We start from the raw sequence: 72,089 nt of genomic DNA, 5'->3' as shown, positions 1-72,089 counted from the left end.
GCCCTTGAAGCTGAAGCTGCTGCAGATATCAGTATTTGCTTTCTTTACCTATGTGTATATCCAGGCCAGTGAAAGAAAGACAAATATTTTGGATTCTAATAGTTAAATGGTTTGGTTTATTTCCATCTTACTTATTGTGATGTCCATCCCTCTATTATTTTTAAGTTTATTTCCCCTGATCTTTTATAATGGATCTTGCTGTGACCCAAGTCATTTTTATGTGGTCTGTAGGGCACAGAAATGTGGAAGCATTGGCTGTAAGGGGGCTGCAATAGCAGTGATTTCTAGCAGTACCATTTAAAGCGGAGTTCCACCCAAAAGTGGAACTTCCGCTCATCTTATTCCTCCAGTCCTCCGGTGCCACAATTGGCACCTTTCGGGGGGGGGGGGGGGGGGGGGGGGGGGGGGGGGGGGGGGGGGGGACTCCTTTCTGTGAGTCCCTGCCGCGGAGCTGTGACATCACCGCAGGGCTCCCTCCTTCTCCCCTGGCCGCCGGGCCAATAGGAGGAAGGAGCGGGGGCCTCGCGCATGCGCAGTAGGTTTCCCGGCGTGAAGCCGAAAGGCTACATTGCCAGGTTCCCCTACCCACAATGGCGGCAGAGCACCCGACAGCTGATGTAAACATCAGCTGCGGGTGTCGACAGCGCTGGACTCCAGGACAGGTAAGTGTCCATTTATTAAAAGCCAGCAGCTGCAGTATGTGCCTAGAATTTGCATGTTCTCCCTGTGCCTGTGTGGGCTTCCTCCTGGGACTCTGATTTCATCCCACACTCTAAAGACATGCTGATAGGTTAATTGGCTCCTATCTAAATTGGCCGCAGTACAGTGCCTTGAAAAAGTATTCATACCCCTTTAAATTTTCCACATTTTGTCATGTTACAAACAAAAATGTAAATGTATTTTATTGGGATTTTATGTGATAGACCAACTCAAAGTGGCACATAATTGTGAAGTGGAAGGAAAATGATAAATGGTTTTCAACATTTTTTACAAATAAATATGTGAAAAATGTGGCGTGCATTTGTATGCAGCCTCCTTTACTCTGATACCCCTAACTAAAATCTAGTGGAACCAACTGTCTTCAGAAGTCACCTAATTAGCAAAAAGAGTCCACCAGTGTGTAATTTAATCTCACTATAAATACAGCTATTCTATGAAGCCCTCAGAGGTTTTTTAAAGAACCTTGGTGAACAAACAGCATCATGAAGGCAAAGAAACGTACCAGACAGGTCAGGGATAAAGTTGTGGTGAAGTTTAAAGCAGGGCTAGGTTATAAAAAAATATCACAAGCTTTGAACTTCTCATTGAGCACTGTTCAATCCATCATCCGAAAATGTAGAGTATGGCACAACTGAAAACCTACCAAGACATGGCCGTCCACCTAAACTGACAGGCCGGGCAAGGAGAGCATTCATCAGAGAAGCAGCCAAAAGGCCCATGGTAACTCTGGAGGAGCTGAAGAGATCCACAGCTCAGGTAAAAGAATCTGTCCACAGGACAACTATTAGTCGTGCACTCCACAAATCTGCCCTTTATGGAAGAGTGGTAAGAAGAAAGCCCTTGTTGAAATAAAGCCATAAGAAGTCCCATTTGCAGTTTGCAAGAAGTCATGTGGGGGACACAGCAAACTTGTGGAAGAAGGTGCTCTGGTCAGATGAGACCAAAATTTTACTTTTTTGCCTAAAAGCAAAACAATATCTGCACATCACCCTGAACACACCATCCCCACCATGAAACATGGTGGTGGCAGCATCATGTTGTGGGGATGCTTTTCTTCAGCAGTGACAGGGAAGCTGGTCAGAGTTGATGGGAAGATGGATGGAACCAAATACAGGGCAAACCAAATACAGGGCCAAATACACGGCTGGGTACATGTACGTCCTGTACATGTACCCAGCCGTGTATTTGGCCCTGTATTTGGTTTGCCCTGTATTTGGTTCCATCCATCTTCCCATCGACTCTGACCAGCTTCCCTGTACCTGTACGTACATGTGCCCAGCCGTGCCATTCTGCTGACATATATGTGCAGGAGGCGGTCCTTAAGTGGTTAAAGAAATGTTCTTTGATTTATTGTAGACAAAGATACAATTTGATATCCCTGAGGAAGAACTATTTTTAACTGTTTGAAACGCGTTGGCTTAGCCACTGTTCGACTGTCTCCAAAACACTGGAGGTTTTAAATTCTGGCATTGTATCATTTGTTTCATATTTATCATTTATTTCATGTTTTTATGTCTCCACTATATATGCAATATTCTCTTTTTTGAAACAATAAATTTATATTTTTCTATATATAATTTGTTATTTGTTGCCTATACAATCCCAATGTTAAGAGGTTATTTCACACTATTTCAGCTGCCTTCAGTCTTTCATTCTGTAGTGATGTAGGAGGAACCACAGCATTTGGCGGTGGAGCAGGTATTTCACACACCCAGAGATGGGGGAGACTTGCAGCAGCTAGGGAACAGAAAAGCAGCGGCACTTAAAAACAGAGGCCACTTCAACGATAGGTATGCTTTTAGATACAAGTGATCCTGTGCAGACAGAAACCCAACAGGAATTCTAATTCTTCCCCAATTTATCCAGAACAAAAAAATAAGGTTTTGCTCACGCTTAGGCCCCATACACACCATAGAATCTATCCGCAGATAAATCCCATCAAATGGGTTTCAGCGGATAGATTCTATGGTGTGTACACTCCGGCGGATATTTATCCGCGGATAAATCTCCCCTGGGATGGATTTTCAGCAGATGAATATTTGCTGACATGCTCAACAAATCCATCTGCTGAAGTCCATCCCAAAGGATGGATCCGCTCGTCTGTACAGACTCACCGGATCCATCCGTCCAAAGGGATTCCCCGCACGCGTCGTAATGATTTGACGCATGTGTGGAATTCCTTATATGACAGCGTCGCGCCCGTCGCCGCGTCATAATCGCGGCGAAGGCGCGACACGTCATCGCCAGAGGATTTCGGCGCGGATTTCAATGCGATGGTGTGTACACGCCATCGCATAGAAATCTTCTGAAATCCTCGAGAGGATTTATCTGCGGATACGGTCCGCTGGATCGTATCCGCGGATAAATCCTCTTGTGTGTATGGGGCCTGATGCTCACCATACTCTTAGCAGATTCTCGTACAAACGTTCATGCGAAAAATCTCAACAGTACATTCGATTATGTCGTGAGAGACTTGAGGAATGTCGTTCAAAAGTACTTCAAAATTTGGTTTGCTTTTAAAATTTGATTTTGGATTTTCCCAAATGAAATCCCCATTTTTTTATCAATATGGTCGATATATTTGAGCCTATTTAAATTTTTCCAAACAAAATTCTATCTGTATATGGCCGGCTTTACACTTTAAGATCACTGCTCTTCGTGTCTAAAGGTAGGCTATGTAAATAGATGGCAGGGATGGAATATTTCATCTAAACAAATCTAGAGTTAACTTTAATCATAGCCTAGTCCTAGGCTCAGTAGTTTTGGCTAAGCCACCTGTGCTGAAAGGGGACTAAAAATATGGCTTAACTATTGTGAACAGCCAACTGCTGAGCCATTAGTAAACCACTGACAACTGCTGTGAATCATCTTGGCAAGATGTTACATTTTCATGAACCTGTGGTTGGTTGTGTTCTGTGAGTGTGCTGCTAGCAATATTCGTGGGGAAGATCTGAGCCACATTCCCAGGGTGACTTTCTCACACCCTTTAGGATTGGAATAGGCATTTTTAAATACCAACTTTAGAAAAAAGTATATAGACAGAGAACTCTAAATATGGAGGTATAGTCACTCCTTCGATGTTTGGCATTTTAGTACTTTTTTATTCTATTTAAGAATATAATATTGCTATCCACATTAATGATCACCAAAGGAGGTACTACAACTTGTTTCCCCTTTAAATTCTACATTTTAAAACTCTTATATGTAAATTCCACACACTTTCCATATAGAGCAACAGTGGCCCACTTAGCAGATACAGGGCCAGATTCTGAAAGGACTTACGACGGCGCAGCGCCATGTACGCCGTCGTAAGTCCTAATCCGACCCGTTGTATCTATGCGCCTAATTCTTAGAATCAGTTACGCATAGATATCCATTAGATCCATCAGGCGTAAGTCTCTTACGCCGTCGGATCTTAACTGCATTTTTTTGTTGACCGCTAGGTGGCGCTTCCGTCGAATTCCACGTCGAGTATGCAAATTAGCTAGATACGCAAATTCCCGAACGTACGCGCGGCCGACACAAAGTTATGACGTTTACTTTAGGCTTTTCCCGGCGTATAGTTGCCCTGCTATATGAGGCATAAGTGCGGCGCACCAATGTTAAGTATGGCCGTCGTTCCCGCATCGAAATTTAAAAAAGTTACGTCGTTTGCGTAAGTCGTCCGTGAATGGGGCTGGACATCATTTACGTTCACGTCGAAACCAATGACGTCCTTGCGGCGTACTTTGGAGCAATGCACACTGGGAAATTCCACGGACGGCGCATGTGCCGTTCCGCAAAAACGTCAATCACGTCGGGTCACAGTAAATTTACATAAAACACGCCCCCCTGATCCAAATTTGAATTAGGCGGGCTTACGCCAGCTGATTTACGCTACGCCGCCGCAACTTACGGAGCAAGTGCTTTGAGAATACAGCACTTGCCCGTCTAAGTTGCGGAGGCGTAAAGTAAATCGGATAGGTTACGCCCGGGCAAAGATACGCCGCTGACTGAGAATCTGGCCCACAGAGTTCAAATTTGGCTTTTAAAAGGTCAGTTCACCCAAAAGTGATGTTTTAGTCACCAGCAAAATCAGGTGATAAAACTCAGTCTCTGGTTTCTTACACGTCATGGACACTTTAAGTGAAATCTTCCTCTCCTAATTCTTGGCCCTGTTTTCTACAAATGGGAGATTTGAAAGTTCTTGTCCAAGTCTGCATCCTCTAGCGCTCTTGTTGCTTTCTCTATAATCCTTCCTATATTATATAAATTAAGTTTACCACTATGCAAATTAGCGTCTTCCTAGACTTCCCCAGTGACGTCACATAGTTAAATAGTAATTCCAATGATTGGTCTTTCCCAAGCAAGAACCTACCTCCAACAAAGACATATTGGTCTTTTGTAGACATGTGCACTGCTGAAAAATGTGTTAGTTTTCGTTTCATTCGTTTTTTTTCCAGTTTCCAGGTCATTCGTTATGATCGTAATTCGAAAATTCGTAAATCTGAAATCCGGACATTTGTAAATGCGACAATGCGAAAATTTGTATATATTCGAAATCCGTAAATTCGTAAATTCTAAAATTCGAAATCCGAAAATTCCACAAAATAACCAACTAATTAATAATAACTAACTATTAAATTATAGGAATTTCCTTTAAAATTTGGCTTTGGTTTTTCCGTTTTTCTGGTCATTCTTTATGATCGAAATTCGTAAAATGAGAAAATTCGTAAATGATAAAATCTGAAATTTGTAAATATATAATTTTGAAAATACGTAAATTTGTAAATGCGAAATCCAGTAATTCGAAAACTCGTAAATTCGAAATCCGGAAATTAGAAAATGAGAAAATTCAGAAATTCCAAAATCAGAAATCCAGAAATTCAAAATAATAATTAACTAACTAATAATAACAACTAAATATAAAATTATAGGTGTTGGAATTTCCTTTCAAATTAGGCTGTAATGCCCGTATACACGATCGGAGTTTCCGATGGAAAAAGTCCGATGGACTTTTTCCATCGGATTTTCCGATCGTGTGTAGCCCCATCTGAGTTTTTTCATCGGAAATTCCGATGAATTTCATCAGAGTTTAGATATAGAACATGTTCTATTTTTTTCGATGGAATTCCGTCGGAATTCCGATGTGATTTGGCCGGGCAAAAACCCTATCGTGTGTACACGGCATTAGTGAACAAGTGTAACGAATACAAATTTATCCGAAGGTACGAATTATCCGAAATAATGAATGTTGCATCTAAACAAATGGAACGGAACAAATTAATAATAATAATAAAAAGTTTTTCTCATTATTGTTATTTATTATTATTATTCATTACGTTCCATCTGTTTAGATACAGCATTCGTTATTTCGGAAAATTCGTAACTTCGAATAAATTCGTATTCGTTACATTCACTAACAGACAAATTTGAAAGGAAATTCCAATACTTATACCTATACCTATAATTTAATACTTATTAGTTAGTTATTATTTCAGATTTTTGTTCTTCTTTTGAATTTTTGCTAATTTTCTAATTTTTCGGTTTTCGAATTTTCGGATAGTTGCATTTGGTAAAAAAAAATTGCACTCCTGTGACCCCCTAAAAAGCTCAGGCTGGACATATTCTTTAAGACACACTTGATAAAAAGCAGGGGTATCCTAAACCTCTACTGGCTTAGGTCTGCAAAGGACCATATGTATATATGTGCGTTTGAGGTTTGAGACGCGCACCCTAATGCAATAGGCTGCTCACACCTATGGGCAGGAAGTTATTATTAGAAAGTTGTATAGATGTGAGAAGTCCACTTAATCATCAATAGATGAAAAATGCAGCCCCCTTTGAGAAGATTTGGTTGTGCAAAAAGAGGAAAAAGGAAGAACGGGAGGAGTCCTGCACAGTATTCCACACGTGGATCTGAGTTCCAGTGACACACAATCGAGCTGACTCCAGATAGTAACTGGACACCACAAAGACCACCACCAAAGATAAAAATGCCTGTGTTCCGTCAGATATGGTGACCCGTCAGAATAGGTAACGGCAGTGACGTTTCTTCGCTGCCATCTTGCTACACCTCACACTCTACCATAGTAAAGATACACTGAGAAGGAGGTAAGCAGACATTTTGTTACACCCACCAGAGACTTGCATTTTACACTTTTTTAAGCAGTAGACTGAGTTGATATAGTGAAATACAGTATTTAAAACTCAGTCTGACTGTTTACATGTTGAATTTTAAAATTTTAAAAGCAGCGGCAAGCCTGCTCATTTCACAGGCTTCCTAATCGGACAGAAGTTCGCTGCTTTTAAAATTCAACATGTATACACTACACTGAGTTGTAAGTACTGTATTTAACTATATCAAGTTGCAATATGCAAAACTAAGATGGGTGTAACAAGATGTCCGCTTGCCCCCTTTTCAGTGTATCTTTACTGTGGTGGAGTTCGGGGAATAGCAAGATGGCAGCAACGAAAGGTCACTTCCGTCACCAATTCTGATGGGTCGCCATATCTGACGGAACACCTGCTTACCAGCAGTACTAGGCCTTGCAAGGGGCCAGTAGTGCCTGCGGCTTATAATCCTGCCAGAGCCTTGGATGGTATTCCACCTTATGATCGACAAACCTGTAGGCAAATTTTCCCTTCATGTACCCAGTGGAGATATAAGTGAAAAGCTAAAACATACAAGAGTACAGAGGGCACTGGATATTTCAGAAAATCACCTTTTTATCAAACATTTAATGTAATACTTACAATAGAATATTATTGGTCAAAGGCATGTCATCAGGTTGGTTCATGAACAAAGATCCACAATCCCTATAGAAGGCTGATGGTTTCTCTTTATTGCCAGTCAAATAAAGGAGGAGCAGAGACAATGAAAAAATCCAAAAGAGGTCCAATTTTCCAGGGGGTTTTCATCTGAGTCCGTAAATGAACGGGAGACCAGCTTTCAACCTGGAAAGAAAGATTAAAAAGAAGATTTTTCTGTGTAATCTGCGCTTTTTACTTTTGGATATTTAGAGTTAATAAAACTGGGAACATTCAAAGTGAGCATATGATAAAAATACATAATCAGAGGTGAACTACTGTGGAAATTTCATGTTCAAATGATCAGCTATTTAAGATCAAAATTTTAAGGATTTTGGCAAAAGTTACATTTAGCCCACTTGTACTAGTGTCCTTTTTGGTCCTTTAATGTCAAAGAATCCTGCAGTGACCAAAAGAGAGACTAGAGAGCAGTGGCGGCTGGTGTTTAAATATTTTGGGGGGTGGGGCCCCCTCATTTGCACTACCCCCACCCCCTGGTACTCGATTGAACAAACGGGAAGGCTGTGATCCATGGCCTTACCCTTTTCTTGGCTGTCAATTAGGGCGGCCTCCTCTAGCTGTTGCTGCGGTAGAGGGGTGGGGAGGAGGACGATGATGAGGTAATGGTGTTGGTGCACTACTGGATCCGGGGGAGGGCTCCTGGAAGAGGCTATTGCTTCCCCTCCACCTGCTGCTCCTCGCTGCACATGGCCTACAACTTGTGGAGGAGAGAGCCAGGGCCATTGCTTTTCCTCCCGGCTGAACAGGAAGAGGGTTCTGAGACCCGATTGGCCGGAAGTCCTAAGACTCCCTGGCCAATCGGGTCTCAGGACTCGTGTCCTGATGGGCTGGGAGGAGAAGCAGGAAGATATTATCGAACATTAATACGCTAATGTAACAAAAGTGGCGCATCCTTTTTGAAGCCAATTAGAGCTTCGGGCTCTAATCACGTGCTTAAAAAAAATGGGGGAAACACATTGATGTCCATGCGTCCGGTGCCCTGCATGTAGATTAGGGGCCGGGTGCATGGATTAGGGGGGTGTCACCCCTGCGCCCTGCATGAGCCTCCACCACTGCTTGGGGGGAGGTAAAGAAAATTTGAGATTTTGCATACAAATTCAGCTGCCTAAACCTTTAGATCTATTGATCATTAAGGCTTCATGTACACATAGCTTATTATGACTGCTGGCCACGGGAAAATGCAAAACACAGCATGTTCCTATCCTGAACATGATTCTTCCATGTTCAGGAGAGGTAGGTTGAGGGATGTTGAACCTCCCCAAACCGCAGAAGCTCCTAAACGATCCTAAAAGCCTACGTGTACATGAACACATAGGGCCAGATTCACGTAGGAGAGCGTATCTTTATTTGGGCGTAGCGTATCCTATTTACGCTACCACGCCGCAACTTAGACAGGCAAGTGCAGTATTCACAAAGCACTTGCTCCGTAAGTTGCGGCGGCAAGCCCGCCTAATTCAAATGTGGAAGAGGTGGGCGTGTTTTATTAAATGAGCCGTGACCCCACGTAAATGACGCACCGATCGTACGGCGCATGCGCGCGCATGCTCAGTATCACGTCGAATTTACGCCCTAAGATCCGCCAGGCCCAATGCCTGTGACGTGAACGTAACCTACGCACAGCCCCATTCACGTACGACTTACGTAAACGACGTAAAAACATACGCTTGCCGACGCCCATACTTTGCATTGGCTGTGCCTCATATAGCAGGGGTAACTTTACGCCGGACATAAGCCTAACGTAAACGGCGTAGCGGGCGCAAGTACGTTCGTGAATCGGCGTATCTAGCTCATTTACATATTCGAGGCGTAAATCTATGGAAGTGCCCCTAGCGGCCAGCATAAATATGCACCCTAGATACGACGGTGTACTAAGACTTACGTCGGTCGGCTGAAGCCATATTTCAGGCGTATCTTGTTCCCAGAATACCGCGCAGAGATACGACAGCGCAACTTTTAAATTACGCGGCGTATCAATAGATACGCCAGCGTAACTCGATCGTGAATCTGGCCCATAGGCTTTTATGGGGTTAAATTTAGGAGTTTTGGCTCAAGTTTAGGAACTGTACTGTACATAATGCCTCAGAGATATGGTATTCACAGGAGGTAGCCTGTAAGTATGTGTTCTTTGTCATCATATGCACAGTTGAAATTGCCCTGGATTATTACAATTTTACCTAAACTGGATTGTACATGTAATTTGTTTTGGATAATTTTCCCCATAAAACCTGATACTGAATTGAGGATTACCGGTATATTTTCTGGTTGGATTCTTATTTAGGAAAGCACAACAACATCATACCAAGTTATACAAAACATGTCAACTTCCAGTTTGGCATAGCTCCCAGAATATTAATCATTACCAGGATAATGTTATAACATGACGCCAAAAATATTAATGCACAAACATTTTATTATATTTAATTACTCTCCAGATTTGTATACCAGTAAAAATGTGTGAACAAATGTATAGCCTGTAATCACTTTAAAATCGGAGCCATGTTTTAATGGGTGGTAAAAATGAGATTGCATTGATAGATGTTTAAATATTTGCAGATCTTTGTGTCTCTTTATTTTAATGGCTTTGGGTTCAAAGTCTATTTCTCTACCTACTCTTGCATATTTCTTTCTGAAAGTGCTGATAAAATAGTCTCTCCCCTTTTTTAGTTACATTTTGCACCTGAAATGGTTCAAGTGGGAGGTTATGACCTAGTGTGTTTGACCAACTTTTCGTAGATTAATATTTACTTAGTTAAGTTTGGCTGGACTGTCTGGACAGGGGATAATAGGACTGTGGGGGGAGGATGACGAATATTATTTCTTAGATAATTGGACAAACCTAACAAGCACTAAGAGGATATGGTCAATGAATAGATTACCAAACACAGACTTATGCCCCATACACATGATCGGAAATTCCAACAGCAAAAGTCCGATGTGAGCTTTTGAACGGAAATTCCGACCGTGTGTATGCTCCATCGGACTTTTGCTGTCGGAACATCCCTTGTAATAATAATAGTGTGTGACAGGTCCTCTTTATGGAGAGATGCGGGGTCAATAAGACCCCTCTCCTCCAGGCTGGTAAGCATGAGATTGTGAAAAAAAATTCATTGATCTCATGCTTTCAGCCGCAACCGCGGCATTGTTTACTTCCGGGTACCCATTATGACCTCACGCCCGGGCTTCTGACAGTCATAGAGATGACCGGTGACCAGATGGTCACCGGAAATATATCTATGCTCTTCAAATTGGCGGTGGCCAATTTATTCTCCAGGCCTTCGATGGCACGGGAGAGGTCGAAGAAGCACCAGATTGTGGCGGGAGGGGGGATGTCCCCTCCCGCCGCATAAGAACGATCAAGTGGCGGAACCGCCACTATGATCGATCTTATGGTGCGCAGAATCACTGCCTGTAGCTGCAGGCATCATTCAGATATCCACCACTAGAGTCCAGGACGTCATATGACCTCCTACGGTACAGAAGTGGTTAAATAGCATCTGGAATGCATACGTACAGTGTTTGCCATCTATTCAAATGGCTCTAGTTCACACCAAGTGCAGTTCAGTTCCAGTTCTTTCAACAAAAAGTACAACTTTTTTCATCCAGAATGCATCAAAATGTGTGTTAACCACTTCAGCCCCAGAGGATTTGGATAACCAATGACCAGGCCATTTTTGTTGCGATTCGACACTGCTTCAACTGACAATTGCACAGTCGTGCGACGTTGCTCCCAAACAAAATTTACGTCCTTTTTTTCCCCACAAATAGAGCTTTCTTTTGGCGGTATTTGATCACTCTGCGGTTTTAATTTTTTGTGCTCTAAACAAAAAAAAAGAGCAACAATTTTGAAAAAAAGCAATATTTTTTACTTTTTGCTTTAATAAATATCACCCAAAAATATATATAAAAAACTAATTTTTTTTCTCATTTTAGGCCGATATGTATTCTTCTACATATTTTTGGTAAAAAAAAATTGCAAAAAGGGTACAGTATATTGATTGGTTTGCACAAAAGTTATAATGTCTACAAAATAGAAGATAGATTCATGGCATTTTTATTAATATATATTTTTTTACTAGTAATAGGGGCAATCTGCGATTTTTATTGTGACTGCGACATTATGGCGGACACGTCGGACACTTTTGACACTATTTTGGGACCATTGTCATTTACACAGTAATCAGTGCTATAAAAATGCACTGATTACTGTGTAAATGACACTGGCAGGGAAGGGGTTAACCACTAGGGGGCGAGGAAGGGGTTAAGTGTGTCCTAGGGAGTGATTCTAACTGTGTGGGGTCTGGGCTACCAGTGACACGACATTGATCATTGCTCCCGATGACAGGGAGAAGTAGATCATCGTCCTGTCACAAGGCAGAACAGGGAAATGCCTTGTTCTGCAGCTCCGTTACATGATCGGGGGACACTGACGGACATCGAGTCCGCGGGTCCCGCAGGCACGGTCCCGGAGCTCGCAGCAGGGACGCGCGTGCCCGCACGGCGGCAAATTCAAAGCAACGTACCAGTACATTGCTCTGCCCTGCCGTGACATTCTGCCAACGTATATCTGCAGGAGGCGGTCGTCAAGCAGTTAATTTACTGGATCTGGATGCACACTATCCTAATGGAAATAAAGATTTTTCAAGTGTCAAAATTAAAAAGAGAAAAAAAAAAATACACTAGAATGTATTAATTAAAAACATGTAAGAAAAATGCACAAAAAATGCGTGTACATGCATATGCAAGAATGCATCTGGAATGTGAAATTGTGGTGGGAAAAAGTCTAGAAGTCTACATTTAGACAAAGAAACATAAAAAAAAATCAGCACAAGGGATTTTATTTACAGTCAATTTAATGTGTTCTTTGTGCTGCTGGCTGTGATTTTAGCTGAAATATTTAATCCTCTGATTCTCCCTCTACCCTGCTTCTGTAATCTACAGGGGTTAATAGAGCCAAGGGATCTGTCATATGCAGGGCAGGACTTAGGGTGGTGGGGGCCCCTGGGCTTGAGTGTTGAAGGGGCCCCCTGGAGCCGAGAATTGGGGGGGTCGAAGATGTTGAGCGAGGGGGTGGATCATAGTTGTTGCGCGGGGGGCGCATTAAAGCATTAAAGTTGTTGAGCGGGGGGGCGCGAATTGAAGTTGTTGAGCGGGGGGGCGCATTAAATTTGTTGAGCGGGGAGGGTGCCTCTCACCTGTGCACAGAAAGTGTCGGCTCTCTTCCCTTAAGCAGACATCCACACACCGCTCCGTTTCGCGGGACTGCGGGAAAAAGCTGTCTGTGCGGGAAAGTCCCGCAGAATCCGTGCATGTTGGGAGGTATGCGCAGGGCCGCCATCAGGAATTTTGGGGCCCCTTACTAGGGTTGCCACCTGTCCAGAAATCACCCAGACAGTTCAGGTTTGGGATCTTGTGTCTGGGTTTCAGTCTGCCTGAAACCCGGACACATTATTTAGACTGGGCTGTGGCTCCCCAAGTAACTGAGGTAGTCACACAAAAATCTGTTGCCATTCGGGAGATGCCGGCCGCTGTCTGGGGGCAGGTTTGGCATCACTGAGGGGGAGCCATGATGTCAGCAAGAGCAGTTTGGCCACACCCACTGTTTGCCGCAGCGCGCTGCATTACCACTCTCCTTGAGGCACCCAAAGGTGCCCCAGGTCTTTTATAATTCTATTGTGTATACTACGAAAAAATGTGCCCTGTGCCGCTAAAGTGTTCGGGTTTGGCTTGAAGAAAAGGTGGCAACTCTACCCCTTACACAGCTTAGGCCATGGGCCCCCTGGAGCAGAGAACCGGGGGGGGGGGGGGGTGCTGCCGCCTGAAATTGAGAAGCGGGGGGGCTGCCGCAAATTGAGAAGCAGGGGGGGCCATTACAAAAAAAAGAAGAAATACAGAAAAATATATATACAGTACAGACCAAAAGTTTGGACACACCTTCTCATTCAAAGAGTTTTCTTTATTTGCATGACTATGAAAATTGTAGATTCACACTGAAGGCATCAAAACTATGAAGTAACACATGTGGAATTATACATAACAAAAAAGTGTGAAACAACTGAAAATATATTTCATATTCTAGGTTCTTCCACCTTTTTGCAGCAGACACATCTCTAGAACTGGTAAGAGGAGACTGTGTGAATCAGGCCTTCATGGTAGAATATCTGCTAGCAAATCACTGCTAAAGAAAGACAACAAGCAGAAGAGACTTGTTTGGGCTAAAGAACACAAGGGATGGACATTAGACCAGTGGAAATCTGTGCTTTGGTCTGATGAGTCCAAACTTGAGATCTTTGGTTCCAACCCCCGTGTCTATTTGTGCGACGCAGAAAAGGTGAACGGATGGACTCTACATGCCTGGTTCCCACTGTGAAGCATGGAGGAGGAGGTGTGATGGTGTGGGGGTACTTTGCTGGTGACACTGTTGGGGATGTAATCAAAATTGAAGGCATACTGAACCAGCATGGCTACCACAGCATCTTGCAGCGGCATGCTATTCCATCCGGTTTGCGTTTAGTTGGACCATCATTTATTTTTCAACAGGACAATGACCCCAAACACACCTCCAGGCGGGGGAAGGGCTATTTGACCAAGAAGGAGTGTGATGGGGTGCTGCGCCAGGTGACTACCTCTTGAAGCTCATCAAGAGAATGCCAAGAGTGTGCCAAGCAGTAATCAAAGCAAAAGGTGGCTACTTTGAAGAACCTAGAATATGAAATATATTTTCAGTTGTTTCACACTTTTTTGTTATGTATAATTCCACATGTGTTACTTCATAGTTTTGATGCCTTCAGTGTGAATCTACAATTTTCATAGTCATGAAAATAAAGAAAACTCTTTGAATGAGAAGGTGTGTCCAAACTTTTGGTCTGTACTGTATATATAAAAAAAGGGGGTAGCCATCTGGGGCCCTGTGTACCTCTGGGCCCTTTAATAAAAAGAAAAAAGAAACCTCTGGGCCCTTTAATAAAAAAAAAAACATTTTTAAAAAATACATAAAAAAAGAGAAGTTGCCATCTGGGGCCTCTGGGCCCATCTGGGCCTTTTAATAATAATAAAAAAAAATATAAACAAAACTAAAAAAATAAACATTTATAAAAAATAAATAAAAAAGGGGGGGGGTTGCCACATGGGGCCCTGGGGACTGCTGTAAACAAAAATATATATATATAAAAAAGGGGGTTGCCATCTGGGGGCCCTGGAGACCTCTGGGCCCTTTAATAATAATAAAATATAATAAAATATATATATATATATATATATATATATATATATATATATATATATATATATATATATATATATATATATATATATATATATATATATATATATATATAAAAAAAATATATAAAAGAAAACATTTTTTTAATAAAGAATAAATAAAAAAAGGGGGGTTGTCGTCCGGGGCCCGGGGGACCTTCGGACCCCTAAAAAAAAAAAGGGGGGGGGGTTGCCATCCAGGGGCCCTGGAGACATCTGGGCCCTTTAATAATAATATATATATATATATATATATATTTTTATATATATATAAAAAATATATAAAAAAAACATTTTTTTAAATAAAAAATAAATAAAAAAAGGGGGGTTGTCGTCCAGGGCCCGGGGGCCCCCTATTGGGCGGGGCCCATGGGCTTGAGCCCAGTCAAGCCCAATGGTAAGTCCGGCCCTGGTCATATGCACTTATTAAGAGGGCCGACCAAGCCTGCCCTTTCCGCCCACCTTCTCCATTAATGGAAGCTGTACTATAGCTTCTTAAAAGGAAAAAGCTATGAATAGAGGAGGAGGTGGACCTTTTATTCATCTATCCATTTTTTGACTAACTCTAACATCTATCTGTGTGTTGTGATGCAGGTGCCTCTTTATTTACTGTAAATAGCATTGGAATACCATTCAGAATGCTTGTCAATGCAATACACATTCACCTGCCAAAATATGTGTGTTGGGGTAATGTGTATTAGCAAAATGCACAAGTGTGATCGGGCCCTAAAGGCACATTTCAGTCAAGCTGAGAATAATGCCGCGTACACACGATCGGAATTTCCGATTGGAAAAAGTCAGACTGACTTTTTCCATAGGAAATTTTGACCGTGTGTATGCCACATCAGAGAAATTCCATCGGAAATTCTGATGAATTCCATCGGAGTTTAAAGCGGGAGTTCACCCAAAAATCAACTTTCTGCAGTTAGATCCAGCATACTGCTGACATCTGCAGTATGCTGGTCTCTTTTTTTTTTTTTTGGTACTTATCGTTATAGCAGTATTTCTTCTATGGCTCCGAGCGGGGAATCCTGCGGGGAATGGGCGTCCCCGAAGGCAAGCAAGTTGATTGACGGCCTTCGATAGCGCGTCACGGCTTCTGAAAATAGCCGAGGTGACACTTGGCTGTTTATGGCGCCGTAAATTGCAGAAAGTCACTCGTGTGTATTTTCGGAAGCCGTGACGCGCTATCGAAGGCTGTCAATCAACTTGCTTGTCTTCGGGAACGCCTATACCAGGAAGTAATCCCCGCTCGGAGCCATAGAATAAATACTGCTAAAACGATAAGTACCAAAAAAAAAGACCAGCATACTGCAGATGTCAGCAGTATGCTGGATCTAACTGCAGAAAGTTGATTTTTGGGTGAACTCCCGCTTTAAATATAGAACATGTAATTCCGATGAGCTTTTGGTCAGGCAAAAGCCTGATCGTGTGTACACGGAATTAGGCATTGAAACAGCCCATAGTAAAAGCTTGGAAAAAATCTACTTGCTTGCCTTGTAGAAGACAGTCGTAGTATTGACACTTTTTTCATTAATAAAAATTTACCGGTATTCTACTAGAAATTGCTCGCAGTATGGTCTCGTTGGATTTAATATGCCCATCCCTCGATGCCGATAGCAAGCTATTCTTCCCTTTTGGGGGCCCATGGTTTTTACTCTCATATATAGTTCCTCACTCCTTCCTATTCCCTCTGTTTCTAACACCAACTCTTTTATACTTTTTTATACTCACCCTACTAAGGGGGCATCTTTTCTTCTTCTTTGAATCAAACTAAGCCCCCCAACTAGATCAAATATTACTCTCTGATTAGTTTCTTGCTAGCCTTTGAAACCCTTTTGCCATCTACATCAATAACTCAATGTTCTGTATACCCGCAGGCTCATGATGTATTTGAATAAGGCTTTATGTTGCCAGTTGCCTTTGTTCTGGCAGATAACTGTACAGTACTCATAGATGCATGCTCTCTTATATTATTGTCTGTAACATTTTTCAATAAGAATTTATTTAAAGTGAAAATTAGGGGTTGAGATGCATATAGAGATCATAGCCACTCTGCTCAGTACTTCCATTTTCCATGCAGACATTGCGGTTTGCATTCCCAGAGCTATAATGCTGTTTATATGGAGTGAAAAATTGGAAGAGTCAAGCCAGATATAACCTTTTGTCACAATACATTGATCTCCGCTCTCTATTCAGAGTTGAGAGTCAATGGGCTAGATTCAGGTTGGGGGACGTAAGTTTGTGTGGGCATAGCGTATGTTATTTACGCTACGCCGCCACAAAATAGAGAGGCAAGTGCAGTATTCACAAAGCACTTGCTCCGTAAGTTGCGGCGGCGTAGCGTAAATCTGCCGGCGTAAGCCCGCCGAATTCAAATTGTCAAGAGGTGGGCATGTTTTATGTAAATAACACATGACCCCACGTAAATGACGTTTCTCACGAACGGCGCATGCGCCCCTGGTGAATGTATCCCAGTGCGCATGCTCCTAATCACGTCGCAAATAGTCAATGCTTTCGACGTGAACATAATTTACGCAAAGCCCTATTCGCAAACGACTTACGCAAACAACGTAAAATTTTCAAAATTCGACGCAGGAACGACATCCATACTTAACATTGGCTATGCCTCATATAGCAGGAGTAACGTTACGCCAGAAAAAGCCTTACGCAAACTACGTAAAAAAATCCGCCGGGCGCACGTACGTTTCTGAATCGGCGTATCCAGCTCATTTGCATATTCTACGCTGAAATCGACGGCAGCGCCACCTAGCGGGCAGCGTAAATATGCAACTAAGATACGACGGCGTAAGAGACTTACGCCAGTCGGATCTGAGCCTAATTTCGGCGTATCTTGCTTTCTTAATACAGAAAGAAGATACGCCGGCGCAGCTTTGAATTTACACGGCGTATCAATAGATACGACGGCGTAAATTCTTGCTGAATCTAGCCCTATGAGTTTTGGGGATTAGGCTCAGATTCTCCTTCATTAGGGCTTAAAGTAAAAATATAATGTTATATCTGAACATATCCCTACTACTCTCAGTAATCCTATCTTTTCACTCCACATAAGCTGACTCTTTTGTGGGGACCCTGTCAGGGCCTCACCAGGCAAGAGCACCATATTACAACAATCATTTCACTGATTTGGAACCAAACACATAGCCAGATTCAGAGAGGTTTACGCCGTCGTAACTCTGAATCTGCGCCGTCGTACATTTAAGTGTATTCTCAAATTGAGATACACTTAAATGTAGCTAAGATACGACTGTCTGCGCCGTCGTATCTAAGCTGTCTAGTTCCGCCGGCCGCTAGGGGCGTGAACGCTGATTTACGCCTAGAATGCGTAAATCAGCAAGATATGCCTATTCACGAACGTACGCTTGCCCGTCGCAGTAAAGATACGCCGTTTACGTAAGGCCTTTTTAGGCGTAAAGTTATTCTACCAAAAAGCTGGCCTAGCCAATGTTAAGTATGGACGTCGTTCCCGCGTCGAATTTTGAAAATTTTACGTCATTTGCGTAAGTCGTCCGTGAATGGGGCTGGACGTAATTTACGTTCACGTCGAAACCAATAAGTCCTTGCGGCGTACTTTGGAGCAATGAACACTGGGATATGTCCACGGATGGCGCATCACGTCGGGTCACGATTCATTAACATAAAACACGCCCCCCTGTTCCTCATTTGAATTAGGCCCGCTTAGGCCGGCACATTTACGCTACGCCGCCGTAACTTGGGGCTGCGCCGATGGGTGATGATGAGGCTGCACAGATGAGCACTGATATGCTGCAATGATGGGCACTGATATGCTGCACAGAGGATCACTGATTGGGGCTGTACTGATAATTAGGGCACTGGTCAATGCCCTGATTATCGGTGTAAATGTCCCCTGTCACAGGAAAGTCAGTTATCGGTTAGGCAGTGACAGTGCTGAGGAAAGAAAATGCCGATAACCGGCATTTGTTTACATGTGATCAGCTGTGATTGGACACAGCTGATCACATGGTAAAGAGCAATGTCCTTATCTCTTTACCCTGATCGATGATGCGTTTTGTCCGAGGGATACAGCTCACCACTGATCGCTGCACTGAGTTCCAAGAATGGGAGGAAGTCATATGACATTCTCCCAGAACAAGAGCGGTCCCGCCCAGCAGTCATTGTTCAATAGGCTGGGCGGGAACCGGTTAATAAAGCAAGTGTTAGTTACATTGCGCCAACAAGCCCTTTTGCTTACAGTGTGGCACAAAATGTAAGGCCTCGTACACACGACAGAGTTTCTCGGCAGAATTCACCGAGAAACTCGGTCAAAACCCGGATTCTGCCGAGAAACTCTGTCGTCTGTACAGTTTTGGCTCGATGGAGCTGCCGAGGAACTCGACGAGAAAATAGAGAACATGTTCTCTATTTTCTCGTTGTTCTATGGGAGAAGGCGGCCCGCCGAGCTCCTCGGCGGCTTCATCCCAAAACTCGACGAGGAACTCGACGTGCCAAGCACGTCGAGTTCCTCTGTCGTGTGTACGGGGCCTCAGTGTTCTTTAATTTTGTAAAGCTTTGTGCTAGAGTTCTTTGTTTCTATGCAAACACATGTTCTTCAAATTGTGTGCGTGGGTATCTTGCTTTAGTTGGCAGGCTGCCCAGGGTGGTAAAGGGTTAACTGAGACAATTTTTCCCCCCCCCAGGCTTTCTGTGTCCTGCCCCCTGCATTAGGCCACCTAAATACATGGAGAAGACTTGGGGCTCTGGCTCACCTTTCCACATGGGATTTTAGAGAAAAAACTGCTACATCATATATGCCTGTTGGGGCATGTGGCCCCCTTCTGGGTCACCCTGCTGGGATTCTTCCTGGACTAGAAACCTACCATTATTGGACTTTTGTTGAATGGACATTGCTTCTCTGGAAGATATAAGCTGGGCAGCCTGCATTTGTTAGACTAGGACTGTGTATGTCCTTCTGGGTGCTTTATGGACTGTACTGCTGCAAGTCTGCAGTAAAGTTACTGTTAACTGTTTAATGCCTGATCTGAAGTTATTCAAAGGGGTGCATGTAGGACATATCATGAACAGGGCTCGTATAACAAGGGTAGGAAGAGGCGATACAAGAAAGCCACCATTGAAGGGTTAATTTTCCGGAGGAGCTGGTGGAAGATGCAGCTATATTGCAATTGGTACAGGTACCCAGTGAAGTGTTGTGAATGCGATAGCAGCCAACCAGCAGGAGGTCGGTACTTGGCATGGGAGACGGTGGCCTCCCATAATGAGGGGGTTGGTGAGCTTGATCCCCTCCTTAGCGATCAGTACCCCATACTCGGGACCTGGCACAGGGCACCCAGGGACATCACTTGGAGGTATGAAAACAAGAGACAGTAAGGAAGGGATCCAAGTAAAGTGTTAAAGCTTGTGAGGAACAGAGGTCTGGGCTGAGAGAATGACGGGAACTTCCATTGTCACTGGGAGGGAGATGACAAATATGGCTGTGCTGGTGAGAGAAACACAGGCCCTGCAAGGTCTCCTCAGAATTGCTGCATTTGTGAGGAAAAGGTGTACAGATAGGAAAAGTTCTTAACTGCAAAGTGTTTAAGTCTACCAAGTGGAACTGTGCAAGGCGAATGCCAACCTTCTAAGTTGGGGGTGCCTCCTTAATGCTGATTTCCGCATGACCGCAGCACTGTGCCCATGTTCCCAGGGCATTAGCAAGTGCATTCGTGAGGGTCCCTGTATTGGGCGCTAAGCCTCGCCCACACACTGGCTCTTTAGTTATTCTTAGACACATATGAAGAATGCATTCTGGAGAGAAGCAAGAAAGATCATCCCCAACAATGACACAGACGGTAATTACAACTTTACAGATACTCTAACAGCTACCTGCGCTGTTTTTTGTTTACCCGCGCTAAACCAAAAATATTTCCGAAGATGGTAATTCAGAGATTTGGAACATTTTCAACTCAAGCCCCTGAGGCAGCCTGAAAGGCCTACATCTGAAGCCTCGTACACACGACCGAGGAACTCGACGGGCGAAACATATTGTTTTCCTCGTCGAGTCACTTTCCAAGTCACTTCCAAGTCACTTCCAAGTCACTTCCAAATCACATCCAAGTCACTTTCCCAGTCACTTTCCAGGTCACTTTCCAAGTCACATCCAAGTCACTTCCCAAGTCACTTTCCCAGTCACTTTCCAAGTCACTTTCCCAGTCACTTTCCAAGTCACTTCCAAGTCACTTTCCCAGTCACTTTCCAAGTCACTTCCAAGTCACTTTCCCAGTCACTTTCCAAGTCACTTCCAAGTCACTTTCCCAGTCACTTTCCCAGTCACTTTCCAAGTCACCTTCCACGTCACATCCAAGTCACTTCCAAGTCACTTTCCAAGTCACATCCAAGTCACATCCAAGTCACTTTCCCAGTCACTTTCCCAGTCACTTTCCAAGTCACTTTCCAAGTCACTTTCCAAGTCACTTTCCAAGTCACTTTCCAAGTCACATCCAAGTCACTTTCCCAGTCACTTTCCAAGTCACTTCCAAGTCACTTTCCAAGTCACTTTCCCAGTCACTTCCAAGTCACTTTCCCAGTCACTTTCCAAGTCACTGGGAAAGTGACTGGGAAAGTGACTGGGAAAGTGACTGGGAAAGTGACTGGGAAAGTGACTTGGAAAGTGACTTGGAAGTGACTTGGAAAGTGACTGGGAAAGTGACTTGGAAAGTGACTGGGAAAGTGACTTGGAAAGTGACTGGGAAAGTGACTTGAGAAGTGACTTGGGAAGTGACTTGGATGTGACTTGGAAAGTGACCTGGAAAGTGACTGGGAAAGTGACTTGGATGTGACTTGGAAAGTGACTCGACGAGGAAAACAATGTGTTTCGCCTGTCGAGTTCCTCGGTCGTGTGTACGAGGCTTCAGATGTAGGCCTTTCAGGCTGCCTCAGGGGCTTGAGTTGAAAATGTTCCAAATCTCTGAATTACCATCTTCGGAAATGTTTTTGGTTTAGCACGGGTAGCTGTTAGAGTATCTGTAAAGTTGTAATTACCGTCTGTGTCATTGTTGGGGATGATCTTTCTTGCTTCTCTCCAGAATGCATTCTTCATATGTGTCTAAGAATAACTAAAGAGCCAGTGTGTGGGCGAGGCTTAGCGCCCAATACAGGGACCCTCACGAATGCACTTGCTAATGCCCTGGGAACATGGGCACAGTGCTGCGGTCATGCGGAAATCAGCATTAAGGAGGCACCCCCAACTTAGAAGGTTGGCATTCGCCTTGCACAGTTCCACTTGGTAGACTTAAACACTTTGCAGTTAAGAACTTTTCCTATCTGTACCCCTATTCCTCCTTGCAGGGCCTGTGTTTCGCTCACCAGCACAGCCATATTTGTCATCTCCCTCGGATGTGACTTGGAAGTGACTTGGAAGTGACTGGGAAAGTGACTTGGAAAGTGACTTGGAAGTGACTTGGAAAATGACTTGGAAAGTGACTTGGATGTGACTTGGAAGGTGACTTGGAAAGTGACTGGGAAAGTGACTTGGAAAGTGACTTGGAAGTGACTTGGAAAGTGACTTGGAAGTGACTTGGAAAGTGACTGGGGAAGTGACTGGGAAAGTGACTGGGAAAGTGACTTGGAAGTGACTTGGAAAGTGACTTGGAAGTGACTTGGAACTCGACAAGGCTTCTCCATTCCCGTCGAGGAAATAGAGAACATGCCCTTTTTTTTTGTTCATCGAGTTTCTCGACAGTTTCCTCGACGAAAATGTACACACGATCGGGTTTCCTCTGCAAAAAAATATCTCCCAGCAAGTTTCTTGCTGGTTTTTGCCAAGAAACTCGGTCGTGTGTACGAGGCTTTAGGGTGGAATCCTTATAGTTCTCAGGTTTTTTATTTGAATAATCCAGCCACAGTAATTGTGGCAAGCATAGTTAGGATGCCGCTATGCCACTAAGTACCTGCTGCACGATTTTGTTTACACTGTACAGCCTGTGAGAAGCTGACTGCCCTCTTTGTTCCAGTCCAAAGATGGCTGCCGATCCTGTCCCAAAAGAGTCGGCATCCAATCCATATGCTGCCCTATCAAAATAGGCGACTAACAAAAATAATTATAGCAGATGCTCTGGTTCCCATTTCAAATCAGCCGACATCAGAGCAAGCATGTTTCACACAATGTACACAAACAACTACGTTTCACTATCCAGCCATGGCTGCCCACTAACCCGCTGTATAAGAAAGTTTCTAGCTATGTCTATTAAATATAAATGAGTTTGCAGCAAAATATCCCACATCATAGACAATTATTTCATCAGCTGTATATTTGTGCTTCTTCCGTTGGTTAGCCTTTATATTTGTAGATGTTGTACGCTCATGTCAATGATCCTATTTGTATTCAACACATGCAAATTTCCATCCATATAAGAGTAAAAAGAGGGATACAGTTTAGTTCCACAAAATTGAAGCCTATTAAAAACAACCCTAATGCCTTGTACACACTGTCGGACTTCCGAAAAAAAAGTCTGATGGAGGCTACACACGGCCGGACAGAAAAAAAGCCCATCTGACTTTTTTTCTCTGAAAATCTGGCCGTGTGTACAAGGCATTATACAGTGGGTATAGAAGAGAATCATCCGCCCCTTTTAAAATAATCAAAGTTTGTTGCTTTGCAGCCTGAAATGAAGGCAGACACCGTTTTTGCCTTATCCAGCTGTATTTACTATTATTTACAACTTATAACATCCAAATGAAAGATTTAACACCAAACATGTCAGGAAAAAAAAAACAATCAATGAGTTGGAAAAATGATCCACCCCACTCCTAAAAATGACTTGAAAACTCAATTAGGTGTAGCTAATCACCTTCTCAATGGCACACACAGACATTTGACTTTCAATTGTAATCAATTGTGTTGATTTTGATTAGCTCAGCATGAAAGGAGCTTTCCTCATTCAGCAAATTAGCAGCGCTGAGATGCAACAAAGGATAAAACACTTGTATTCTTTGTCTCCGAGCCATGCTTTCTCTTATTTTTGTTAGTGAATTGGGGAAAATAAATACTTAAGATGTATGAGATTTATGTTATATATGATTTTATGGAGATGTTAGTGTTGCAGGAAATTAACAACATATAACAAAACACACAGTGCATTATATGTGTATATGAAAATGTAATGGGGCAGATTCACATAGATTTAGAAAGGCGCAGCGTATCAGAGATACGCTACGCCGCCGTATCTTACCTGGCGGATCTTCGAATCTAGGAAGAATTTGCGCCTTAAGTTACGGCGGCGTAGTGTATCTCTCAGCGCGTAATTCAAATCGGCGGGTAGGGGGCGTGATTCATTTAAATGAAGCGCGTCCCTGCGCCGATTGAACTGCGCATGCTCCGTTTCGAAATTTCCCGCCGTGCTTTGCGCGAAATGACGTCGCCACAACATTATTGTTTGAACTTAGACGTGACTTACGTCCATCCCTTTGAACTTAGACGTGACTTACGTCCATCCCTATTCACGGACGACTTACGCAAAAAAAAAAAAAATCAAAATTCGACGCGGGAACGACGGCCATACTTTAACATGGCAAGTCTATCTATACGCCACAAAATAGCAGCTTTAACTATACGCCGGAAAAAGCCGACTAGAGACGACGTAAGAGAATGCGACGACCGCGCATACGTTCGTGGATCGTCGGAAAAAGCACATTTGCATACCCGACGCTGAAAACGACGCGAACTCCACCCAGCGGGTGCCAAAGTATTGCATCTAAGATCCGAAGGCGTACGAAGCCGTACGCCTGTCGGATCTTACCCAAATGCCGTCGTATCTTGGTTTGAGGATTCAAACTAAAGATACGACGCGGGAAATTTGAAAGTACGCCGGCGTATCAGTAGATACGCCGGCTTACTTGCTCTGTGAATCTGCCCCAATGATTTTAATAGGAAACAAATAATCTGTAGGTTAGAGAATAAAAACAAATGCCTTCATCACTATATTTCTTTTCCCGAAGGTTATATAATATAAGCTACATGAGATCTTTAAAACAAATTAGTACACAACTATTTGCTATAATAGAGCGACATTTTTGTTGGCACCAAGGACAGGAGGATTTAAAGCTGACCTATACTGTAATCTTCCACCTTCCTCAATCATGATGATAAAGAATAAACTAAATACTTCCTTTTCCTGCTGAAGCCGGTGATCTGGACTCTCTCTAGTGCCAGTTAAAGCTGAACTCCGGGAAAACTTAACGTTCCCCCTTGCAGAGGGGCAGTGTAAACACTGTAGAGGACAACTGCTTGTTTATGTTTGGGGTGATGAGGTTAGACGTTTTACTTACCTAATCCTCTACTCCTGCAGGTCCCACTGAGCTACTAGACTGGTCCCTGCACTCCAGCATTCTAAGGTCATCTGACCTCATCAAGATCAATGCATTAGGCGTCAGGACGCCAAGGGTCAGTCCAGTGCTGGAGCAAAGGGGACAGTCTGAGTACATGGCGCATGGACAATATATTCAGATGAAACACAGGTGGCAGTTGAGCCAAATAACTGATCTGAATGAACAAGGCTCTGTAGATGTCCCAAAGGATTTCCAACTACACGTAACATGGGGCCAATATGAAAATAAATAAAGTGCAAAGTAATGGTGCAGTGCGGATGACAAGCCAGCGTGACAGATAAATTAATATTTTCCAGAGGCCCCATGAAATTGGCACGTAAGTTACTCAAAAGCAATAAGCCTATCAAGTTCCGATATCCAGGCTTCTACAGACGGGAGATTATTAGAAACTCATTTGATAACTACCATTCTGCGAGTTGCAAACAGTGATCTCACAAGAGTGTTAGTGGTATGAGTGTCTACACAGTGTATATCTGGCTACTGTTCTACAGTTATGAGCTGTAAAATTCCCTAGTCAGAATGGTAGAATGACTGCCGAGACACTGTGCAGATTGTAGATGTGTGTAAGGGAATCGGATTTCAGCTACAGTGTGTGCTATGCAGGGAGGAGATCTTGCTGCCTGTGCTCAAGCTGTGTACTCTGTTTTCTCCCCTGGCAGCGGTGACCCCTGTCTTCTCCCCTGGCAGCGGTGACCCCTGTCTTCTCCCCTGGCAGCGGTGACCCCTGCCCTCTCCCCTGCCAGCGGTGACCCACTGTCGTGTGTACAAGGCATTAGACTTTGTTTCCCACTGTTCTGAGCCATACAATCTTTGATCAAGTCTCTGCACATTGATTATAGTAACCAAACAAGTCCTACAGAAAAATGTACAAAAACATCAAAAAAAGGAAACACCAATATCTTAATGGTATGTAAACAACAGTCTCTGCACATTAATTTAAATTCCAACTTGTGTGCCAACATCTGGTGCAGATCCTCCACGTCCTCTTTACACCACTGTGCTTGTGCACTTTCCCCATAAATTTTATACATTTTTATTGCTGTAAAGAGGAAGCAATGGACCAGCATCCATACCTCCTATTTAGAACTACATTCAGGACATTGTGGTATATATGAGTTATAACACTGTATTTCCTTTTTTATTATGGGATCTGTGTATATACACCAATTGTATGTTCTGTAATCATTTTTTAATCTCTTTTTTGCCTTCATTTCATCATTCAGTCTTATTTTTCGTGGTAAGCACTTGTAACCTTGATCATGTGTTTTTTTTTACATAGTGTCCATCATTTCTAGGAATTTTCATGTTTAGTCGTGCCTTTCGCTGTTTCGGCGCTGGCACTGATTCAGCACCTGCTTTTTTTTCAGCGTGTTTTTAATACTTACATAATACATCTCTTCTATCGAGCCTCTGTGGAATTTCCTGCAATTTATATTTGTATAAACAGCACATCCTGGGTTAAAATAAGCCCTGCCCATGCATGCTTCATAGTCCTATGCCCAACCTTAAAGGCCTTGCGTCCGACTCTGCGAACGCTCACTAGATTGCGCCCAGTAGTGGCTGTCGGCCTATATATAAGTGCTGGTATTCTTGGATTGATCTTCCCTGTATTTATTAAAAAAAATGTTGAATAAGGGTATCAAGATTCATCTGTTGTTTTAGTTTTATACTGCAGAGAAACTATGTTTCTCAACTCAAGGCAGTTAACCCCTTAAGTGCAGCTTTCAAGCAGTTCACTACCCAATCCACTATTGTAACCATCCAACAAAGATGAAGAAGCCAATTTTAAAGCGGCGGTCCACCCTAAAAACAAACTTCAGCTCACTAGCTTCCCTTTAATTTAAATAAAAACATTTTGTAAAAAAAAATAATTCTTGCCTGCAAATGGCTGTTACTAGGCAGATTTACTAATCTGCATAGTTCCTCTTCCGCGGTGGATCTACCTCCTTATGCCTTGTACACACAATCGGAATTTCCGATGGGATAAAATCTGATGTAATTTTACGTCAGAATTCCATTCAAGCTGTCTTGCATACACACTGTCAGACCAAATTCCGACCGTCCAAAACGCGGTGACGTAAAAGACTACGCCGAGCCGAGAAAAATTAAGTTCAATGCTTCGGAGCATGCGTCGCCTTGATTTTGAGCATGCGTGGCTTTTTCTCTGTCGGAGTTCCACACAGACGATCGGAATTTCCGATAGGATTTTTTTCAAAACATGTTCTATTTCTAAACTCCAACAGAAAAAAGTCTGATGGGGCCCACACAGGGTCGGAATATCCAATGAAGAAATTCCGTCTGACATTTTTCATCGGAAATTCTGATCGTGTGTACGAGGCATAACTCGCCTGGCCTCCTGGGAAATGAGTGTCATCATTTCCCAGGAGTCTGTGGGCATTACAGTGCTACGAGCGCCATTTAACTGCGCATGCGCGAGATCTTCATTGTCATAACAACGGGGTGGGACGTTCCTCCGTCACCAGCTGTTGTCATGGCCAAAAAAAATAGCAGCGCTACGAAGGCTGTTTAACTGCACATGCGCGAGATCAAGTGGTGCATGCTGGTTACCCAGCATGCACCTCTAGCTGAAAAACCAGGAAGAATAATCAACTGGGCTTCATATGCCCTTACCCATCATGGAAACGGCCTCAAGAACGCTGAGAAGATATAAGGTATGTTTTTGAACTGATTACTTTAGCGATCGGGAGATATTTATATGTTTTAGAGAATAGATAGTAATTATGCTGATAGTTAAAAAAATAAAAATAAATATTTTATGTCCGGAACACCGCTTTAATCCAAAAAGTCTGATCTGAATGTTTATTGCCACCTGCTCCTCTGCCCTCTGAGGCCTGATTCACACCTTTGCATTTTTAGTGCTTTTTGCATTTTTCAAATTTTCACTACAGTCAATTTAACATGGTTTCCTATGAAACACCTTCTGTAGTGCAAATCTACAAAGTGCAAAAAGCACTAAAAATGCATAGGTGTGAATAAGGCCTAAGGCTGGATTTACACTAATGCACTTCTTGATGCTTTTTGCATTTTTCATAAATGCAGTGATTTTGTTTTAACATGGGTTCCTATGGAACATATTCACATCAATGCATTTTAATGCCTCTGTGTTTTTGGAAAGGGTCGGGTCTTTTTTTCCTGCAAAATGCAGCGTTTTGTATTTAAGGCCTGGTTCACATCTATGCATTTTTTAGTGCGTTTTCAGTTTTGCAAAAACATACTATAATCCATTTAACATGGTTACCCATGCGTCATGTTCACATCTGTACATTTTATGGAAAGGGCCAGGGACTTTTTTCTGGTTTTTGGTTCCATAGATTTCAATGGATTAAAAACGTGTATTGAAAAACACAAAATGCACCTGGAATAAACAAACTGCAACCTGCATAGGTGTGAACTAGGCTTAATAGACGTATTAGACTTCAATGGATCCACATTGAAAGCGCAAGTGGACGAGTCATCAGCTGTCAGCGGGCTTCCCCGCTGACAACTGAATGTGAAAATAAAATTGTCAGCTTAAAAAATTCACAAAAAAATATAGCGGGCCCCCTCCCCCAGTACATACCAGGCCATTCCGTCTGGTATGGATTTAGAGGGGACACCCCCACAAAAAAAAAAAAAAAAAAGGCGTGGGGTTCCTCCCAAAATCCATACCAGACCCTTATCAGAGCATGCAGCCCGGCAGGTCAGGAAAGGGAGGGGGCGAGCGAGCACCCCCCTCCTGAACCATACCAGACTGCATGCCCTCAACATGGGGGGTGGGTGTTTTGGGGCACAGCCCCCCCAAAGCACCTTGCCCCCATGTTGATCGGGACAAGAGCCTCTTCCTGACAACCCTGGCCAAGGGTTGTCGGGGTCTGAGGGCAGGGGGCTAATCGGAATCTGGAAGCCCCCTTCAAGAAGGGGGCCCCCAGATCCCTCCCCCCCATGTGAATGGGTATCAGGTACATCGTACCCCTATCCATTCACCAAAAAAGCAGGGCAATGTTAAAAAAAACAAGAGCCGGTTTTTGACAAGTCCTTTATTTAAAAACAAAACTCTGTCTTCTCCCCAAACCATCTTTTCCTGCCGCCGTCTCTCTCAGTGCCATCTTCTCCTGGAGCTCTCTTCTGCCACGCCGCTGTCTTCTTCCTCACTGCCTGTTACCCGCTAAAAAACGGAAAAGTCCACTGTTGTCCTAATACTGCCTTCTTCCGTTGTGACATTTCCACTGTCTGACATCTCTATGTAGCCATGGCCATCCGATGACCTCACCCCGGAGAGCCGGCCCCTTGTGACGTCACCCTTAGCAACCAGCTATATACAGTGAATGTAAAAGAAAAAAAGATACAAAATGCAAAGCACGATGAAATCGCAGTAAAAAAGCGCTTCCAAAATGCAGAAAGCACGGCAGAGACGCTCAAAAGCAACATGCAAAGATGTGCATGGAGCCTAATGCAGCCTCCCCAGCACCAGGGACTGGCCTCAGCTACCAAAATCCCTTCACGGCCAATGAGGAAATTAGTCCATGGGGAGCTGGGGTGGTACGTGCTGCCTGTCACCACAAGAGGGGAGGGGGGCTGGGGGTGGTGTGTATGTGCTGCCTGTCACCTCCCTTGTGTGTCTGTTGTGTGCGTGCCGCTCCTGTCACCTGGGGGGAGTGTTGCCACAACCTGTCACTTCTAGGGGGTGGGAGCGTATGCAGCCTCTCACACCTCTGCATAGCTCCCAGCTGTCCCTGATTTGGGGGGACTGTCCATGATTTGGAATAAAGTCCCTCTGTCCCTCTTTCCTCCTCATTTGTCCCTGATTTATATAATTTTATATCAAATGCTATATTTATCTTTTAAAAAGTGTTTCCCAGTGCTAAACCTTCCATCCAATTTCTAAATTGCTGCTTTAGTAAAAAAAAATTTTTTTTTGGGTTTAACTAATAATATTGTTTGTATAACTCCCTTTATGGGGGGGGAGGGGGTGTGTCCTATGCCTACATACTTTTGCTAATAGGTGTCCCTCGTTCCCATCTGAAAAAGGGCGGCACGACTTCTTCTCTCCCTTCCCCCCTTCCTCTCTGTAGGTAAGGTAACCACAGAGAGCAAAGGGAGCAGTGGTCACGGTAGAAAGGATGCAAGCGCCCTCTGGTGGTGGGAGGGTGGCAGTACAGGCTATGCTGGCTTGCTCCCCTGCTGCCCACCCACTGCCACATGGCCCGGCCCCCTACAAGCCACGGACCGGCACTGGTCCATGGCCGGAGGGTTGGGGACCCCTGCTCTAATGCATTTCAGTCAAGACACTTCATTTGTATAGTCCTTGTATGTCTTCACTATCTACAGCAGAACCTGCAGCCCTGTGCATTTAAAGTACATTATCTGTACACCCTGACATTAAACGTCTCTTATTTGTCTTTTTTTTTATAGCCCTTTCGATTAGTGGAAAACAATATCTGTTGATTCTGACAAATATTTTGTAATAAATCCATCCATTATGAGAGCTGAACCGTGGGAGTGACATCATTGCAGCTCAGCCATTTAAATATCTGGAGCCCGAGAACCGTAACGAAGACCGGGAGAAGATGGAATCCCTTTTTAGCTTTTAACAGCGCATCGCTGGAGGGATCTGTTGTTTAGGTAAGTGAGTGTGAGTGAGTGACTTGTATAGCGCAGCAAATGCGAACTTAATCGCCCCAAGGCGCTTGGAATCCAGCGTCGTACCGGTCTTTCAGAAGAGGTGGGTCTTTCGTTTTTTCCTAAATGCCCAATGGTTTTCCTCTAAGCGGATGGTGATGGGTAGAGCATTCCAGAGCCGTGGTCCTTGGACCGAAAATCTTCGTTCTCCCTTCGATTTGTAGCGGGATTTAGGAATTTGGAGAAGGTTTTGGTTGGTTGACCGGAGCACGCGCTTGGTGACGTACGGTTTTATTTTCTCGCTTAAGTATTGGGGAGCCAAGTCTGTCATTATATAAGCAGGCCATACTGGGTGCGATATGACATGAGGCTGTAGGGGGACCAGTTTCGTGTTTTTTTTTTTTTACCAAGGTTTACTATCGCTTTTATAACCCCGACCTCCTTAAAGCGGGAGTTCACCCAAAAAATGTTTTTTAACATTAGATTTAGGCTAATTAAGGGGAGCAAAAACAGGTATTTTTTTTAAAATCAATGCCGTACTTACCGTTGTAGAGATAGATGTTCTCCCGCCACTTCCGGGTATGATCTTCGGGACTGGGCGTTCCTATTTGATTGACAGCCTTCCGACGGTCGCATACAGCGCATCACCAGTTGCTGAAAGAAGCCGAACGTCGGTGCGGCTCTATACGGCGCCTGCGCACCGACGTTCGGCTACTTTCGGAAACTCGTGATGCGTTGTATGCGACGGTCGGAAGGCTGTCAATCAAATAGGAACGCCCAGTCCCGCAGCCCATACCCGGAAGCGGCGGGAGAACATCTATCTCTACAACGGTAAGTACGGCATTGATTTAAAAAAAAATACCCATTTCTGCTCCCCTTAATTAGCCTAAATCTAATGTTAAAAATGTATATTTTGGGTGAACCTCCACTTTAATGAGTCACTGACAAATAATATAGACTTCTGACTTTTTTGTGATTTTCCTGATCTCCGTATACAGTATGTGTTAGTGGCTCAGAAGGTAATGAAGCTACTATGATCTGTGTACTAAATAAAGAGTCAATAAATCGAGTGCTTTACTTCCCACCGGAGGAGGGGCGTACCTCTATGACAAAATGCAGAAAGATTCATATTGATCATTTTCATAGATTAGAGGTTTACAGTATAGCCAATGGGCTTCAGTGTCGGCTGCAGGCAAAATAAAATAAATCTATGATCAGGAATCTATTCAATTTAATGAATGGATTCCAGTACTTAGCATTTCAGGGATCTAATTTTTTTGCCATGGAAATCATTTTTGGAAAGTTCTTATTTCAGTGCTACATATATTTTATAAATACGTTGGTGTATATTTTCTCTAGTAATTGATGTTTCTTAACTTAAATATTAACAGAGACCAACCACTGTTATGATGAAAGCTTTCTAAATTCCTAGGTATATTAGCAATGGCACCATGCCTGTGCCCATTGCATTCCTGTGGTTGGTAAATCCCACACACAACAAGTGATATTATGTGAGAATCTATTGAAGGAATTTAAAGTGTTTATAAAACAAGTGATTCTGTTAGAGACAATTATGTCATTTATTACCCGGAACACAAAACTATAAACTTGCATATCTGTCACGACAAGCAGGCTCATTCCCTCCCACCAGTCCAAAGCCGATGGACATCTAATTTCAGTGTTCTCACCAGATGTGTATAACAAAGTCTGCTTTAGGGTGGGGGTCTCCAAACTAAAGCCCACTGCAAAGTTTTATCTGGCCTTCTGATGTAAGAGGTGACTCTGATGGGTACCCTAATGTAAAGAAGGACTATGTTGTAAGGGGGACTTTTATGGGGACTGTGATGCAAGGGGGACTCTGATGTAGGGGGGACTCTGATGTAGGGGGGACTGTAATGTAAAGGGGTACACTGATGTAAAGGGGTACACTGATGTAAGGGGTACACTGATGTAAGTGGGTACACTGATGTAAAGGGGTACACTGATGTAAAGGGGTACTCTGATGTAAGGAGTACACTGATGTAAGTGGTACACCGATTTAAAGGAGAACGTTGATGTAAATGAGGACTTTGAGGTATCGGAGTCCAGATGGGAACTCAGGTTTATTTAGAATTGCTGTGCTTTGTTTAACTGAAGTTTTTTTATCTATTATTATAAAGCATATAATGCTGATTACAAAAAATGCATAGTAAAACTTATCACCTCTCTTGCCCCTCTCCCATCCATATGGGGGAGGGGGGAACTGTCAGCGCTGGCTCTGGGTTGTGAGAGAGACACTAGGGGCCAGATTCACATAGAGATATGACGGTGTATCTCCTGATACACCGTCGTATCTCAGAGTTGTGTCGGTCGTATCTATGCGACTGATTCATAGAATCAGTTACGCATAGATATGCCTAAGATCCGGAAGGTGTAATCGTGTTACACTGTCGGATCTTAACTGCATTTTTAAAATGGCCGCGGGGGGGGGCGTTCTCGCTGATTTACGGCGAGAATATGTAAATCAGCGAGATACGCCAATTCACGAACGTACGCGGGCCCGACGCAGTCACTTTACTATGTTTACATAAGGGTTTTCCCGGCGTATAGTTACCCCTGCTTCTATGAGGCGCAGCCAATGTTAAGTATGGCCGTCGTTCCCGAGTCGAATTTTGAAATTCTACGTCGTTTGCGTACGTTGATTCTCAAAAGCGCTGGACGCAAGTTACGCTCACGCCGAAACCAATGACATCCTAGCGACGTCATTGGGAGCAATGCACGCCGGGAAAATTCGCGGACGGCGCATGCGCTATTTGATCGGCGCGGGAATGCGCCTGATTTGAATAGTACACTCCCCCTAGCCGCAGAATTTGAATTCCGCCGGGGGATTTACGATACGCTGCCGCAAGTTTTGAGGTAAGTGTTTTGTGAATTACCCACTTGCCTCAAAAACTTGCGGCGGCTGATCTTAAATCACATAGGATGTGCACAAATACAGCTTTACTGTACAAAAAGGTTTTTAATTCACCAAATTACATTAGTAAAGTAAAAGAAACTTTTTGTTTAGTAAAGCTGAACACTGGTTTTTACACATACTATTGCTGGTGTCTCTGCCGATCAAACTGACACAACCTACAACCTTTTGTATTGCAGAGACTTTTTTATAGGGTTGTTTTTTAGTCTTCCATGTTCACATTAAAGCTGCACTCCAGGGATGGTATACACTGGGGGCCAGATTCACAAATGAGATACAACGGCGTTTCTCCTGATACGCCGTCGTATCTCTGTTTCTATCTATGCGACTGATTCATAGAATCAGTTACGCATAGATATCCCTAAGATCCGACAGGTGTAATTGTTTTACACTGTCGGATCTTAAGATGCAATACCGCGGCCGCCGCTGGGGGGAGTTTGTGTCGTAAACCAGCGTCGGGTATGCAAATTAGGAGTTACGGCGATCCCCGACGGTTTTTCGCGTTCGCTACGTCGCCGCTAGTCTAGTTTCCCATCGCAAAGTTAGTCTTTGGTGTTTTGGTGCCTTAACATTACACAGCAATCGTATTGCTGTGTAAAGTATGGCCGTCGTTTCCGCGTCGAAATTTAAAAAATAACGTCGTTTGCGCAAGCCGTCCGGGAATACGGAATTACGCTACGCGCGTCGCCGTTCAAAAAAATTACGTCACGGCGCGCAAAGCACGGCGGGAGTTCGGAAACGGAGCATGCGCGGTAGGTCCGGCACGGGAGCGCGCCTAATTTAAATGGCACACGCCCATTTAAATTGGCCCGCCTTGCGCCGGAAGCCGCCGGTCGTAGGTTTTCATCGCAAGTGCTTGGTGAATCAGGCACTTGCGATGAAAAATTGCGGCGGTGTAACGTATCTAGGATACGTTACGCCGCCGCTGCCCTATGTGAATCTGGCCCTATATTACCAAAACTATTGAGACACCTGCCTTTCCACACGCATGAGCATTAGAGTGCTTTCACACTCACAGCGCCCGGGCGTCAGCATTAAAACGCCGCTATTTTTAGCGGTGCTTTCCGTTGTTTCAGCTGAGGCTTTTCCAGGCAATATTTTGAGCGCTAAAGTGCCTGAAATGCCTCCAGTGTGAAAGGGGCCTTAATGGCATCCCATGCTTAGTCCGTAAGGTTCAATATTGAGTTGGCCCAACCTTTGAAGCTATAACAGCTTCAACTCTTCTGGGAAGGCTGTCCACAAGGTTTAGGAGTGTGTCTATGGGAATGTTTGACCATTCTTCCAGAAGCATGCAACTTTGACGCAACTTTGGATAGGTGCAATTTGTATATGACTTTGCCTTTGACCAGTGACAATGGACAACTGTTACATTGTATAACACTCAGGTATGACTTTCATGCAACTTTTGAGGGTTAACATTGAAGTCTATGGCCCTCAAGTTGCATGAAGGTCAGACCAAAGTATTGCTTGAACTCCTTTGAAGTTTCTGCAACTTTAAGTCGCACATATTTGAATGGTTATCGGAAAACATGGGGAAAAACTTGTCATGCGAATTTGATGTCCAAAATTGCATGACAAGTCGCACAAGTGTGAATGGAGCATAAAGCCTGTACACAGGATCAAGCTTTTGCCCGGCCAAACTCACATCGGAATTCCAACGGAGTAAAAGAGAACATGTTCTCTATCTAAACTCCGATGGAATTCTTCGAAATATCCAATGGAAAAACTCAGATGGGGCATACACACAGTCTGTTGGACTTATTCCATCGGAAATTCCGATCGTGTGCATAAGGCATACAGTACCAGCAAAAGTTGAATGTAGGGTAAGTATAGTATACAGTACATGGATCACTCACTGCTCTCTGGTGCTTTAACCACTTGGTAACCGCCCCATAGACAATATACGTCTACAGGGCGGGTGGTTAACTCTAGGAGGGCGTCAATGTACGTCCTCCCAGAGTCCGTCTCCCGCGCGTCCCCTGGGGCGCGCACACGGGAACATCCGTGACCGCCGGGTCCAGAGGACCCGGCCGATCACGAATCGCGGTAAACGGCCGCTGATAGCGGCCGTTTACCATGTGATCGCTCCGTCCAATGACGGAGCGATCACATGTAAACAAACCGGCGTCTTTTGATGACGCCGGTTCCTCCCTCCTCTCTCTGTACCGAGCGGTACAGTGTGAGAGGGGGGAGCGCGGGTGTCAGCAGCGCTGTGGATGGATCTGTGACTATTGCAGTCACAGATCCATCCATCCCTGCTCAGCCATCCCTGAAACCCCCTGCAATACTGTGCAATACCCCCCCCTACAATACTGTGCAATACCCCCCCCTACAATACTCTGCAATACCCCCCCTACAATACTCTGCAATACCCCCCCCTGCGCAATACTCTGCATACCCCCTACAATACTCTGCAATACCCCCCCTGCGCAATACTCTGCATACCCCCGGCAATACTCTGCATACCCCCTGCGCAATACTCTGCATACCCCCCTGCGCAATACTCTGCATATCCCCTGCGCAATACTCTGCATATCCCCCTGCGCAATACTCTGCATATCCCCCTGCGCAATACTCTGCATACCCCCCTGCGCAATACTCTGCATACCCCCCTGCGCAATACTCTGCATACCCCCCTGCGCAATACTCTGCATATCCCCCTGCGCAATACTCTGCATATCCTCCTGCAAAATACTCTGCATACCCCCCCTGCGAAATACTCTGCATACCCCCCCCCTGCGAAATACTCTGCATACCCCCCCTGCGCAATACTCTGCATACCCCCCTGCGCAATACTCTGCATACCCCCCTGCGAAATACTCTGCATACCTCCCCTGCGCAATACTCTGCATACCCCCCATCGCAATACTCTGCATCCCCCCCTGCGCAATACTCTGCATACCCCCCTGCGAAATACTCTGCATACCCCCTCCGAAATACTCTGCATACCCCCCCCCCTGCGAAATACTCTGCATACTCCCCCCTGCGAAATACTCTGCATACCCCCCCCTGCGAAATACTCTGCATACCCCCCCTGCGAAATACTCTGCATACCCCCCCTGCGCAATACTCTGCATACCCCCCTGCGCAATACTCTGCATACCCCCTGCAAAATACTCTGCATACCTCCCCTGCGCAATACTCTGCATACCTCCCCTGCGCAATACTCTGCATACCCCCCTTCGCAATACTCTGCATACCCCCCTGCGCAATACTCTGCATACCCCCCTGCGAAATACTCTGCATACCCCCCTGCGCAATACTATGCATACCCCCCTGCGCAATACTCTGCATACCACCCCCTGCGCATACCCCCCCTGCTCAATACTCTGCATACCCCCCTGCGCAATACTCTGCATTACTCCCCGGCAATACTCTGCATTACTCCCCGGCAATACTCTGCATTACTCCCCGGCAATACTCTGCAATACCCCTGCACAATTACTCTGCAATACCCCCGCACCAATACTCTGCAATACCCCCGCACCAATACTCTACAATACCCCCGCACCAATACTCTGCAATACCCCCGCACCAATACTCTGCAATACCCCCGCACCAATACTCTGCAATACCCCCCGCACCAATACTCTGCAATACCCCCGCACCAATACTCTGCAATACCCCCCGCACCAATACTCTGCAATACCCCCGCACCAATACTCTGCAATACCCCCGCACCAATACTCTGCAATACCCCCACACCAATACTCTGCAATTCCCCAACACCAATACTCTGCAATACCCCAACACCAATACTCTGCAATACCCCGGCTAATACTCTGCAGTACCCAGAAAATACTCTGGGGAAAAAATGCGTTTTAACCACTTCCCGCCCGCCGGCCGTCATGACGTCCTTGAATTTGTGCGGGGATATCTGAATGATGCCTGCAGCTACAGGCATCATTCAGATATCATTTTTTTCAGCCGGCGATTCCCTACACCATAAGAACAATCATGTCGGCTGTTCCACCTCTTGATTGTTCTTACGGGAGGCGAAAGGGGACGTCTCCCCTCCCTTCTCCCTCCGGTGCCTCTTCTGACTCACCGCTACGATCGAAACCAGGATCGTTTTATTATTTTTTATTTTTTTTCAGGCTTCCCAGCCTAGAGGTGAGATGTGGGGTCTTATTGACCCCACATCTCACTGTAAAGAGGACCTGTCATGCTATATTCCTATTACAAGGGATGTTTACATTCCTTGTAATAGGAATAAAAGTGATCAAAACATTTATTTTTGGGGAAAAACGTATCAAACTAAAATAAATAAAGTGAAATGAACAATAAAAATATTTTTTTTTTTAAAGCGCCCCTGTTCCTGCGTGCTCGTATACAGAAGCGACCGCACACGCAAGTCCCGCCCACATATGAAAATGGTGTTCAAACCACACATGTGAGGTATCGCTGCGAACGTTGGAGCAAGAGCAATACTTTTGGCCCTAGAGCTCTTCTCCAACTAAAAAGATGTAACCAGTAAAAATATTTAAAGCGTCGCCTATGGGGATTTTTAAGTAGCGAAGTTTGCCGCCATTCCACAAGCGTGTGCAATTTTGAAGGGTGACATGTTGGGTATCTATTGACTCGGCGTAACTTCGTCTTTCATATTATGCAAAAACATTGGGCTAACTTTAATGTTTTTTTTTTTTTTAAAAGCACAAAACCGTTTTATTTCCAAAAAAACACATTCGAACAATTGCTGCGAAAATAACGTGCGCGATAAAAAGTTGCAACGACCGCCATTGTATTCTCTAGGGTTTTTGCTAAAAAAGCATATATAATGTTTTGGGGTTCTATGTAATTTTCTAGCAAATAAATGATGATTTTTCCATGTAGGAGAGGAATGTCAGAATTGGTCTGGGTGTTCCAGAACGCCTGATGGTGCTCCCTGCATGTCGGGCCTCTGTATGTGGCCACGCTGTGTAAAAGTCTCACACATTTGGTATCGCCATACTCGGGAGGAATAGCAGAATGTGTTTTGGGGTGTAATTAGTGTTATGCATATGCTGTGTGTGAGAAATAACCGGCGAATATGAACATTTTGTTAAAAAATAAATAAATAAATAAATAAATCTTGATTTTGCAAAGAATTGTGGGAAAAAATTACAACTTCTAAAAACTCACCATGCCTCTTTCTAAATACCTTGGAATGTCTTCTTTCCAAAAAGGGGTCATTTGGGGGGTATTTATACTTTTCTGGCTTGTTAGGGTCTCAAGAAATGAGAGAGGCCGTCAGTACTTCAGATGTGATCAAATTGATCAATTTTCAGTTATTGGTACCATAGCTTGTAGACCCTATAACTTTCACCCAGACTAAATAATAACCCAATTTTTTTTTTTTTTTTTACCAAAGATATGTAGCAGTATACATTTTAGGCCAAATTTATGAAAAAAAAATACTTTTTTGCAAAATGTTATAATAGAAATGAAGAAAAATTCATTTTTTTTTACAAAATTTTCTTTCTTTTTTCATTTATAGCGGAAAAAATAAAAACCACAGAGGTGATCAAATACCACCAAAAGAAAGCTCTATTTGTGGGAAAAAAAGGACAAAAATTTCATTTGGTTACAGTGTTGTATGACTGAGTAATTGTCATTCAAAATGTGAGAGCACCGAAAGCTGAAAATTGGTCTGGTTATTAAGGGTGTTTAAGTGCCCAGTTGTCAAGTGGTTAAATCCTTTCTCTGTTGTCAAAACTGTAGTTGCCCTTTAAATTTAGTGGTACTCCACATAGCTGCTGCAATAAAAATTGCTTCGGGACACTTCCAATATGTTGAGCAATAACACAGCTATCATAAATCTATTCTTCGGTTATTTAATGATTCTATTATGAAAAAATCTGGACAGCAGATATCGGAAAAGCAGAAACTATACCAGTATTAGAACTTTACTTCTTCATTACTGTGTGTGTGTGTGTGTGTGTGTGTGTGTATGTGTGTGTGTGTGTGTATGTGTGTGTGTGTGTGTGTGTGTATGTGTGTGTGTGTGTGTGTGTGTGTTTTTCTCTGTGGGTTGAACTGGATGGATTTGTGTATTTTTTTTCAACTAGACTATGTAACTTAAATCCCCGGGTTTGAAGCTGTTTGGAATATACAGTATCTGCCAAAGTACAGCTATACATAATGTGTCCTGACACATCTATCTAAAAGTGCTTATAGAAATCAAGCTAGATAAGAAGAACAATGGGAAGAGGAAATGGAAATTCTGTATATGTACTATGAGCTAATGCTCGAAATATGTAGGTATGTAATAAAATCAGATTATTGCATTACAGTATTTGTGTATTCTACTCACTGCAGCTGAAAGTTGGAGCAAATATATGTGTATTGTTTTGCAAAATGTTAACATTTATGTTACTATTACTTTAAGCCTCAAATATTTAGCAGCCACGAAGCCATGAAGAAATTTCTTCAGGTTTATGTAACTTTACCACGATGAGACTCACTGAACTTCAGGGATGATATATTATGTATCCTGTATTTCTATTGGGTCAGCTTAGCGCAATGTAAGAATGCATATGTGATACTTGAGTGGCCTCTGTGGAAGTTGGAATGGCCACAATCTTTTGGGCAGAGGCGGACTGACCATTCGGGCACTCGGGCACTGCCCAAGGGCCCCATGCCACTAGGGGGGGGGCCCATCAGGGTTGCCAGCCTCAGTAAAACCAGGGACAGTATGTAAAAATCTTTGTTTTTTTACATCTGTCCCTGAAATGTCCCTTACCAACATTCTTTTGGTCTAAAAATCCCAAGATTATAGCTGCCCCGCCTCTCCAGTACCTTTTCAGTATGTGTGTGTGTGTATACTGTGTGTGTATATTGTGTGTCTATACTGTGTATTTATACTGTCTGTATGTGTGTATTCTGTGTGGCCCCATAATTTATTGCCCGGGAGCCCATAATCTCCTATTGCCCCGGGGCCCCATAATCTCCTATTGCCCGGGAGCCCCATAGTCTCCTATTGCCCAGGGGCCACATGAGTTGTCAGTCCGCCCCTGCTTTTGGGTGCCATGCTGAGGGACTGTCCATCTGAATTGTAGCCACAGGGGGTTGCCTGCTCAGCACAGCCACTCTTTAGTAAACACTTTTTTTCCCAATGAATACAATGTTTTCTCCAACTGAACAAGGTGGTGATCATGACATCACTGCCTCTCCTCTCCACTTCACCCACTCAGAAAATAATTTGTATACATTGAGAAAAATACAAGTCTTTCTCTGAATGGTGGATGTGCCGAGCAAGCAAAACCCTGCGGCACCCAGGAGATCACTTCTATCATTGCAGGAGTTTGGGCTACTACAGTGATTTACAGCTTCCATAGAGGCTCATCCTTGAAGTCTTTCTTATTTTTCACTTTTTTTTTAGCGCTGCACTTATTCTCTTTGTTTTCTTTGTTTTCAAAATTGATCTAATTTTGTGGTGTTGGCTGCCATTAATATTTTGTTAACCAGTAGCGCGGTGAATGTATGTACATTTGTATATATTTTTTTGCATAAGAACACTTCTGAATTTTAATTTTGCCCAAAAGTACAGTTATTGCGCAGCCCTTTTATTTATTTATATTTGCAAGATTTACAGCTGTCACCTTACGCAACGTTATTATTATTTTGTCCAAGTCTGAATTCATGCTGAAACAATTTTAGTTTAATTCAGCTAAATACATTCCAGGTGCATTAAAACCAAAGTTGTATAAAGTCTGTGGGGAAGCAGTGGTCTCTTTGCAGAGGTCTGACATGCACCATGCAGAGTCAGACCCAGAGCTCTCTAATTAGCTTAGAACATGAGCTTAGCTGATTGCAGAAGGGTTCAGCAGAGGGCGTGATGGACCTCTGCAGAGAGACCAGTGCCTCCACATAGAAAGCAAGTGTCCAGTCTACAGCATACCAGCAGGGGACAGGCCTTTCTGCTATTTCCACTGCTTAGCAAAATAAATAAACTGTAAATGTGGACACACACTATAGGAAAATTGGGCGAACGATCGTCCAGTTTTCCTCGATGTTTCGCAACAAGTTCATACCGAGAATGGAAATAATATCCAAAGAAATCTCATATGACAAAGGCTTTTTTTGTTATTGTTTATTGTTTCTGATCATGCGCAGTCTTTCGTATATTAAGTTTATCTTATGAAAACAGTACACATTGAATGAAAATCCTTTTGTTCACGTAGGAGAACATTTTTGAAGTTTGTCCCTTCAGAAATTTTTGTTTGGAAAGACTTCATTGGATGTTGAAAGTTTACACTCTATATGAAAATCGAACAATCGTGCCGTGGAATTTTTCTTTCGATTTTCTCATACCCAGCTTTAGATGTCAAAATTTTGCCCAACCAAAAGCTCATCGAAATTCCGACGAATTCCGTTGGAGTAAAATAAAACATGTTCTATATTTAAACTCCGATGGAATTTCTCCGATGGGGCATACACATGGTCGGGATTTCCTATGGAAAAAGGCCGTCTGACTTTTTCCATTGGAAATTCTGATCGTGTGTACGCGGCATTAGGCATAGGTATGGGTAAGTATATAATAAAGGGTAATGCCCTGCACACGCGATCGTATATCTGATGGAATCTAATCCGATGGATTTTTTCGTCGGATATCTGATGAAGGTGACTTTCATCAGTCTTGCCTACACACCATCGGTCAAAAATCCGACCGTGTCCAAACGCGGTGACGTAAAACACTACGATGTGCTGAGAAAAATGAAGTTCAATGCTTCCTGCTTATTTTTTGTGACATCATGAAAGTCTAGATGGGAGAATAAGAAGTAATTTTAAGAATTCATAAGAAGTTTGTGTCTAATGTTAAATAGTGATTATAAATAACTGTAACTGTAGTTTTTCCAGAAAATTACCTCTTAAAATTGGGGTGCGCGTTATACCCCGGCGCGCGTTATACGCCGATAAATACGGTAATAAAAATCCATATATTTTAAGGAATGTTGTTATGTAGAACTTTAAACACACCTTGGTTTGATGCACCTGGAAGATTTTTAGCTGATTTAAACTGAACGTTCAATTGGGCTCTGAGACTAAACATTCCAATTCTTCCATAAGCCCAATCGTGGTTTTCTTTCAAAATATACAAATCTGCTGTTAAAAGAATGTTAGTAGCAAAACAAAACGTTTGCTGTTAATTAGGCCTTACATATTCTCATTGGTGTGATTCCCTGTAACACATTGGCCCTATTGTCCTTATGGCAATCTTCTAGTGCAGGCTAGTTGCAAATCCAATCCCTCAGACTAAATTACATGTGAAGATTTTTTCTTCAACATCCTGTAAAAGAAGAACAGGGAATTCACATAACCATAAAGTGGAATGCAAACATTATTTTAGGAATTATGCGCTACTGTAAATTGGATAGATTCAATAAAGGAGGATGCTAACTACTCTGCTGATACATATTCTCCAGAACCACAACTGTTGTGGTCGATGACAGGGCTGTCTTAATGAGAGGGCACACCTGGGCCCTGCCCAGGGGCCCCAGCAGCATGGGGGGCCCCTGCCCTTTCCCCAAAGCAGCTGGTCCTTGAGCCCGGGCTACCCCTCTACATCCCAGATATCCCCCAGCACTCTGACCCCTCTACACCCCAGGTATCCCCCCAGCACTCTGACCCCTCTACACCCCAGATATCCCCCCAGCACTCTGACCCCTCTACAACCTAGATATCCCCCCAGAACTCTGACCCCTCTACACCCCAGATATCCCCCCAGCACTCTGATCCCTCTACACTCCAGATATTCCCCCCAGCACTCTGACCCCTCTACACCCCAGATATCCCCCCAACACTCTGACCCCTCTACACCCCAGATATCCCCCAGCACTCTGACCCCTCTACACCCCAGATATCCCCCCAACACTCTGACCCCTTTACACCCCATATATCCCACAGCACTCTGACCCCTATACACCCTAGATATCCCCCCAGCACTCTGACCCCTCTACACCCCAGATATCCCCCCAGCACTCTGACCCCTCTACACCCCAGATATCCCCCCAACACTCTGACCCCTCTACACCCCAGATATCCCCCCAGCACTCTGACCCCTCTACACCCCAGATATCCCCCCCCAGCACTCTGACCCCTCTACACCCCAGATATCCCCCCAACACTCTGACCCCTTTACACCCCAGATATCCCCCAGCACTCTGACCCCTCTACACCCCAGATATCCCCCCAGCACTCTGACCCCTCTACACCCCAGATATCCCCCCCAGCACTCTGACCCCTCTACACCCCAGATATCCCCCCAACACTCTGACCCCTTTACACCCCAGATATCCCCCAGCACTCTGACCCCTATACACCCCAGATATCCCCCCAGAACTCTGACCCCTCTACACCCCAGATATCCCCCCAACACTCTGACCCCTCTACACCCCAGATATCCCCCCCCAGCACTCTGACCCCTCTACACCCCAGATATCCCCCCAGCACTCTGACCCCTCTACACCCCAGATATCCCCCCAGCACTCTGACCCCTCTACAACCTAGATATCCCCCCAGAACTCTGACCCCTCTACACCCCAGATATCCCCCCCAGCCCTCTGACCCCTCTACACCCCAGATATACCCCCAGCACATTGACCCCTCTACACCCTAGATATCCCCCCAGCACTCTGACCCCTCTACACCCCAGATATCCCCCCCAGCCCTCTGACCCCTCTACACCCCAGATATACCCCCAGCACATTGACCCCTCTACACCCTAGATATCCCCCCAGCACTCTGACCCCTCTACACCCCAGATATCCCCCCAGCACTCTGACGCTTCTACACCCCAGATATCCCCTCAACACTCTGACCCCTCTACACCCAGGGGCGGACTGACAACTCATGGGGCCCCCGGGCAATAGAAGAGTATGGGGCCCCTCTGGCTTACAGATGGCCACCACGCCAGGAGGTAGTGCAGAGGCGGGCAGCTAAAATCTTGGGATATTCACATTAAAAGCATGTCATTTTCGGACATATCAGGGGCAGATCTAAAAAAAAACACAGATTTTTTCATACTGTCCCTGGTTTTACTGAGCCTGGCAACCCGGATGGGGCCCCCTAGTGGCATGGGGCCCTCGGGCAGTGCCCGAGTGACTCAATGGTCAGTCCGCCCCTGTCTACACCCCAGATATTCCCCCAGCACTCTGACCCCTCTACACCCCAAATATCCCCCCAGCACTCTGACCCCTCTACACCCCAGATATCCCCCCAGCACTCTGACGCTTCTACACCCCAGATATCCCCCCAACACTCTGACCCCTCAACACCCCAGATATCCCCCCAGCACTCTGACCCCTCTACACCCTAGATACCCCCCAGCACTCTGACCCCTCTACACCCCAGATATCCCCCCAGCCCTATGACCCCTCTACACCCTAGATATCCCCCCAATACTCTGACCCCTCTACACCCCAGATATCCCCCCAGCACTCTGACCCCTCTACACCCCAGATATCCCCCCAACACTCTGACCCCTCTACACCCCAGATATCCCCAGCCTCCTACCTACTCGATTTCTGTTTACCTGCACTGTCTCCATTGTAGGGGCCCCAGAGGATTACTTTGCCCAGGGGCCAATAATGCTATTAAGATGGCCCTGGCCGATGAACACCTACCTGCCCTGACTTGCAGTAAGTATAAAACTAGTGGTGGCACTCCTGCCAGAGCCAGGGCAAACTGTAGGCAGAAGTACATATAGATCAGCGAAGAGCTCAGATCCCTACGAATTCCACAGGAAACCTATTCCCCTTGGCATGTCATTGTTTAAAGCTAAACTCTAGACAAATATATAAGACATAATGTAATTATGTATTTGAATGTATTACATTCAAATGCAGATTGTAAAAGTAATTGAATCTGTCTGGATAATGGCCTGTTTTAAGCCCTTGTACATTAGTGAATGGGAAATTCAACATTTTACAGAGAGGTATGAATACATTTCCCAATGAGAACCTTGGTGAATACTGTCTAATGCCGCAAAATACATATATGCCCGTCACTTTACCTGCCAGGGAATTTAAATTTTGTCCATCCAGTTCTGAGATTTATACAGCACAGTCTTGTTTGGCAGGAGAGAGGACCTGATTTTGTTCCTCATCCCGCGTACACGATCGGAATTTCCGACAAGAAAAGTTCGATGTGAGCTTTTGGTCAGAAATTCTGACCATGTGTAGGTCCCATCTGACTTTTTCTGTCAGAATTTTTCGACAGCAAAAATTTGAGAGCTGGTTCTCAAGTTTTCCGACGGGAACGTTTTTGTCGGAAATTCCGATCGTCTGTATGCAATTCCGACCCGCAAAAAAACACACATGCTCAGAATCAATTTGACGCATGCTTGGAATCATTGAACTTAATTTTTCTCGGCTCGTTGTAGTGTTGTATGTCACCACGTTATTGACAGTCGGAATTTTGTGTGACCGTTTGTATGCAACACAAGTTTGAGACAAAATTCAGTCTAAAAAAAATCCACGGTTTTCTTGTCGGAATTTCCGATCGTGTATACGCGGCATAAGAGAGGATTTCCTTTCAAAATAAATCTCCCCAGTGGAACATGCACAGCAAAAACATAAATTGACAGGAGTTTTAACCCTTCCCTAATTTATTCAAAACTAAAAAGATTTTTTTTTGTACACATTTACCTACATTTGGCGGCACATGTGCAGTTTAACTTCAGCAGGGAAAAGTCATATGACTAACCTGGCTGAGCTATTTGGTGGGTCTGTCCAAAATTTCCATCTTAAATCCAGTTTTGAAACAAGAGGTGGCAGTAGGAACATGTGCCCCGGGCACAGTGTCGCTATGTGGAGGGGAGGCATGCTGGGAGCTTCAACTGCACCCATCTTGCGCATCTCCCTGACAGGAGTGAATGCAATGTCACTCTAAGAAGGACTTTTTTTCTACTGGAACGCATTGGTACTGTACTCTCCCTTGTAAACACAGAAGCTGGCTCTGCCGGCTTCTATGTTTACAACAAGTGAAGGCACACCTCTCCTGGACTCAGAGCACTTCCTACCCTGCAGCACAACAGCAGAGCCCATTTGCCTGGCATAGTCTCTTCCTGAACAGAAACATTTGGGGGGGGGGGCTCTGTAATTGGTGCAGTTGGGGGGGGTGTATTTGATGGGATAACTGGGACTATAGGAATACCTTTGTATTGGGGAAGGGGAAAGGGAAAGCTTTGTAGTGGGGGTTTCTGAGAAATAGCTTTGTACTGCACAGAGGTATGGGGGAAGGAGGTCATTTTTGGTTGCACATTGGCTTGTGTATTACCCACTCCTGAGCGCCTTTGTGATACCCGCCCCTGCACCCTGAGAAATACACACTCCTGAGACCTGCGCGATATACAGTACTGAGCCCTGCGTGATACACACTCCTGAGCCCTGCACCCTCAAATATACATATGTACTGCTAAGCCATGCACCCTGTGTGATTCTGAGCCCTGCGTCCTGTGCGATATGCACTTTTTTTAGTGACACCACAGATGCAGGGACTTTGATGACACAATCAACGCAGGGACATGTTTTCCTATCAATCACACCACAAACACAGGGACATTATTTTTCCTTTCAGTGATACCACCAGTGATAACACCTTGCTAGTATTGGGTTGGACTCCTGTTTGCCATCAGAATTGCCTGAAAGTACTTGTTAACCCCACATGTTATATGACATAGTGCTTGTCCTGTGTCATTTGGCCTCCTGTACCCCACTAAAAAACCTGGCTGATCCTGCCAGTTTCTCCCCTCTGTAAATTAACCAAGATAATCATGGCTGCTGAGCCCTGACATCGTGGTCAGTTTACATGCCTTTGTCACCCGCAGCCCTGTTCTCTGTCTCCTCTCTGCTCCTCTGTCCTCCTCCCCCCTCCCCTCTTTGCCTGTCAACTCGTGACAATGCTGCCCCCCCGCTCCTGCTGTTGCCTTTCTATCATATCAAACCAGTCTGCCCATTCTCCTCTGACCTCTGACATCAACAAGGCATTTTCGTCTACAAAACTGCCGCTCCCTGGATATTTTCTCTTTTTCAGACCATTCTCTTTAAACCCTAGAGATGGTTGTGCGTGAAAATTCCAGTAGATCAGCAGTTTTGGAAATACTCTGATCAGCCCATCTGACACCAACAACCACGCCACATTCAAAGTCACTTAAATCCCGTTTCTTCCCCATTCTGATGCTCGGTTTGAACTTCAGCACGTCATCTTCACCAAGTCTAGATGCCTAAATGCATTGAGTTTCTGCCACGCGATCGGCTGATTAGCAATTTGTGTTACCAAGCAATTGAACAGGTGTACCTAATAAAGTGGCCAGTCAGTGTATTTTAACTGTGTAATTGAATATTTGCCCAGGGTTTCAGCTTTAGCAGCTACCAAACACATTACAGTTAGAGCCGCCTGACAAGTCGCGCTCTGCTCTGTTCAATGGAACCATTCTAATAGGAGCGACTCAAGTCGCTCCGACTTAGAAAAAGGTTCTTGTACGACATTGGGGGCGACTCGGGGCGACATGCATTGACTTCAATACAGAAGTAATTTTTCATGTCGCCTCTGATGTCGTCTTGAGATCGCCTTGCCGAGTCACCACCAAAGTCGTGCCGCCCCTGTGTGAACCGGGTCTTACACTGCTAAACCATATTATTGCTAGTTAGAGTAGAAACATCTGTTATATCATAGGAATCAATCTGAAACAATTAAATCCTTTATGTTCGCCCTCGGTGGGTAATCAGTGACATAATTTTCCGCTACTTTTGCTCTGCATATGTTCCTGTTATACTTTGGTTAAGTTAATAAATTCTCCACTACTGTTAGTTGGAGGTCTCTGTTTAGCACTATAATATTATACTTGATTAATGTGTAATCAACCGGTTGTGAAAAATATTTCATTATACAGCTCTGATTTAACAGACATATTAAACCATGACCATCACTGACTAGGGATATATTCTGGTGGATTTGGCCTGCAGAAACTTGGACTTGTTATTGGCATCTTCTAGTTCCAGCACAGCATCTGCAATGTTTTGATCTTGTTCCTAGTCGAAAGATTTCTGCCAGCACAGAGATTGTTACTTCTGTGGAAATGATGTCACTGGTTACCCACCAAGGGCGAGCATCATGGTCCGGACTGTTCCAAATTGATTACTATGCTAAAACATATGTTGACTGACATTTAAAATGTATACTAAAGTCCATTGGATGTGATAACATGGTTAAAATAAAAATGTTATCCTTCAGTTATGTGCAAAAAAAAAAAAACAGTTCTAAAATAAAGTACCCATGCCTGATATTATTATATTCATCTAATGTTACAGACACATTTAGAACTTGTGTACACAGGAGCCAAGAAGAATCTTCCCCAAGTTTAGTAGTGTTGAGCGGAATACGCCATATTCGATTTCGCGATATATCACACATATATAGCCGAATATTTGTGAAATATTAGCTAAAATCGAATATTCGTGATATTTTATCAAAAAATTTTTTTGCTAAATTTCGCTAATGCGAATGCGGAACTGATTGCGAAATTTCGCTAATGCGAATGCGAAATTGATTGCGAAATTTTGAAACATTCAATTTCACCTGCCCTTTGGAAAAAGTGTGGTTTTACGTAATGGACCCTGCAACTAACAAGGTATTAATAAAATAAATACATTATTATATAGATTTGCGGGTTTACTTTGACCAATTTGTATATTGATTAGTTTAATAAATATTGAATAACCATAGATTTGGAAAATACAAGTAAACCGTTTACGTTGACATCTCTTAAATGTCTTTATGTTAAACAGTTATTATTCTCATTCAAGAGGTGAAATGCAAATGATGATGACACGGGACAAAAGATGGAAAATTCTTTGAAGATGTGATACACTGGAAAAACGCACAGAAACACTCCACTCTCTCCTATGACAACTGTGGTAGGAGAACTCTGATTGGCTCTGATGCAAAAGAAGGGCGGAGAAAGTATTTGCGAATATTCGGAAATCGAATATTCGCGATTGCGAATATTCGGCAACATAAAAGGATCGCCTCAGCTTAGCTACTCGGCCCAGGGTCTCTAATCATACCAGCAATGCTTTTAGACGTCGATGGAGATCACTAGGATGTGATCTGTTTGAAAAATACGAATATTTGGAATAGCGAATATTGGCCGCGAAATTCGAGTTATTCGCGAATATTCGAATATGCCATATTCGTAACGAATATTCGCAATGCGAATATTCGTGAGCAACACTAAAGTTTAGCACAGATCAAATATAACTGTGATGACACTGTGCAAGGGACAATCGGAAGCCTCGTACACACAACCGAGAAACTCGACGGGCGAAACACATCGTTTTCCTCATCGAGTTCCTTGTTAGGCTGTCGAGGAACTCGACAAGCTTGCTTTGCGTACACACAGTCAAGCCAAAATCTCCTCGTTCTCAAACGCGGTGACATACAACCATGGGTGTGCACAGCCTATTGCATTAGGGTGTGCACCTCAAAGTTCCAACACATATGCATTTGTGGTATTAACCGGCCTCTTCCCCGGTCATCATCCTGAAACAATGGGGGGGGGGGGGCAGGGGAGCATACAGGGGGACCTGGGCAGCAGAAAGAAGAGGAACGGGGACTAGAGGGTGGCATATATTGGTACCGATCCCCTGTATTTTCCTCCTGTGGCAGCTGAATGTCAGCAAGAGGGAGAGGAGGAGAAGCCTAGTTTTTGTTGCTGCAGAAGGAAATACAGATTGGTTCCACTAATTTGTACCCCTGCTGCCTATCCTGTCCAGGTTCTGGGGGTCCGCACGTAAGGACCGTTGCTTACCTGTCACCTGCCCACGATTGAAGGCTTACCAACTCCAGGATTAGGGTGTGCCCAGGCACACCTGGCACACCCCTTGCGCACGCCTATGCATACAACACATACAACGGCAGGGGAAGTTCGATTCCACTGGCTAAACTCTTGGGGCTGCTTTTGCTAATTTCATGTGTTTGCGTGTTAAATAAAAGTTTGGTAAGAGACGATTTGCACTTTTCAGTCTGTTACAGCTTTAAAAATGTGTGGAGGTGGAGGTGGAGCATAGCATTCGACGTGGTTGCTAGGAGCAAGTGTCTGTGCAGATTTTAAGATTCCTGAAAATCAGCTGTTCTGTGATAGGACTTATCTCACTAATGTGCCAGCACCACCTGTGGTTATTTGTCATAGAGAGACTTGTTCATCTATTAATTTTGCAATTTTTTTCATTTACAACTTTTTTCACTTATTTATTCATTTATGTACATTAGTTTTTTAAGGCTTTGATGCTATTCCCCTTTATGTCTGAGTGCATAGGCCACTTTAGATCTATTTAAGTTGTTTAATGCCTCGTACACACAGCCGGACTTACCGAGAAAAAAAGTCTGACAGGCTTTTTTTCTCGGAAAGTCCGGCCGTGTGTAGCCTCCATCTGACTTTTTTTGTCGGAATTCCGACGGACTTTATATAGAGAATCTGTTCTCTTTCTTTCCGTCGGACTTGCACAGTCAAAAGTCCGACCGTGTGTACAAGGCATACCTGTGCTATTTGGAAGTTTGCATTTGGGTTTGTTTAACACTATTATAGATCACAGTTAGCCATTCTTGACTGTTGTGTTACCAGATCACTGTTTAGTTGTGGAAGGTCCCCCAGTAAACAAACTTCCTGTTCACTAAATTTGTGTATGTTAGGTGTTTCAGTAGGGGCTGAGACGGTTGAAGGGTAGAGTAACGGACTGAACAAACTTAAGCAGCTCCTTCGATGGTATCGCTACACTAACAATTACTATTTTTCCCTTTACTGGTTTCTTGAGGTACTGGTGATGTAATCTTGGCCTCACAGATGCATCCTGGGAACGCTACTTTACCAGTGCCCTCCCTCTCTGGTGATGTGGACTGTCACATGTTGTAGGAGGCAGACTTAAAGCGGAGGTTCACCGCTAAATTGCTATTTTTACCCTTAGATGGATGCTCATTTAGTCTAGGGGCTAGTCGGCTAGTTGTTTTAAAATCGAAGCTGTACTTACCTTTTTAGAGAGCGATCTTCTCCGCCGCTTCCGGGTATGGGCTGCGGGACTGGGCGTTCCTTCTTGATTGACAGTCTTCCGACAGGCTTCCTAAAGGCTTCCGACGGTCGCATCCATCGCGTCACGATTTTCCGAAAGTAGCCGAACGTCGGTGCGCAGGCGCAGTATTGAGCCGCACCGACGTTCGGCTTCTTTCGGCTACTCGTGACGCGATGGATGCGACCGTCGGAAGCCTGTCGGAAGACTGTCAATCAAGAAGGAACGCCCAGTCAGGAAGACCCATACCCGGAAGTGGCGGAGAAGATCGCCCTCTACAACGGTAAGTAATGCTCGGATTTTAAAACAACTAGCCCATTCCCCTAGACTAAATGAGCATCCATCTAAGGGTATCTAAGGGTAAAAAAACATTTATGGGAGAACTCCCGCTTTAAGCCTCGTACACACGATCAGTCCATCCGATGAGAACGGTCCGAAGGACCGTCCGTTCTCATCGGTTAACCAATGAAGCTGACTGATGGTCCGTCGCGCCTACACACCATAGGTTAAAAAACTGATCGTGTCAGAACGCGGTGACGTAAAACACAACGACGTGCTGGAAAAAACTAAGTTCAATGCTTCCAAGCATGCGTCGACTTGATTCTGAGCATGCACGGGTTTTTAACCCATGCTTTTGCATACTAACGATCGGTTTTGACCTATCGATTAGGCGTCCATCGGTTAAATTTTAAAGCAAGTTCCTATTTTTTTAACCGAAGGTTAAATAACCTATGGGGCCCACACATGATCGCTTTTGACCGATGAAAACAGTCCTTCAGACCGTTGTCCTCTGGCTATCCTATCGTGTGTACGAGGCCTTAGAGTTCCAGGCAGTAAAGGGAGATGGATTTGTCTGCCCTTAGCGGACATGGCCACCACAAGAAACATGGGGAGCAAAAGTAAAACAAGGTATGCAAAAAATAAAAAGCCTGCAAGTATCAATAAGTATCTGTTTATAGATTGCCATTACTTAAACATTTATAAATGTGCCTTTGTTGTAGTTTTAAACATTAGGGTGAAGCTCTTCATTATAGTGGTTCTAAAGGCTCATGTTTTTTTTTACCTTCATGCATTCTATGGGGACTCTGGGCACTGGGTAGGAGAGAGGGGACAGGAGCATCGGCGGGGGACCTGAGAAGAGGAGGATAAGTACTGCTCTGTGCAAAAGTATGGAGGTAAGTATGACATGTTTGGTATTTAAAAAAAAGCCTTTCATATCACTTTAAGTGCAAAGAAAGATTACTTTATGCAGAGTGGCAGATAAGATGTGCTGAAAACAGCCAAGCCGATTGTTGATGTATATGTAAACGCTAACAATTAACTTATTTTTATTTGCTATCTTTTCTTCTGTTTAAAATACAATTGAAAGCATTCTGTTATATCTGGTTTAAAAGTGCAAAAAAAAAAAGTTTTATCTTGAATAAAATTCAGAGATGTCTTGTGTCCTATGCTCACTTCACTTCATTTGTTATCACAAAGAGACTTTTTAGCCCTCCCTGTTCTTATCATGGACTACACATCAATTATATCCCATGATGTGGATAAGAAGACAGTGGAAGTTTTTGAGTAGTTTAGCAAAGGACAATGGCCAGGGCTAACACTAGTTCACAAAATGCTCTGTGTTTCAGCCCACATTCACAATAGTAATTAAAAGCTGAGCGCATATTGTCATGTCAATGGGTATTTTTTCATACTTACTTTAAATGGATAAAACATGGGGAAATTTGTATATATTGAAAAGATGTACTAACGGGATTGTAGTCAGATTACCTTAACGAAATAAACACTTTTTACTCAAAACCTATGGTTTGAATAAGCCATGCCCCCCCCCCCTTTTTTTTAGGTATAAAAAATAATTATTTTATTATATTAAAGTCAATAAAAATTAAAGAATTTCATTACTTCAGCAATCAATTAACACTCATAGCATATACCGTATTTATCTGGCTATAACGCGCCCCGGCGTATAGCGCGCACCCCCGAACTTGAAGGAAAATTCCTGGAAAAAAAAAAATACTTACAGTTTGGATGCCCCTCGTCGGTGTCTTGCCCGTCGTCCATCGCGTCCTGCCCGTCGTCCATCGGCGGCCTCGTTCGGTCCGGCGTCCTTTTGCAGCCATCGTGGTGTCCTCCCCGCTCGATCCCCGCTTCCTGCGCTGTGTTTGAACCACTGCGCCGGCATATACCGAGCGCAGTACACTCGGGTATAGTCGGGCAGGCTCGGCTCCTCTCGCGTAAAGGATGTACAGGACGCACAGGACGTGACCGCGAGAAGAGCCGAGCCTGCCCGACTATACCCGAGTGTACTGCGCTCGGTATATGCCGGCGCAGTGGTTCAAACACAGCGCGGGAAGTGGGTATCGGCGTATATCGCGCACCCACGATTTTGCCCTGATTTTCAGGGCAAAAAAGTGCGCGGTATACGCTGATAAATACGGTATTCAACTTTATTTACATATCTATAGCTCAGATTTTGAAGCTTGAGATACCACTTAAACTTAAACTTAAGCAGTGTTCTGCCTGGGGAAAAGAACAATTAAAAGTCAGCAGCTACAAATACTATAGCTGCTGACTTAATATATAGACACTTACCTGTCCGGGAGCCTGCGATGTCGGCACCCCAGCCGATTTTCGGATCAGCTGTCGGGTGCTGCCGCCGCCATTCGTGGTAAGGGAAACTAGCAGTGAAGCCTTTTGGCTTCACAGCTGGTTCCCTACTGCGCCTGCGCTTTCTAATTAGCCCGTTAGTGGGGAAAGGAGGAGGGGGCCGAACTTCCGAGGTACGGTGCCGCGGTGTTGTCTCCCGGAAGTAGGGAAGGATACCTGTCAAAATCAGGTACCCAATCCCTCCTCCCCCTGAATGGTGCCAAATGTGGCACCGAAGGGGGGAGGAAGCAGTACAGCAGACGTTCCACTGTTGAATGGAACTCCGCTTTAGCATCCCCTTTCAAAGAAAGGGACAAACCTCATAAATTGGGCCACGACAGGGAGGTAGGGTAGGATGAGCTTCTCTCTGTATCCTTGTCTTATTCTGAACCTCTAATGATGCATCCTCTCTTCTTTTATAGGTGGTAGCTTGTGTCAGAGGACCGTTATGGGGCATCCACCAATCACTGGTAACTATTTATTAAAACATTTTTTTTATTAACTGACACTTTCTAGTATTTTCCTTGTCTGCCAGATCCCATAAGTTGTGGGGTGGGGAAATGTTATGTCCCACCCTTTAATTTTATATGTTTTTTATTTTCCCAGTCCTTTTTTTTGTAGGTTTAACGGCTACCTTATGCCTTGTACACATGAGTGGAATTCCCGTCTGAAAAAAATTGGATGGTTCTTCCGACAGAATTCGGCTCAAGCCTGCTTTGCATACACACGGTCACACAAAAGTTTGGTGAACTTTTGACTGCCAAGAACGCGGTGAACTAAAAGACTACGACGAGCCGAGAAAATTACGTTTCTATGCTTCTGAGCATACGTAGATTTGTTTCCGAGCATGCTTCGGAATTTTGCGCGTCGGAATTTGTACACACGATAGGAAATTCTGATCTGATTTTTTCCTGACGGGAAAATAGAGAACATGCTCTCTATCTTTTTCCAGCTGTTTTTCTGTTGGAAAAAGTCTGATGGAGCATACACATGGTCGGGATTCCCGACCAAAAGCTCTCATCTGACTTTTTCCAATGGGAGAACCGTTTGTGTGTACGGGGCATGCACCTTATGACTGTGGTCACAAGCTGTATACACTGTATAAAGGGGTATACACGTAAATTATTTTGATTGAGTCTCGCACTCCTTCTCTATGCTCTTTCTGAATTTTTTTTTTTTCAATTCTTTTTTTTACTTTTGGTAAACAAGGACATGCAGTTTGTTCAATATATCAGTGCAAAGCAAATTAATATATGCAAATTATAGTGACCAACCGGAAATGATCCTTTGCTGACACAACTGAGTAAGCCTCATAGACTAAGCTATCCATTTTAGACACCAACAATTTACAGTAGTACCCTTCAGTATTTCTAACTTGAAAATGTAGACTTTCTGGCATTAAAGGGCTCAACACCAGTAGAATATAAAAACTGCAAATGTTATGTTTTAACACCTGTAAAATTAAAACAAGTTCAATATTAATGTAGCCGTCTAGGGTACTTGATGAGAGTTGTAGTAAATGGAATGTCCACTCAACAGGTGTCTTTTCTGTGCTTTTATTACCCAGCCGGGTAAAAATGGTTAAACAGTAGGAAGGTGAAGAGTGAATAGATAGCATAGCAGAAATGGGAAACAGTCCTGCTTCTAACGACACTTTACTTCGCCACTCCAGCCGGAATGGGTTTAGCGCACCTGTAGAGGCCTCTTTAACCCCTTAAGGACCGGACCAATATGCTGCCTAAAGACCCAAGGTGTTTTTACAATTCGGCACTGCGTCGCTTTAACAGACAATTGCGCGGTCGTGCGAGGTGGCTCCCAAACAAAATTGGCATCCTTTTTTCCCCACAAATAGAGCTTTCTTTTGGTGGTATTTGATCACCTCTGCGGTTTTTATTTTTTTGCGCTATAAACAAAAATAGAGCGACAATTTTGAAAAAAAATGCAATATTTTTTACTTTTTGCTATAATAAATATCCCCCAAAAACATATATAAAAATGTGTTTTTCCCTCAGTTTAGGCCGATACGTATTCTTCTACCTATTTTTGGTAAAAAAAATCGCAATAATCGTTTATCGGTTGGTTTGCGCAAAATTTATAGCGTTTACAAAATAGGGGATAGTTTTATTGCATTTTTATTATTTTTATTTTTTTTACTACTAATGTCGGCGATCAGCGATTTTTTTCATGACTGCGACATTATGGCGGACACTTCGGACAATTTTGACACATTTTTGGGACCATTGTCATTTTCACAGCAAAAAATGCATTTAAATTGCATTGTTTGTTGTGAAAATGACAGTTGCAGTTTGGGAGTTAACCACAGGTGGCGCTGTAGGATTTAATGTTCACCTAGTGTGTGTTTAGAACTGTAGGGGGGTGTGGCTGTAGGTCTGACATCATTGATCGAGTCTCCCTATAAAAGGGATCACTCGATCGAACGCCGCCACAGTGAAGCACGGGGAAGCCGTGTTTACATACAGCTATCCCCGTTCTTCAGCTCCGGGGAGCGATCGTGACGGAGCGGCTATAAACGAATAGCCGCGCCATCGTCCCGGATCGCTCCCCGCGGGAACCCGACCTCCGCATGTCGCGGGGGGGGGGTCCCGATCGGACCCCCGACCCGCGGAAAGGCAGGGATGTACAGATACGCCAATGTGCCTGTACGTGCCATTCTGCCGACGTAAATGTACATGCGGCGGTCGGGAAGTGGTTACCAAAGCCTGGCAGCCAGAATGTCACTCAGAACTTGGGCCTAAATCTCTGCCGCAGACCCTCCCAATGGTTGAAGAAACAAAGTGGTCCAGAATCCTCTCTATTAGATTCCACACCCGGATCTTCAGGTAGTTTTGGTTAGGTTACCGACTGGTAGGCGACCAACGTCCAGCCTCTCAGTACCCGGTTTTCCTGGTCCCTCATGGATGGTCAGGTCCCTATTGGAACACCAACCTCTCTTGGCACTCCTCAGGCAGACTCTTCACCAGACAGCTTCCTCCAACAGGACGGATACCTCAAGACCTCAACAAATTGGGGACCCAGTCGTTCACTGGGCCCCAGCGGCAGATCAGATACCCTGGACCAATGTGGTCCCGAAACCAGGATCGCTGCGTAGCATGCACACCCTGGCCCAGAAGGCCATTTGCTGGGGTGCCGTGGAATAGCTACCCTGAAGGTGGGCAAGAAAATGGAGTCTGCCTCATAAACACCCCTCCCCAGCATGCACAGCGAGGAAGCCTCCTCCTGATTGGCTGCAGGGAAGAAGCATCCAAAACCTTGACTCCGCTGCTGCCACCTGTCGGCCTGGGGTGTGACCAGCACCCCAGAAACGACAGCATGAACCCACAACACAGCCAAAGCTGGGACAGGGGCTCCAAATTTGAACAGATTAACATGGTCAGAGTCACTTAGCTCTCTGACCCCCTCTAAATTTACACTAGCACTGGTTCTGAAAAGTAACCAGGCGCTACATGAGGATCATGGTAACATAATGGTTAGTGCTGAAATAACATTAGTGCCCTTGCGAAAGAAGAAAAATCCCATAGGCCGCACATCACAACAAAACCCTTTGTATGGAAAGTGAAAACAGCCTCAGCCCGGGTTCCATCCAAGCCACACCCCCAATGAATTTCACCCCATTCACTGGGCTTAATCCCCATGATGCTGAGTGAAACACATCGGGGTATGTGGCCTGGATGGAGCCCGGGCTGGGGCTGTTTTCACTTTCCATATACAGTGTTTTGTAGTGATGTGCGGCTTATGGGAATTTTCTTCTTTCTCATCGATATTAACGGAGCTTGGATGAGCTCCGTCCCTGCCTGTACTCCCAGCGGCCGATAACAGATGAGAACCTGTCAGAGACTTGAGCAACACCTGTAGTTTTGGCATAGGTTCACAGTGACAGCATTAGTGCCATTGGTTCATATTCTCGTAGGGTTCCTACTGCATTGAGTTCATATAATTGTAGTGCCCCCTTACTTTCAGTATGGGCACTACGCTAAAGTTAGTGGGGAATGGGAGAGTTACCTTGCTCTCATTCACTATTTGTCTGAAATTTGGGACTTCTGTCATTCCAGAAACGTCCACTGGGTCAGTCTGTGGTCCAGGGATGCAGTGTCATCCCTGGCCGGCAGTTGGCGCCAGAGGGGTACTAGGCGAAGTAAGTTTTTCCAGCAGCCAATCAGAGGAGCTTTTCCCTCGCGGGGCGTGCTGGAGAGGAGTATATATGTGTTCTAAAGGTTTTTCGCGGGGTCCCCGTTCCAGGTGCGGCATCCACCTTCAGGGTGCGCGCATCCATGGACCCCGCCGGCGTGGCCCACCTGGCCATAGTTGTAGACTGCTCGGAACCTCATCCGGAGGTACAGTCGATTTAGGCTGGGTTCCCGATTCTATTGAAAGGATCCCAGGCTGGGTGCCATTCGATTGGGGAGTCAGTGTGAGGGGGACCCGCAGGCAGGTCGTCCAACAGAGCCTGAACAACCCAATTGGGGATCCGGGGACCAGAGTACTGACAGGTATGCTTGCAATCATCTGGTAAACAATGCAAAAAATCTACTGGGAGGATTCGCTCTATCTATCTATCTAGCTCAGTTATTGTAATAGGCCTGTGGCAGAGGCCCGAGCCGGGTCTGTGAGACAGGCCTGTTCCTCCCATCCTAAGTGACGTCTCGGCTGCTAGGCCTGTAAAAAAGGGTCTGTCTGGGGGCACTTTACCCACTCAGTTGGAGTGGCGACGAGTTACAAATTGGTACTATGCAGAGCAGTGCTGACTGCTCTATTTAATATCCAGGCCTGATACTGCAAGGTTCTTCCTCTCTCTCTATTCATCAACTTTGTCCTTCCCAATTGATGTTGATGTTGGCCGTGTTGGCCTGGAAAATAAAGTATTGGAGAAAAAACCTTTATTCACTGTCTGGACCTTCGCTCACTGTTTCTCTCTGTAATTGCACCTCTGGACAACGTCAGGGTAACTTAATAGGCCGATCCCAAATCAACCAGCGGCTCCATCGGGGGTAGCGCTACATAATAACCAGGCTAATAGACTTATGCCTCATACACACGACCAGTTTTTCCGTCGGGAAAACTACCATGACAGCTTTTGTCCTGGGAAAACTGGCCGTGTGTATGCTCCATGGCAGTTCTCTCTACAGGAAAACCGCAGGGAATCGCGGCGGGGAAAAATTTGAAAATTTTTCCTTTTTCCCCACCGGGATTCCCGGCGGTTTTTAACCCGGCAGTTTTCCTATGGGGAAAGCCTGTGGGGGAGTATACACTTAGGCCGGGTTTACCGGCCAAAGCTCTCATGGCAGTTTTCCTGCCAGGAAAACCGTCCGTGTGTAGGGGGAAAAAGCTGCCGAGCCGATTCTAACTTTCACTAAATTCTTCCATAAAAAATAAAAAATAAATAAGGATAGATGGCTTCCATATTTCAGGGTTATTATGGGCTAACTGGCTCAATTCATATGTGTTTTGCATCAATCCAGCATTTTAATACACTGCGTATCAGTAATACAATTGAAGCAATGAGTCATAATAAGACTTGGCATCTGACTCCCCTTCGTTGGGGTTCTTTTCCATATAGGATATCATCTCTGACTAAGTTGGATAAACACCATATGAAAGATTTATTCCTTTTGTTGCCAGTTCTTGCACATAACTTCACGGACATTATCTAATTCCAGAACACCCTTCTTCCCTTCTGTCCTTTATCTAGTCTTGTCTTGTTTGTCCTTTGCTTACTTAAGTGATTATCAAATCTATTGGTGTATGGTAAGCCTGGTGAGACTGACATTGATGAACAATTAATCTTATTTCATGTCATTTGGTATAAATTAGGTTTTTAATGAATTTGTGTCCTATACCTTTCAAACATTGATATAAGGTTAAAAAAAAAACAATAGAAAGGAGTCATGTTAGGTTATCATTTTCCTTTGTAATATGTCCAGGTTGTTATAATGTATTAACACTAGATGTCACCATACACCTGATACCAAAGCTGCAATTCGTAAAGAACATCAACAAAAGATCTTTATATTAAGTGGAATATTTAATCAAGCAGCAAATTTCATTTCTGTCAATATTCCTTCACCTTAAAGTATAGCGGTGCAAAAAAAAAAAAGAATGAAAATCTGCCCTGGGAAAATATCTATGCTGCCACCCCTGATCTCTTATATTAAAAATGTTAGTTGCCTGTCATGTTTATACAAAGATTTGAATACTTTTTGAGTCACTGACCCAGAACAAGCATGCAAATCAGCACTTTTGACATGAATTGACTTTGCTTGCTGCATACTTATTCCATCAGGGACACTGAAAATATGAAGTTATGAGGTATGATAAAGGTCATATTAAATTGTGCAAAGGTAGACCTTTATTTATAAATATATCTTCCTCTCCTCTGCACAGCTGGAGACTATTTTTTTTTAAATGCCTTGTTGTGGTATGTATGTGGTTGCATAAGTGTGCACACCCTCTTATAACTGGGGATGTAGCTGTATTCGGAATTAAGCAATCACATTCAAAGATATGTTAAATAGGAGTCAGCACCTACCTGCTATCATTCTAGCTGGTATTAGATCATGGAATGATCTATGTATATTATTTACTGATAGTTTGTTAGTTACATTTAAGGTTACCCATAAAAACTTCAGCATTTTTAGTATGGTTACATTTATTATTTGTTTTTGTATATTTATTTATCTGTACTTAGCTATATATTTGTTTGATGTTAGTTTCTCTGCAATTGTCCCACAAATGCCATGGTTATATAAGTGAAATCTTGCAAGAATTTATAGAGATCCCCAAGGTTTCCCATTAGGAACTGATGACCTGGCCTTCCCAATAGGTTGTGGAAAGGCAAAGCATATGTTACCAACACCTAGGCCAAATGGGGTGGTGGATGGAGGGAAAAAAGAGTGTTTACTGTTGTTTGCTTTTGCAGAGATCCCTCTGATGTGATACAGGAAGTGAGGCGAAATTTTCCTAATGGGAATGAAAACAGCAATAAAAACCTGAGAAAAGGTCTATCATTTACTGCACTATAAAATATAAGAAAATAATAAAGATTGGGATGGCAATTACACTTTAAACATACCTTCCAACTTTCTGAGATGGGAATGAGGGACACCTATCACCAAAATTATGCAGGCAAAGGACACACCCCTTGCCACACCCCTTAAAGGAGAATTGTACAAAAAAATAAGATTGGTTAAACCCACAAGTCCTGTTTTTACCACTACTATTCCTTTAAATTGGCTTCTGGAATTTACAAATGCAGCCATTTAGAAATCAGATGAAAGGTTTAGCACAGGGCAGTGGCGTAGCATGGGGGGTGCAAGGGGGGGCCACCGCCCCGGGCGCAAAATTTGGAGGGGCGCTGTCACGAGTGTAGAGAGGAGGGAGCGCCAACAACAGATGGGACATAGCAAACATTGCATGAGGTCCACCACTCCAGGCTTCACCAGTCATTATCAAGCCGGCTCTCCTCTTCCCTACAGCCACCGCTGTCTCACACAGTGGATCATATGACCAGACTGGAGCTATCTGAAAATAGGTAAGTCCATGGGTCAGGGGGGCGCAAATTACTTGCCTCGCCCCAGGCGCCGACAACCCACGCTACGCCACTGGCACGGGGAAACACTTTTTGATAAAAAGTGCATTTTTTATACACCTATATAGATCAGACCAGAACAAGGGACAGACAAATGAGGAGGAAAGAGGGACAGAGGGACATTGCTCCAGGGACAGTCCCTCGAAATCAGGGACACTTGGGAGGTATGCTTTAAATTAGTAAACTCCTCTGTTGGCAATGAAAGGAGCAAATTTGGCTGGAAATACTGTAGAAATTTGAAATAAAGGCAGTCTGGCTTATGATCAACACAATAACAACAATGCACACTTCCGTACAGACGAATATTAGACACATCTGATATGAATAATGGGAAACACTGCATTAGCCTCCTAAAAAACAAGTCAGGGAGAGAAGACTGTCTGAGACAAAGGACACGGTTCCATCATCGCAACATGAACTCTGTGAGACCCGGTGTGCGCACTTCCTTTAACACTACTGTATTCTAACACAACGCAATGCAATTACCAGCTGATTCCAGCACATCTCTCTGAACACATATAGTTAACAGAGCTTCCTTTCAGAGAAAAAATGCGGCTGGAAATTCCTGCGTCACTTCCTGATCAGCCTTCAGATCCAAAGTACAGGCTAATTATTTTCACTGTTTCCAAACATTCAGTACTGCAATCAAATCAAACAATAATAACCAGAAAATTGACTTAATTGTTGTATGCCACAATTGTTTAAAAGAGTTATTATTAAAAAAAAAAGAAAACAGAAGTTATTTAAATCTGAACTCCAGGTAAACAGCTTAATACACAATCGAAATACATAAGTTCAATATGATTTAATTGACAAATGTCTATTTCTGTTGAGACAAGTTTCTGATTTAATTTGTAATGTTAATATGTGGTCGCTTAGCACCTGATAGTTTAAATGCATGAACAAGCTATTGGGATATGAGCATAGCTATTACTTGTCTCTGTTGTAATGCAGGTCAGTGACCAGACCTGAACCTAGTGATCCCCCCCACCTTGTGTCTGTATCAGGGCTCAAGTCCTGCGGGAACGCGTGGGAACGGAGTTCCTGCACTTTTTTCACAGCAGGAACGCAGTTCCCTTTGCAGGACTAGAGCAGCGCAGCCCCTGAGCCAATCCTTCACTAAGCGGCGATGCCCAGCTCGAGCCACTGTCAGGGGCAGGCAAACCCTAGTAATCCTTTATGTTACTTGCCACTTCCTGTATATGGATTCATCGGGTAGTGTTCCGGTAGTATTACGTCACTTCCTCGATGCCGCAAAGTCTCCTGGGAGCTTTTGGCATTGTTCCCAGGAGACATTGCGGCACCGAAGTGACGGAATACCTGCACACTACCCTATGAACCCATATACAGGAAGCAGCCAGTAACATAAAGTATAACTAAGGTACAGTGGATCGAAAAAAAAAAAAAAACATGCGGTTTAGTAATTATGCATATGAGCTGCAGAGCCGAGTAGGACTGGCCATAAGAGGGATTACTGGCATTTGGAGCAGAAGAGAGGGGGACAGATGCACGGAGGAGAAGACAGGGGGACAGATGCATGGAGGGGGAGAAGAGATGGGGACAGATGCACAGAGGGGGACACGGAGAAGAAAGGGGGACACGGAGCAGCATGGAGGGGGTCACGGAAGAGAACGGAGGGGGACAGCAGCATGGAGAAGGACACAGCAGAATGAAATGGGGGACTAGAGGAGGATAGGGGACAGTCAGCGCTGATCGTGTGTGGGAGAGAAGCACCGATCACCGATGTAAGCCGCGTGGCGGGGGGGGGGGCTGAGAAAAGACCGGCTGTCAGACTTTTAAATCTATACAGAGTGATCAGTGCTTATAACTCCCCCATCGCACTGATCACCCTGACTGCCCAGGTATCGGGTGAAGCATCGGAGCATTTGCCTGAGTACAAGTACTCGGGCAAATGCTCGGTATCGGGACAACCCTAGTCAATATGTGGTCACACCCTTTTAGCACCCAATAGTTTAAATGCATGTTGACCACATGTATATCTTGTCTCTGGTGTACCTAATAGCTTTCCCCCACCTTGTGTCTCTAAGCCCCATGTTGGCATGGTGTCCACCATCCCGTTTGCAGTGGCAGAGTAGGACTGGCTGTAAGAGGGGTTCATTTTTATGCATTTGGCCAGCTTAAACATGTATTGCAATATGTGTGAACTAAAAATCCCTGTTTTTCATTGCATAATTTGCTGGAAAGGGTGTAAAGAAAGTTCCATGATTATACTGTATGTCTTGGTGGTATAGTGTGTTGTTACTAATTACTTATAGTTCACAATTAAATTAGAATGCAATTTTCAACTGCTTCTAAAGTTTCTATGTAGCAAAGCAAAGGTGCTTTCCGTGAAAAAAATATATTGTTGGGCACTTCCGTCTCGGAACATCTTCTTTATTGCAGCAGGTACTGGCAAAGATTCGTATGTATGGGCAGGCTGAATGTACCCAAGTGGATCGATCAACTTGGGTACAACCAGCCTGTCAGATTTTACATGTAATTATTAGTAACGGCTGTTATAGCCACTAGCAATATTCACTGTCTTTTCCTGGTAGGGAGGGCTTTCCCTTTCCCCCGCTGGGAGAACACAATGGCTCCACAGGAGGGATTCCCCCATCAACACTATCTGTGTTTGATGGAGGAATCAAGCAATTTTCTTTCGTCTATGCACTGCTCAATGCCAATGATAACCTTACCCAAAAACCCATTTTGCGTGTACTAAAACAAGTGTGCATGCAATCAAATATAAGCCACAGATTATAAAGCAATGCCATTTAAAGTAGGTAGTACCATACTTTTACAAAAATACTTGAGAATTATAAATTAAAAAAACATAAATAAACCATAATTAACACATAAAAATAAGCATATCGGGCCAGATCCACAAAAACCTGGCGTAACTTAAAAAATCCCATTTAAGTTACACTGCCTTAAAGTTTCTACCTAAGTGCCTGATCCACAAAGCACTTATCTAGAAATTTCAGGCTGTGTAACTAAAATTCCGCCGGCGCAAGGCGTTCCTATTCAAATGGGGCGAGTCCCATTTAAATGAGGCGCGCTCCCGCGCCGGCCGTACTGCGCATGCGCGAAGTTACGTTACGCCGAGTTTTGAGGATCGCGACGGCTTAAAAAAGTTGCGTCGGGGAAAAAAAAAAATGACAGCGGCATGCATTCCTGAGGGAGAACTCCATGCCAATTTTCAAAGAAAAAACCGGCATGGGTTCCCCCCCAGGAGCATACCAGGCCCTTAGGTCTGGCATGGGTTGTAAGGAGACCCCCCCACGCCGAAAAATTGACGTAGGGGGTCCCCCTACAATCCATACCAGACCCGTATCCAAAGCACGCTACCCGGCCGGCCAGGAAAGGAGTGGGGACGAGCGAGCGCCCCCCCCCCCCTCCTGAGCCGTGCCAGGCCGCGTGCCCTCAACATGGGGGGGTTGGGTGCTCTGGGGCAGGGGGGCGCACTGTGGGCCCCCCCACCCCAGAGCACCCTGTCCCCATGTTGATGAGGACAGGACCTCTTCCCGACAACCCTTGCCATTGGTTGTCGGGGTCTGCGGGCGGAGGCTTATCGGAATCTGGGAGTCCCCTTTAATAAGGGGGCCCCCAGATACCGGCCCCCCACCCTAAGTGAATGGATATGGGGTACATCGTACCCCTATCCATTCACCTGTAGGCAAAAAGTAAAAGTTAATAAACACACAACACAAGGCTTTTTAAAATAATTTATTATTCTGCTCCGGATGCCCCCCCTGTCTTCGTTATTAGCTCAATTAGCAGGGGGGGCTTCTTCTTCCGCTCTCCGGGGGTCTTCTCCGCTCTCCGGGGGGGGGGTTTCTTCTTCCGCTCTCCGGGGGGGGCTTCTCCGGACTCCGGGGGGCTTCTTCCATCTTCTCCCCTCTTCCGCTCTTGACTCGGCGAACCCCGGTTCTTCTGCAGATGTCCGGTGCCTTCTTCTTCAGCGCTGGCTGCCTGCTATGTTTGTGTGTTAGCTCGATTTCTAACAGGCAGCCGGCGCGGTCTTCTGTGACGTCAGTTCTTCTCTTCCCTTCTTCCGATGTTGCCTCGTCGCCTGTTGTCGCTGTAATGATGGAAGCGCGCCTTGCATCCCATTTATATAGGCATCACCGTCCCATCATGCTCCGGCAGGTACCCACGTGGTGGGTGCCTACCCACGTGCACCCACCACGTGGGTACCTACCGGAGCATGATGGGGACGGTGATGCCTATATAAATGGGATGCAAGGCACGCTTCCATCATTGCAGCGACAACAGGCGACGAGGCAACATCGGAAGAGGGGAGAAGAACAGAAGAGAAGATGACGCCACAGAAGACCGCGCCGGCTGCCTGTTAGAAATTGAGCTAACACACAAACATAGCAGGCAGCCAGCGCTGAAGAAGAAGGCACCGGACATCTGCAGAAGAACCGGGGTTCGCCGAGTCAAGAGCGGAAGAGGGGAGAAGATGGAAGAAGCCCCCCGGAGTCCGGAGAAGCCCCCCCGGAGTCCGGAGAAGACCCCCGGAGAGCGGAGAAGACCCCCGGAGAGCGGAGAAGACCCCCGGAGAGTGGAAGAAGAAGCCCCCCCTGCTAATTGAGCTAATAACGAAGACAGGGGGGGCATCCGGAGCAGAATAATAAATTATTTTAAAAAGCCTTGTGTTGTGTGTTTATTAACTTTTACTTTTTGCCTACAGGTGAATGGATAGGGGTACGATGTACCCCATATCCATTCACTTAGGGTGGGGGGCCGGTATCTGGGGGCCCCCTTATTAAAGGGGACTCCCAGATTCCGATAAGCCTCCGCCCGCAGACCCCGACAACCAATGGCAAGGGTTGTCGGGAAGAGGTCCTGTCCTCATCAACATGGGGACAGGGTGCTCTGGGGTGGGGGGGCCCGTAGTGCGCCCCCCTGCCCCAGAGCACCCAACCCCCCCATGTTGAGGGCACGCGGCCTGGCACGGCTCAGGAGTGGGGGGGGCGCTCGCTCGTCCCCACTCCTTTCCTGGCCGGCCGGGTAGCGTGCTTTGGATACGGGTCTGGTATGGATTGTAGGGGGACCCCCTACGTCGATTTTTCGGCGTAGGGGGGGTCCCCTTACAACCCATACCAGACCTAAGGGCCTGGTATGCTCCTGGGGGGGGAACCCATGCCGGTTTTGTTTTTACAAATTGCCGTGGAGTTCTCCCTCGGGAAAGCATACCAAATGCCGTCGCTGGAATGGGCTTTTACAAGGTGTGACTAGTTTACACATTGTAGAACCAGCCCTAATTTTACACTTGCAAAATAACACTTACGGCGCAAAACGGAAGCTGGAAAGCTTTGTGGATCGCCTTAAGTGCTAATTTGCATACTAGAAACGGCATTTCGACTCGAAATGCCCCCAGCGGCGGATGCGGTACTGCATCCTAAGATTCGGCAGTGTAATTCAATTACACATGCCGGATCTTCTGCTTAACTTTGGAAAAAGCCTTTTGAGGATCGTTTCCAAAGTTACACACAGACTGAACAGCACTTAAGTCGGAGTATCTCTTTTGTGGATCTGGCCCATCATTACACCAGTATAAAGTGCAAATGTGCAACATGTGCTGAATAAGTATCAGTGTAATGAAGAACACCAATGCACTAGTGCTATAAAATACAAGTGATGATGAAAAAATACTTGTGTATCAAATAAAAATCCTCAATTAAAAAAGTTCATAATTCTTGTCCCACCAAAAAACTCTCCAAATCGTGCATAGTAAAGCACACATGGTGCCTTGCCCGTAATCCTCTACACTTTACTTAGATAGTGCCCCACCACTATACAGATTGCACACTCACCTTCAGATATGACCCATAGAAAAAATAAGTCTCATGCGCTTAACTCCAAATGAAATTCATGTACCCAGAGGATAGGGGTGCAGGTCCCTTTAATAACTTGACCTCTACCATCAGCAGCTAGGGACAATTCTCAGATAACAGGTGTAATCCCAACCACGGCACTACCTGCTTAGGTTTGCATGTGCTCCCTGTGCCTGCGTGGGTTTCCTCCGGGTACTCTGGTTTCCTCACTCACTCCAAAGACATGCTGGTATGGTAATTGTCTCCTCTCTAATTTGGCCCTAGTATGTGTATGTATGAACATGAGTTAGGGACTTTAGATTGTAAGCTCCTTGAGGGCAGGGAATGATGTGAATGTATAATATACTGTATGTGTAAAGCACTGCGTAAATTGACGGCACTGTATAAGTATCTGTAATAAATAAATTGCCAATATTGTAATATTTTTATTGTTAGGTGAAATAATAAAGTACAAATAGACTTCTATGTGGTCAAATTTATGAAAGTCATACAAACAATGATATTCTGCGGTAAGAAAACCAACTGGACTGGAAGTGACATCACCCAACTCCTCCCAACGCGTTGCATCACTAACCACGTGATTTCTTCAGGGAAATGTCCTTTTCCTGAAGCTGAAGTTACACTCTGCAGAGCTCAGTGAGGAAAGCTCTGAGAACTGATTGGAGGAAAGGGAAACACCCCTCTCCACACAGCACAGGAAAACTTGTCAGAAATGATTAATGCTGATAGCAGAGGAATGAAGCCGGAGGCAGAAATTACACTTAGTTCCCTGCGACGTTACGACGCACGGGGGCGGAGAACGGCGCCAAATTCAAAAAAGTAAATAAACACATTACATACAGTATACTGTAATCTTATAGATTACAGTACTGTATGTAAAAAATACACATCCCCTTTGTCCCTAGTGGTCTGCCCAGTGTCTTACATGTACTTTTATAAAATAAAAACTGTTCTTTCTGCCTGCAAACTGTAGATTGTCCATAGCAACCAAAAATTGTCCCTGTGTCAAAAGTGATTTTAGAGCAGCTAGAAAACAGCGATAATAAATTATAATCACTTACAGAATTGAGCGATAGCGATTTGTGGGGAAATTCGTCATAAAAAAATAAAAGTAATGACAGCGACAATTCTGCAACTGAGCAAATTTCAGTGTTTTTGATTTGATTACATTATTGAATATTTTTTATTATAATTATATTATTATTTGTTATAACTATTTATAGTTATTTATTATATTATAATTTATGATTTTGTTTTTCAAACTTTATCATACCCGAGATGTCTACTAGACTCTTGTTTGGACAGATTTAAGTGAGTTATTCCTAAGAATTACAGGCCTACAATTTGCCATGCTCCACGTTTTATTGATGTCCTTTTTATACAGCAAAACTGTAAGTGTTTTTAACCGTTATTAAATTTCAACATTGTTACGGTATCACACTATGTGCCTTCGTTTTTCTTTATGCACTTTGGATACGGTCTGATCGTTTGAGTCACCGATATTCCCCCTCGTGCTTGTGTACGTGATGTCTTCAGGATATCCTCCCAACTATATATCCAGATCCGGTTGATGTGGTCTTCATCCATTTACATTCAGCCTATATTGACCCTTTAGGCGTACGCTTATTTGGGTTCAATATCTCTGGTAAGCCTCCGCTTTTGGTGGTGGTTTTTTTCACTATTTATTTACTTTGGATCACCTGTGGTGTTTGGAATTATTCATCCGACTACTCATCCATCAACAGTTCATTTTCAATAACTCACCATTATCACATGGACTTTTCACTTGACCATATTGTCAATTGGTGTTGATACAGATTATTATTACTATATCACCTTTTATTTTAGCCCCACAAAATTGTTTTTGTCTACAATTTAAAGCGGCAAATTTCCATGCAAAATAATTGTACCGCTTTCAGCACCTAAAATCTGAAATAATCATACCGCCAGGGAGGTTAAGGAAAAAAAACCTGGAACAAATTCTGACAAACCCCAAGCATTGATTATGTAAGCATGGGCTGCCATCAGTCAGGATGTGGCCCCGAAGTTGATTCACAGCATGACAGGGCAAATTGCAGAGGTTTTGGAAAAAAAAAAGGGTCAACACTGCAAATATTGACTTTTTGTATAAAGTTGTCAATAAAAGTGTCAATAAATGCCTTATGACACTTATGAAATGCTTGTAATTATACTTCAGTATAACATCTGACAAAAAGATCTAAAAACACCGAAGCAGCAGACTGTGAAAATTAATCGTCGTGTCATTCTCAAAACTTTTGGCCACAGCTGTAGTATGTCTGCAGTCTGTGACTGTCCAATAGAGCATTGCATATACTGAAAGTTTGTCTCTTTGGTGATGTCAGGAGTTGCAATTGAGACCCCTATACCTCTTAGGTTTATAGCTATTGCTCTAAAACATTGTTTAAAATCATAGGCCTGATTGGCAGGACACAAATTCTGAGAGATTGCAGGAAGGGACACTGCTTAGAGTTATTGCACTGAAACAGCTACACATCACTTATTTGTCCTCTTAAAGTGGAGGTTCACCCGAAAAGTTAATTTTTAACCTTAGATTGATGCTCATTTTGTCAAGGGGAATTGGGTAGTTTTTTTAAAATCGAAGCCGTACTTACCGTTTTAGAGAGCCATCTTCTCCGCCGCTTCCGTGTATGGGCTGCGGGACTGGGCGTTCCTATTTGATTGATAGGCTTCCGACAGGCTTCCGACGGCGGAGAAGATCGCTCTCTAAAACGGTAAGTACGGCTTCGATTTAAAAAAAACTACCCGATTCCCCTTGACAAAATGAGCATCAATCTAAGGTTAAAAACATTTTTTCGGGTGAACTCCCGCTTTAAGCATAAACACGCTGTTTTTCTGGTCAACAGAACTTCCAAGAGTTACTATATGACATGGCTGTGCCAATTATAAGTAGCCAATAATGTGTGCTAAATATCACAGCTATGACAGGGTCTAAACAAGCTTATTGTTGCTGTCAGCCATACCAGAGGTACAGAGTAAGGATTACTGAACTAAATATTGAGAGACCATGAAGAGTTTTTGTCAAACAGTTGTTGATGCTAGATAAATTCTGTATAATTGTAGTGCTACCCCCGCAGGAGCCACTTGGTAATTTGGTTTCTCTTTTTTTTGCCTCCGCTCAAGGAACATGCTTAACATTTCTGACACACCTGGTTGAACAAAAGTGCCGCACACACTTATAGAAAAATCAGTATGAATACAATGCACATGTTGAAATTCAGTACCAGAAAATAAACACCAGACTGGTTAACTGTAAATTAACTTATAGTAACTGAGTGTATTGTAACTGATTGAGGTAAAAGGAACTATGTACATAAATGAGCAGATAGAGAAATAGGTCAACCAGAGTTCACTAGACAATGTAATCACTATGCTATAGCAGCATTTTAGGATGAAGTTCTATACCCGATAATCTATAACTCAGCAATAGACAATGGTATAGATAATAGCAGCGACTATGGTGATCAGTATTGCAATGACGTTCCTGCGGCCAGTTGTCTATACTGCTTAGAGTGCACTCTGTACAAATTGATACACTAAGACCCAGACCATACTACAGAGGTACCTCTTAGGCCTCGTACACACAACCGGTTTCCTCTGGAAAATCCATCAAGAAAAATGCTGGCAGAGCATTTTTGCCGAGAAAAACGGTCGTGTGTATGTTTTTCGTCGAGAAAACTGTTGTGGATCTCGACGAGAAAAAAAGAGTCTCAATTTCCTCGTCGTGTTTCTCGTCGGGCTGGTTTACGATGAGAAACACGTTTGTGTATATGCTTAGAAACCCGCGCATGCTCAGAATAAAGTATGAGATGGGAGGGCACCTTCGGTAAAAGTAGCGTTCGTAATGGAGATAGCACATTCGTCACGCTGTAACAGACTGAAAAGCGCGAATCGTCTCTTACCAAACATTTACTTAACACGTGGTAACATGAGATTAGCAAAAGCAGCCAGTGGAATCGAACTTCCCCTTTATAGTGCCGTCGTACGTGTTGTACGTCACCGCGTTTGAGAACGACGAGATTTTGTCTTGACAGTGAGTATGCAAGGAAAGCTTGACAAGATTCTCGTCAAACTTGACAAGAACCTTGTTGAGGAAAGCAACGTTTCTTTTACGACGAGATTCTCGGTCGTCTGTACGAGGCATTACTCTGGACAACAAGTAGAGTTCTTATAGAACAGCTATCTGAGAGGACAGT

This window comes from Rana temporaria, chromosome 10, assembly GCF_905171775.1.
Source record: "Rana temporaria chromosome 10, aRanTem1.1, whole genome shotgun sequence".
Lineage (NCBI taxonomy): Eukaryota > Metazoa > Chordata > Amphibia > Anura > Ranidae > Rana > Rana temporaria.
This window is presented reverse-complemented; position numbering follows the sequence as displayed.